The 72,089-nt window shown below is 39.1% G+C and overlaps 1 protein-coding gene across 2 annotated transcripts; it reads left to right on the forward strand.

The window, feature by feature from the left end:
- The first annotated feature begins 12,064 nt into the window (after window positions 1-12,064).
- On the forward strand, window positions 12,065-41,204 carry scarb1 (scavenger receptor class B, member 1). 2 transcript variants are annotated; one of them, XM_022220967.2, is made up of 13 exons: window positions 12,065-12,426; window positions 13,655-13,815; window positions 15,707-15,848; window positions 15,932-16,135; window positions 17,030-17,125; window positions 17,202-17,317; window positions 17,397-17,563; window positions 20,335-20,453; window positions 31,410-31,483; window positions 31,648-31,699; window positions 32,879-33,025; window positions 35,555-35,624; window positions 40,256-41,204. In XM_022220967.2, the coding sequence occupies exons 1-13, from the start codon at window positions 12,307-12,309 to the stop codon at window positions 40,267-40,269; spliced, it is 1,482 nt and encodes a 493-aa protein (XP_022076659.1). In that variant the 5' UTR covers window positions 12,065-12,306; the 3' UTR covers window positions 40,270-41,204. The 2 variants fall into 2 exon arrangements, with proteins under 2 accessions (XP_022076659.1, XP_022076658.1); XM_022220966.2 differs by lacking the exon at window positions 35,555-35,624 and having other exon boundaries at window positions 12,066-12,426.
- The last annotated feature ends 30,885 nt before the right edge of the window (window positions 41,205-72,089 follow it).

Genomic DNA, 72,089 nt, shown 5'->3' on the forward strand with positions numbered 1-72,089 from the left:
AGCAGCACAACTATGCCTAGAAGTAGCATGACACACTTTGAGTGCCACAAGAGAGAGAGCTGAATTTTGATTATTTTATTTAGAAAAAATACTATAACCTCAAATCAACATTTCCAAAATCCACTTTTTCAAGTGCCTGCAGGTGTTTTTTTTTTGTTTTTTTGTTTTTTTTTTAATTTAGCATTTATTTAACCGGGTTAGTCTCGTTGAGATCAGAGATCTCCTTTACAAACAGACCTGGCCAAGAGTGCAGCAGCATAGACACATTAAAATGAACAACATTAAAACTTGCTCACATATAACACATATATGACAAGGTAGACTGCAACGATTTCACCAGAGCTTTAAACTCATTCAGTGTAACAAGGGCTTGAAGTTGAAGTTGAGAGTGTAATTTATTCCAAGCATTAGATGCAGAAAACCTAAATGCTTTCTTGCCCAGTTCAGACTGTACTTTAGAGACGACAAATTGCGGAGTATCCATAGATCGGAGATTGTGACTTCCATGTTTCCTTGTTAAAAGACAAGACAAAGGAATGGTTCGGTAAATAAACACATACCATTGACTGTCCAGTTAACTTTAGACTAGAGCGCATACTGGTGATTAAGGTCACCACATTTGATTAGGAATCTCAGTGCAACATGGTACACATTAGCAGAAGCCTTCACATACACATATTCCTGGTCAATAAGAGGCAAAAAGGTTGTTTCCAAAAATTTCCATTTCACATGAAAAGAAAAGCAAGACTTGTCTCTGTGGTAAAATCCTGATGAGAGTTTCAGATATTTTTGCAATATACTAAATGTGCTCCTTCAAAGATAAATGGTCATCAATTAAAAACCCTAGATATTTAAAAACAGATGCCAGCTGGTGTTACGAGTACTGGGAAAAAATAATGACTCTAAAACCTATAAATAATTAATAATTTAGATCTATTATGTGTTTCTGTCCTTTTTCTCATCTGCTCTGTGTAAACACAATTTACAGTTTAACAGAATAATCCCTGATTTTTTGTCACATGACTGTTGGTTTTGGTTGAGTTACCACAGGTTGTGTTAAAATTACAGAGTGTTTAGTTTCTTACAGAATCTGGTTCATTTTAACAGGACTTGCACAACTTTAAGGTTAGATTTGCTTAAGTTAAGTTGAAAAACTGACATTTTTTCATACTATTACAATTTCTGCCTGATAGATAGTGTCATTTTGGTAATTATTTTAGAAATATAACATGCCTTTCATAAGCAAATCAATATCCACATTAAGACTGTAAACTGTGATTGGAGCCTTTATTTTAGGTCAACGAGATAAATTTGATGTCAACACGCTGGTGCAGAAAGTATTGAACAGGATCATATCAAAAGTATCAAACTGTACAGTTTCTTGATATATTTTTTTATAGTTTGTAAAGGTTTGCAGCTTCAGGATGGTAACTTTTGAGCATGTGTTATGCTCTGTGATGAGCATGGGCCTTCAGAAGTCATGCATTTTAGGAGAAAACTCCCTAAAGAACAAAGCTGTCATTTGTCTGATATGTGTAATGTGCAGCTGATAGCCCTCTCGTGTTTGTGCATTATTTAAGATATTCATGACACAATGTTCAAGGTGATGCAATTTTTTTAGATCACTTACATAGACCCAGAAACACATGATGTTTTAGGGAACCTCAAGCCTGTCATGCTTTAAAGTTCCCTTTATTTTCATTGAAAGACACAATCAGCATTTAGGAAGGAAGTCATGTGAGGAAAATGTCACTTCGGTGCGTATTATTGCAAGAATACAAGTCCTGCTTTTGAAGAATAAAATGAACAGAGCATAAGAGATTTCACAGTAGCAGTCAGATGAGGAAATGTGGTGAGCCGCTGCTCAGTGGGCCAATGTCCCTGTAATGCGTACGAGTGATCATGTGCACATTCAGTAAAAGGGAACCTCTTTATCACCTAGATTTACCAAATCCATGAATAAAGATTTGTACGACATGAAATATTATCACGGTTTTGTGGTTCAGAACATTTTATTTCCTGGAGTCAGGTCTGGCAGCTTCACATGCTTCATTACTGTATGTAACTCACACAAAATAGTCTTTACCAGATTAATTTTTTAGGCTGCATCAATACAAATGCAAATTATTATTGTAATTACTCCGCTAAAGAATGCGGCGGTGTTATGTGACCATCAGCGTACGCTTGTCCTTCTGTTTGTCTGTTCCCAACATTATTCAAAAGCAGACGAACAGATTTGGATGAAATTTTCATAGAAGATTCAGAAACGACACAAGGATCACCTGATTAGATTTTGGCAGTGATGGGGCTTATGGTCTGGATTCATTTTTTCAAGATTTCCGTATCATTGCGAGATAGCGGCATGCATCACTGTAACTATGACAACAAATGAACGCTACGTCAGCTATTGCCTGATGACGATCACATGATTACGATCCTACTGCAAATCAACCGCTGTGGACTTATCGGCATTTATCCATCAGAAGTAATACAACTAACAACTGCTTCAATTGTGGGGGTGTTTCCGAGTTCCATCAATTCCCGCTGCCCGCTACGTATTTAGGTCACACGATTTGGTATCCGTGCGTAACGTACACATACATAACACACGCCTGTGCTCAGCGTAAGGTCATTTTGTTTGCGGGTACATCTATATTAATACAGCATGCTGATCATTTAGTAAATGATGGCATGAAAATGGGTAATCCACCACAAAAATTTAGCAGGGATGTTTTACTGCACAGTCCAAATCCTCAACAAAACTGTGGTAATTTGCTGTTTGAAGGAGGCTGTTGTTTCCTGTAGCAGAGGACTTCACTTACTAGCACAGGATTTCTAAACTGCTGTATTGCTACTTCAGTAAAGAATCTAAATACTTCTTCTTCCTCTGGTCCTTGGTCAGATCCGTCACACGTTTCACCCAGTTTAGAAAAACCAAGATGGTGGCAAATGCCAGACTTGAGGCTTCAAAATATTAATCCATCCATGCTCTATACACCGCTTTATCCTCACTAGGGTCACGGGGGGTGCTGGAGCTTACCTCAGCTGACTCGGGCGAAGGCAGGGGACACCCTGGACAGGTCGCCAGTCTGTTGCAGGGTGCTTCAAAACAGCAGTCCATAATTCAATGGCTCACTGCCAAGTGGCTATTTCCATCTGTTATAAACAGTCTATGGTCTTGGTTATTCTCACGTTGCACCGACCACTCAGGTCAGTTCAGGACACAAGGCCGACAGCAATTGTTGTTAAGTACTTGTAATCACGACCCTTAACCCCACATGTAAAAGCATTTAAGGACAATCTGCCTTACCTTTGATGAATATACATCTGTCACTGCGTTGAATTTTCCAGAGGCTCACACGCATTTCCACCTATTGTCCTCATCAGCGTCATCCTTGATCCTAGTATACATCACAGTTACCCATGGCCCTAGGTTGTCAATGAGTTCCACTTACACAGCGTTGGACCAAGAGGTCTCTATCAATTCAGCATAACAGATGTTCACACTGGAATACAATATAAAGACTGGGATAAACAAAACTATTCAAAAAAAATACTCTATTGTTAAAATGTGAAAGTAAAGTAATTACATGAGAATTTAATGATTTTACTGGTACAGCGTGCACAGAGCATGATGTGCAATAATGTGATTTAACCATAGACTGTATATAAAAGATGGATACCCTGCATAGCTTGTTTCCCCTTACAACAACTTGCAACCCGTAGTAAGGCAGCCTGAACCTTTTGCCTGCTCCGATTTCAAAAACTATTGCTCTAGAACTTCCTTCATCGGCATTTTCAGAGGAGAAAAATGTATTTACTGAATGTAAGTACCACTGAGTGGTCCTGAAGAAACTCCTGTGCAGGTCTCAATACTGATGGGTGAAACTTAGAGAGAACAAGAGGCACTATTTTTTTAGTCCGTCGTCCTTGTCTTGCTGCGATATTCTCCTAACGTCACAATAACAAAGTCCAACATACAGGCTAACACAACAACATAGCATGCCTGTGTTAGTCAGGCCCATTGTAAGATGTAGGGAGTTTATAATTTGAGTATCTGATATCTGTTTTTATTGGATGCAGTCAGCGTGGAGAAAAAGCAGAATAATCTGTAAATCAGAAAGTGTTGAATCGTGCTTTGATACTGTTGCATAAGTAGTTGGCTGTAAGTTGTGGATGCCGGTGGTGCGTAGGCCAGAAGTGACTTTATTGCTTGTAGTGAGTGGAAGTTTGCTGAAACTGTCAACTTGTTCAACTGCAGATGTTTAGTCCACCAATTACTAGTTTTGTAACATTCAGCTGCATGTGCTTGTCAGTGCATCATTGTGTAAAGTCCATCCAAGTACATTTTTCTGCTTATCCAGTTGTGGATCTTGGTGACAGCAGGCTAAAGAGGGGATTCCAGATGTTGCTTATTCCAGTAACGTTTCTCCCTTTTCTTGGCGCATCCCAAGGTGTTTCCAGGACAGATGAGATATGTAATTCCTCCAGCAGTGTCTCTTGATTGACTACTGTATAAAAATACCTGTTTCTGGAGACACAATTCAGAATTCACTTAGTTAAAGCCAGGAGGACTGGCTTTAACTATATGATGAAGACAAAAATATGATCCAAGCAACTCCATAAAAAGGTTATTTAAAAGCATACATCAGAGCATGAAAATATCCATATACTACTGATTAAAAGTTTTAATGTGCCCAAATTTTTCCAGTTTTTTATTGAAATTCAAGTAGGTCAAGTCCAATGAATAGTTTAAAATGATACAAAGGTAAGTAGTGAACTGCCAGATGTTGAAAAAAAGGTAAGGTCACCAAAAACTGAGAGTTCACAACTTAAAGCTGCTCTGCAGCTATGCAGGACAATCAATCCTTGAAGGTTGGTGCTACCAAATCCTACAGGTGTCCCAACTTTTCTTGATTACTTACAACTCCTTTGTCTGCATAAAAGTAGTGCTGGAACATACCATGGCACCATACCTTCGAAAACATTATTTGAAAAGTAGTGCATGGCAGAAAGCAATGTGTTGCTATTAAAATGATGAGGAAAATGCAATTAACAATAGAGGAGAGACAGACCATCACAACGCTTAAAAATCTAGGTCTTTCCTACGGAGAAATTGCAAAGAAAGTCAAGGTGTCAGTGAGTAGAGTTTTCTTCGTCAAAAGGCACTCAGAAACTGGAGGAAACTCTGACAGAAAGAGGTCTAGAAGACTCAAAACCACAACAGAATCAGAAGACAAGCTTCTGAGAGTCAACAGCTTGGTGATAGACGGCTCACAGGACAACAGCTTCAAGCACAGCTTAATAGTGGTCGTAGTAAGGAAGTCTCAGTTTCAGCTGTGAAGAGAAGACATTGAGATGCAGCTTTGACAGGCCCAGTTGCAGCAAGAAAGCCATTTTTAAGACATCAGAATAAGAAAAAGAGGCTTGCCTGGGGCATGGAATACTGCCAATGAACTACTGAAGACTGGAAGAAGGTATTACTGAAGGTATGAATCAAAATTGTATATCTTTGGTTCATCATACAGGATTTTTGGGCATCATTGAGCAGAAGAAAGGATGGTTCCTCAGCGTGTGACATCAACTGTCAAACATGGAGGAGGAAGCATGAAGGTCTGGGGCTGTTTTGCTGGATCCAGTTGGTGATTTGTACAGAGTGAGAGGTACCCTGAACCAAAACCGCTACCACAGCATTCTGCAGAATCCCTCTGGTGTGTTCCTAGTTGGTCAGGGGTTCATCCTACAGCAAGATAATGACCCAAAGCATAGGTCCAAGCTATGCCAGAACTACGTTAGGAAAAAAGAACAAGATGGTCAGCTTGAAAACATGGAGTGGCAGCACAGCCTCCAGACTTAAACCCCATGGAAATAGTTTGGGAGGAAGTGGACAGAAGAGTGAAAGCAAAACAACCTACTAGAGCCACACATTTATGAGAACTTCTACAACAAAGTTGGGAAGAATTTTCTGAGGAAAATCTGATTTCCATTGTGGACAGAATGCCACGAGTGTGTTCAGCTGTTATATCTGTCAAAGGTGGCAGCTTTTATGACTCAAAAGTTTGGTTTCTGAATAGTTTATTTTTTAAAGTTCATTTGTTTATTTGTGGGCTGCACAGTGGTGTAGTGGTTCGCACTTTCGCCTTGCAGCAAGAAGATCTCCGGTTTGCATGTTCTCCTTGTGCATGCGGGGGTTTTCTCCGGGCACTCTGGCTTCCTCCCACAGTCCAAAAATATGCTGAGGTTAATTGATAACTCTAAATTGCCCGTAGGTGTGAATGTGAGTGTGATTGTTTGTCTGTATATGTAGCCCTGTGACAGACTGGTGACCTGTCCAGGGTGTTCCCTGCCTTCGCCCGAGTCAGCTGGGCTAAACTCCAGCACCACCCGCAACCCCAGTGAGGATGAAGCGGTGTATAGAGAATGGATGGATGTTTATTTGTTCTATGCTTTCATTTCAGAGTACAATGAGACATTAACATATAATTTAAAACAAAAAAAAATGGAAAAATTGGGATGTTCTAAAACTTTTGACCAGTATTGTACATACACAAAAATAAAAAATGCTTCATGTAAATACAAACAATCACCAAACAAGAATGAAAGGGAGCAGAAAGAAGACAAGTCTTATGTCTGCCCCTTTATCCCCAGAAATCAATTACAAAAAAGTGAACTGAATCAATTACAAAAAAGTGAACTTAATCTCAGGACAGGTGCTGAGGGACTGTGCAGATCAGCTGGCTGGGGTCATCACCACCATCTTCAAAGAGTCGCTAAACCAGGCTGCTATCCCTCCCTGCCTGAAGCCCTCCAGCATAGTCCCCCTCCCTAAGAAGAACATCGTTAGTGGACTGAACGACTATCGCCCAGTGTCACTTACACCCATAGTCATAACATGCTTTGAAAAACTGGTCTGGGCTCACATCAGTTCTTGTCTTCCCCTTGGGTTTGACTCTCACCAGTTTGCCTACGGAGCAAACCGGTCCTATTAGGATGCTGGGACTAAAGCTCTCCACTCTCCTCTGGAGCAGCAGGGGAGCTATGCCCGGATGCTCTTTGTGGACTTTAGCTCCGCGTTTAACACCATCCTCCCCAGCAGATTGGTAACTAAGCTGTCAGACCTGGGAGTGTCTCACACGATCTGCCTCTGTATTTTGGATTTCCTGACAGCGTGCTCCCAGTAGATCCTCGGCCATTACCCTCAGCACTGGCTTCCTTCAGGGCTGTATGCTGAGCCTGTTAGGATTTTTTTTTTTTTTTTTGTAGAGCCAGCTCAGGCATAGGAAAAGAGAGCGAGAGAGACAGGTGACGCATTAATGATTTATTCTCAAAAGGCTAGGATACTGTACTACAATTCCCAATAATAGGAAAATCCCAGGCACAGAACTCACATTTCTTTAGGAAACTGGTGTCCCTAGGGGTTGGGCAAAAAACAACAAAAGACTCCAAACACTCAGCAGGTAAAACCTGGGAAGGAATGCTGTGTGCAAAAATACTAAAACTAAGGGCAAGCTAATCGCAATTACTAGAATTATACAAGGAACTATAACTGTGCTGATAACTATAACAAGGGTCAGAGAGCAGCTCAAAGGAATTACTGTTCAAAGCGAGGAAAATACTCAAGGACACTATAATAGGAGGGTCTCAAAAACAAGGCAAAAAACAGCACAAGATTGTTCAGGGCTAAACTAAGGAAGTCGCAGAGCGACAATAACTGTAGAACAAATCTCAAAATTCTATGAAACTTAAATTCTACAACTTCTCTTAAACTGAGTTTCTATAAACAACTGCCCTGACTGAGGCATGGCTTACTATGACCAGAGTTCAGGGAAACTGGGGAGCTGTGGAGGGGGCTTGGGGTTCAAGGAGGGGGCTGCCACCGCAGGGGAAGGCTGACGGGGTTGGAAGCCATGAAGATGACGTAGATGAATTAGGCAACATGTCCAAAGGGAGGAATGGGTTTGGACCGTAGACAGAACCAGATTATCCAGACAAAGGGGAGCCAGAGCAGGAGGAAAAAAAAACAGAGTTACTGAGGTTCCATAGAGGAAAAACTGAACAAACCATGTGCAGAGAACTAACAATGGATGTTTACAATCCAGCATCTGAGAGGTGACTGAAGCCTGGTTATATTGTGAGACAAGGTGAGTTGAGTGGCACTGGTGCACCTGGTCCTGCTTCAGTTGATTGCAATCAGTGATCGGCCTCACCTGCCGCCGCAGCACCCAGTGCACCTGAAAGAAAAGAAAAAAAGGAGGGGCCCTATCTAGAGCCTGCTTTAGCAGGCCTAACAGCCCCCTGCTATTCACCCTCTGCACTCATGATTGTGTCCCCCTACGCCACAGTAACAGCATCATAAAATTTGCGGATGATACCACTGTGGTGGGGCTCAATCATTGTGAAGAAGGCACAATGGAGACTGCACTTCCTGAGGGTCCTCAAGAGCAACAACCTGCCGCAAAGAGCGCGGTGGCCTTTAATCGCTGCTCCATATAGAACATTCTGACGTACTGCATGTGCGTTTGGTTTGCCAGGAGCACAATAGCAGACAGGAAGGTTCTCCAGAGGGTCGTCAATACAGCTCAGAAAATCACCGGTTGTTCTCTGTCTTTCTTTGATGAACCGTACAGCTTCAGAAAGGCATAAAATATAATCAGAGACCCTTCCCACCTGCATCACCCGCTTGAACTTTTGCAATCAGACAGACAATACAGAGCTTTAAGAACAAAAAGAAACAGATTCTATGCAAACGCACTGGAAAAAGAAGCCCCTCTCAAAACAAGAGAAAAAAAACTTATTTCAAAGAATTTCTTACCTTGAAATAAGTGAAAAAATCTGCTAGCAGAACAAGTGAAAAATGGCTTGGCAAGATTTCTTGAAATAAGATATGATATTTAGAATATTGAGGTCTTAAAATTAGCTGGGAAAACTTATTTAAACTATATTTAGCCAGGATTGTCAAGCTTACGTGTCTTAACTGTCCTGTTGTCCTCATTTACAACAGCAAAAAATATTTCCTTGTCTGAAAAACGTCCAAAAATTCAGCAAAAAATTCCCCAAATTTAAAAAAAAGCAAAATCTCCAGGAAGAAAATTCTTTAAAAGTTTCCCTTAAACATTTCATTTTTAAAAAATCCCCAAATTTGGCAAGATTTTTTTTAAAAATTAAAAAATATCAAAATTGTAAATATTGTCAATAAATGAACTGAAATCTTCCAAAAAAAATCCTAAAAATATCTAAAGTTATTCCATATATATCAGTAAAACTTCTAATATTTTCTTTCAAAACATTCAGAAAAAAATATTTTTTTCTGAATGTTCTGAAAGAAACATTTTTTTTAATATTTCTTTTTTTCCACCAAATATTTTTTCAAAAATTTCTCAAAAATGTTGAAAATGTGGACATCAGACATTTCACTGTGAAAATATTTATATTTTTTTCCCACATTATCAGGATAAAACAAGATAATTTCAAGATTGCTTGACTTAAGATATCATATTTAAGATGTATTATCTTAAAACAAGTCCCTCCATCTTGCTGAAATGTCACTGGTTAAGTGAATTTATCTTAAATCAAGTGGGATGAGACATTTTGACTAAAAATAAGACAAATAGACTTGGTAAGATTTTGATTTTTTGCAGCGTGTCATTTATGCACTAAACTCAGGACAAAATTTTATGCATTTTAACGACTGCACTTTCAGTTTTGTTCTCACACAAAGACAAGACTTTCTGATTCTGATGTATGTGCACCTTCTCCTCTTTACATGACATCTTTTGCATTGACAGCCTCTGTTATATAAACTTTCATTGCTCTGCTGCTTGAAATTATATCCTTAAAATGACAAACAGAGCTGTCATCTGACTGCAATGTGACTTGCATGAATTTGAATGGATTTGTGATGAAAGCGGTCAGGATGTGTGGGCAGGGTCTGCAGAGTATAAACACTGGGCGCACGTCCCGACTGCTGCATGGCAGGGCTTTAATGCACTGTGCACTGGTCCACATTTCAGCCTGTTTTCTCACCCAGTGGCAAGACGACTCAACATTTTCTTCTGTTATCAGACAACACTGATCAGTACAAACCATGGCAATCAGTAAATCCAAAGTAGCTATTGGATTTATTGTGGCAGGGGTTCTGATGCTGTCTTTTGGACTGATGTTTTTGATTGTGGGTCCAGCTGTAATGAAAGACCAAATAACAAAGGTAAGTTACACTATGAACGATTTGCTGCTATTTTACGGGTTGTCTGTGCTTTATGAAAATACAGATAATCTCCAGTAAAATCGCAGAAAAAATATATCAATTTACATGTTGACTGTAAAACAACCGGCCAAAGCCGTATAAAAAGCTCACATGAAGGATTTGTATTTACAAGATACTAATTTGTTCTTTAACATTGTGTGCCATCTTAAAGTTACACTTTGTTTTTACTGTACGTAAGATAGCTGAAAACATAATTATTTTAAAGATCATTGCCATTATTTTCACAATTTTTGCAGTTTTTGAATGCTACAGTATTCCAAGTTTATTTTTTATTCCGTTTTTACTAGCATCCTTGCTGCCAGAATTTCACTTTTTTTTACAGATTTATTTGTGCAATGCCATCTTAACAGAGATAATGATCGATTCCAGGTATTTTGTATTACATTCTAGCGTTCTAATTACGAAAAGAGCTTAGGTATTTTACTTTGACATACAAACAAGTACTTTTCTACTGAATAAACGTCTTCAGAAGAAATGGTGAGCATTCAGGAAGACTGCTTAGATTGGCATGTTTATCGATCATCTCATTGTCAGCATGGTGGTTCAACAGCTTCTTGCTGTTTGAAAATAACACTGAATGCCAAAGCACTAAGGGCAAACAGATATCCAGTTGATTATTTTAAATAAGATTTTAAAAATCTCAAAATCGACTAGTGTGCGCTTGACAATCTGTGTATCTGAATGGGAACTACACTTTCCATAAACGCCAGCACAGTAGAATTAGATACGTTTTTTAAAGAAATGCTTAAAATTTTGTGTAAGATGCACAACTGCTCACTGTTGTGGCAACACACTACGTCAGTAGGGCGGAAATGTTAGCTAAGGACATTGAAACCATGAAACCAACTGTAATGAAAGACCCTTTAAGATAAGACATCACGAGAAGCTTCTGCAATTGATTGCTTATCTTAAAAGAATGTGCTTTTTTATTATAAGTCTCAAGAAATTTTATGTTAAATTTGCATGGAAGGTAATACATTTCTAAAAATATGCAAATTTGTAAAAACGAACAACCGACAAATTAAAAAAACAAACAAAAACAAAATAACAAAAAACACCTAAATGAACATTTCTTTTTCACTTTAAGCTAGAGACACAACTATAGTGATAACACCCATCGTTTTCAAGAAGAATATTAAAAAGATCAGAGACCAAAAAGATTTCCTGAAATTTAATATTTAAATCTGCAAATAAAGTACTATCTTGTTGAAAATGCACAAATGTGTTTAAATGTCCATTAGACAAAGTCCTTTCCAGTTTGAGCAAGATACACAAATGTAGCAGTAAAATGCTAAATATTAGCTAAAAGATATCATAAAGAAACTTCTACGGTTGGTTGCTTACATTAGCAAAATGATTTTATTGAAAACCTCATGAAATTTAGTGTTTGAATAGACAAGTAAGGTATTACCTTAATTTTAAAAAGCTCACAAATTTGTAAAAATGGACAGTGGATAGACATAAAATAAACACCGAAATGAAAAATTTAGTTTCCACTTTTAGGAAAATACACAACTGTAGTGGAAAAATATAGAGTTTTTTTAGAGGATTATTTCAAAGATCAAAGATTTTTATTCCTGGATTACTGAAATGTAATGTTCACATATGCAAATATGTTACTATCTTGTTAAAACACACAAACTTGGATAAATGTCCGTTAGACGTTGCCAAAAAAAAAGGAAATAAAACAAGCTTCCTAGGGTGTATTTTCCTTTGCACTAGTCTGAAAGCTCAGCACCCCAAACTCTCAACACTGACCGCTCAAAAATCTGTGCGCCTGCTTTAGAACTACATTTCCCAGTGTCCTTTGCGCAGGCGTGGGCAGCGGATTATAAATACGGCAACAGTCGCAGCTGGTCACCTACATTGATAACTAAGACCAATATACCGGCAGGAGCACCGAGTGCAGCTCGGAGGAGACGGTTTGTTTCACGCCGACAGATTTTTGTAGTCATTTGCAGGGAGTTAGCTCAGCGTGTTTGGCCGTACAGCTAACAGGAGAGGACACAAACAAAAACAAACAGACTGACTCAGCTGTCAATATGACTATTAATAAATCCAAAGTGGCCGTCGGCTTCGTAGTGGCAGGTGTCCTCGCCGTCTTCTTCGGTACGCTTCTTGCTTTTGTGGGACCTGTAATCATCGACGACCAGATAGTGAAGGTAAGCAGCGATGTTTAGCATGTTTGAAACTAGCTGTGCTGAGTCAACGACGTTCAGCCTGTTGTCGCAGCTGAGAACAATATGAGATGATTACGAGCGAGTGCAGCGAAATTAGCTGCTGATAGCGCCTTCAATTAGCTGCTAATATCTACTTAGAGTAGCAGTAGGTATTGCGAAAACTACTCTTAACAAGTAAAAAGTACAAATATAAACTTGGAAGAACATGCACAACTATTTAAAATGGAAAGAATTTCTGTCCTTGAGGCAACTTGGGTCTGAAATTGCAGGTAGAGCTTTTATATACCTGGGACACACTGCAGTGCCAGACAGTGTTCAGGGAAAATGTGATGGTACTTGATTTATGGATGTATTCATGTCGTACAATATTTATTCAAAAACCAATGCAATTCTTTTTCAGTACTCGAATATAATAAGAAAAACCTCACAATGTTCTGAGGTAATCTTTCATTCAGAACAAACTTAAACTTTGTTCTATATTGTGTGTATATATAAAATCTATATTGTTTCTAGAGCAGAAACAATCATTTTACAGAACAATTGTTTGATATCTCACGGAAAAGAAATGCAAAATGCCAGTAAGATAATTAATGTCGCTGACATCAAAGTGCCATCTTGATAAATGAGGAACAAACAAGCAAATTGTCCAGATCTTCCTTTCTCTGCCGGCTGATTCAAGAATTTTAAGAAAGTGGCAGACTGAGCTTGCAGTTGGTGTTTTATCTTGTTCATACAGACTGCAAAATCAAAAAAGGAGAAAAATTAAGCCTAAAGTGATGAGTTCCTCACTGAATATCTGGCATTTTGGCCAGTAGTCTGAAATTCAGCATTACTGAGAATAAATTTAACTTAAACATTTGATATAAAAACAGCAATTTCTCACAATTGAGTTGCTAAAATAGTTAAATATTTGAACATTTTCTGTGAGAATTGATGAAATCTTTTAATTAGTTTGTTTTTATTTCATTCATTGACCAAGTAAAACAACAAACAAAAAATAAAAATCAAGAAGCAATACAACGCAAAAAGCAAAAGTTTGCAAACAGACTGAAGTTCTTGTATTTAACAATTGTGATAATGAACAGAATATTTTGTACTGCTGGTCAGGCCAGTATTTGGTGAAATTATTCACTAAGAACATTCATAGAGAAAGAAATGTGCGTATAAATTGATTGTGAATACATTTCTTCTTTTGTCTTTTTCATATCAGAACACAATAATCGACCCAAAGAATGAGTTGTCCTACACCATGTGGAAGGACATCCCTGTGCCGTTCTACATGTCCGTCTACTTCTTCAACGTCCTCAACCCGAAAGAGATCCTGAGGGGAGAGAAGCCCATGGTGGAGCAGAGAGGACCTTATGTGTACAGGTATGCTGTGTATCCTCCCTGAGAACTCAACCAGAATCCCCTGCGGTCACACGTTTCTGCAGAACTATATTTCAGGACATTTTGTCCTGTAAACTGCCACTGTGTTGCAAAAATGCATTTTGAGGTGATTGTTTAGTTGAAAAAAAATCAGATATTTAGTAATTCTGAAGACCATTGGTTTTACTGGAGTCAGTCGACCATGAGCATCTGGCTCAGTAAAGTAAAACTGTGTCTATAGCTAAACTGGACTCCCTCTCTGGAACACTGTCTCAATATGTAAAGTGGACCTGCTGTCTGGAACATGTGTGCCATGTATAGGTCATTCACATAAAACTGGGGGTTTATGTAATCCTGGCTCCCTCTCTGAAATGCATTGTATACCATGTATAGTTCATTCGAGTAGCCTCAGCTGTTGCAAAAACAAAAACACAAAAAGTTCTAGCAGGACAGTTGTGTAACTCAGATTTTTTACACATCGGTTTCTTCAGGAACTGCCAGTTCTCTGCTGCAGAGTCATTTAAAGCCAAGTTGCAGAGTAAGCCATAAAGATGATGTCATGTTTTGAAACTGAATGGCTTCAAAAGGTTGGAACTCAGTGTCTGAATGCTTAGAGTAAATATCAAGTCTTACAAATTTGAAGGTATGTGTTAAAGATTTGTATGTATTGTTTTAATCAGTTGATTAGAACAATCTAATCTCTACATACATGATTCTGCATTGTTTTAACTTTTTTGCAGATGAAAAAAATAATAGAGTAAGACTCTGGTCTTATTTTTGGTTGCAAACATCTAGAAGTGACAATGAAAGCACAAAAAAGTCACTTGCAGTTGGCTGCTTTTGACGTGCATTAAAAAAAAACTGTCAACGAAAAGAAAAAACAGTTGACAATGTGTAAAGACATTCACATTAGAAGTACAGAGGAATTGAGGATTTTAAAGTAGTGTATAAAATGAATCAAAGTACAGACAGTGTTTTACCTGAATATGTAGAAAACAGTAAAGTGGCACATTGTTGAAAGCAGTGGAAAGCTAAGTTACAGAGATACAAACTGACTGAGCTTGTATTTTTCTATAGGGCCAATATTTTATTTTACCTGTAATTTAACCTAGCAAAGGCAAAAATTCTTTATCATTTGCCATTTAAAAAGAATTCTTAATATGTTAAAAAAATCAAATATTGACAGATGGCTGTAAAATAATAATTTTCCTGAATTAAATATATTAAATGTTCACCGTCCTTCCACATGGTGTAGAACACATCACACTGTCTGCCCAAGGTTTTACAAGATTGAAAATTAAATTCTTCAGGCTTGCATTTATTTTCGATAGGACAGATTATTTCCGAATGGAACATAATGTTTAAAATTTCAAATTGTTTCTTTTCCAAGTTTGAAATTTTGTAAATGTTGATCTGCAAATTTGGGCATGTTTGTCGAGGAAAATTATTTTGATGCGGCCAGTCTTCGTTTTGAAAGCCGAGTACATAGTAACGGTCTTAGGACAGACTGTTCTGAGTTTAAAATGGCCTCTTTTCAGACATCTAGCGACACAGCTGCAATTCAAAGTGATTTCTGGCAACATGGCGGGGTACCGGAAGTAGGGGTGTATGCTCTCTGCTGATGTAGTGTCCAATCAGTTGTTTACCGGTTAGCTGCAGTGATGGACATGCGCAGGATGCACCATCACCATCTGGCTGCCACGAGCTGTTTCTGTAGCATGAATGCATGTCAAATTAAGTGATCTATGTTAACAAAGTTGCGCCAACCTCAAAGACCATGTCCACAGCTAGAGCGATTGCTCATGTCAATGAAATGCCCCTTTAACTGACAGAGCTTATTCAAAATCAGCATCTGATTAAGAGGTTGGGTTGACACATTTTCTTCCTCTTTCAGAAAACGATGCCAGAAACAAAACATCACATTTCACCCCAACTACACCGTGTCCTACAGAGAAAACAGACAGTACTTTTTCGAGCCCTCCATGTCTAAAGGGAACGAGTCTGATGTTGTGACCATTCCAAACATGTTGGTGCTGGTAAGAAGTTGTTCCTCCCTCCTCAGTATAAATGTATTTTTTAGGTCGGGTGTTTCTTCAGTCGTTTGCTTCTGTGCTTTTAGGGCGCAGCGGTGATGATGGAAAGCCTGCCGTTCGCAGTGCGTTTGATGATCAGCGCCACTTTCAAGACGTTTAACGAGGGGCCCTTCCTGACCAAGACGGTGGGAGAGCTGATGTGGGGATATGACAGTGGTCTGGTTGATTTCCTCAACACATACGTGCCCGGCATGCTGCCGTCATCGGGAAAGTTTGGCCTCTTTGCAGAGGTAAGTAGTAGAAATGCTTTACGATTTTGGGGTTCAGGTTTATGACCTCCATGTCTGAGAGGACAACATGGAGACAACATGCCAGCATGCTTGCTAAAATAATTAATATAATTTATTTTTTCTTGATTTATATTTAATGGCACAAAATGAAAATGATTGCCTTGGGTGTTCTTTGGGCCAGTATTTCACCAGGAGAAACTGGAGACCTTAGAGCAGCATGGTGCCCACCTTTACCATCCACAAAGGTGCAAAATCAAACAGAACTTGACCTTTTTCTGAGTTTATTATTGGCTATAGCTTAAAGACCCACATTAACCTCAGCAGTACTTGTAGTGTCTTGTGGCAAACACTGAGCCAGGTTATGTTTTGGACCCTTTTGCTATTAGAAGGCTCATCATTACGCACATATGTTGGTATCTACTTTACAGTGTCAGACAGATTCTATTTAGTGATGTTCAACAAGCATGGCAGTAATCGTATGTGGCTGGTGAAACTGAACCCAACTGACACATTAGTTTGATCATTTTTGTAGATTGGTTGCTAAGGCGGCAATTACTTTCTCACATAGGGCAACGTAGGCTGGATAGCATTTTTCTTTCAATAAATGAAATCATGATAAAAGAAATTGGACTATCTCATGGTGTACTTTTTGAAGAATTTGGTATGAGTCCCAGTAGGCACAGCAGTGAGCACAGAGGAAGCTGCTGCCCTATCACTAAAATCTTTCCCATTTTCAGTTGTACACTATCCCACCGTAACGGTTGTGCCTTTTTTTTTTTTTTTTACATAAAGTAACATTTAACTGGCTTTTGTTCTGTGTGACTGGCTTTTTTGCTTTTTCAGTCAGGAAATTCTAAACAGATGCAGGTAAAGTATGATATTGTCTTTGTTTAGTTCAACAACTCCAACACTGGTCTGTTCACCATCTTCACTGGAAAAGACGACATCAGGAATGTGCACAAAGTCGACTCCTGGAACGGCCTGACGGCGGTGAGACGCTGACATGACACCTGTGGCTGTTTTATGTTTGTTTTTTCTCCAAAGTCTGACCGTCTTCTCTTATCAGCTAAACTACTGGAGGACTCCGCAGTGCAACATGATCAACGGAACAGCTGGGCAGATGTGGCCTCCTTTCATGACAAAAGAGAGCACACTGCCTTTCTACAGCCCTGATGCCTGCAGGTAAAAATGCTTTTTTTCTTTTTTTTCAACTTTTATTCTCATCCAGGTTCTGCATACTTACAAACCTTCCTTTTTATAGATCAATGGAACTGGTTTACCAGCGTCCAGGCAAGATGCATGGCATCCCTCTGTATCGATATGTTGCACCCAAAACGCTGTTTGCCAATGGCACAGATTACGCTCCAAATGAAGGTTTCTGCCCATGCAGACAGTCTGGCCTGCTGAACGTTAGCAGCTGCCGCCACAGTGAGTATATATGCGCAAACAGCCTCACGAACATTACAAATGTTTGCTTTGCAGTGCAGGATTGTTGTCTGTGAATGTAGAATAATCAGTCAAACTGTAGAAACGGAAAGAATTTGAAGATTTTTGACTTTCCAATGGACCTTGTACATAGAATAAGATAGAACTGCATTAATCTTGAAGGAAATTCTTGTGCCAGATGTTGCTCAAAAGAAATTAAAATAACATGATGCGTAACTAAAAATTAAAATAAAGCCAAGTAAAAATACGATGAACAGAAAATCAAAAAACAATACTGTGATGATACGAAGTAGTAATACTGCACACAATATTGCACTTGGAATATAATTAATATCATGTGTGATGCATGGCTGAGTCAGGAAAAATGATCAAATGTCAGCTTAGAATCATTACATTTTGACAAAGGCACTGTATTCTACATGTCACTGAGAAATTCACTAGAAACTTAGAATTTGCAGCAGATTCTGCAAAAATAAAAAATGCTGCGCTCCTTGGCACAACTGAGATGCCATGGGTTGTTCAGCTGTGACCAACAGTCAAAAATTTAGGGAGTTTTCAGCTTAACTGCAAGCTATGTTCCCGCAGAGAGGAGATGAGAAACAAAAGGGGAGAGAGAAAAAATAAAGCATACTGGATCAATAAAATAAATGCAGCATGGCTCAGAAACAGTATACAGAGGAGCAAGTTGTTGGAAGGTACATTTAGCGTGGTGAAACTTGTTTCTAGAATTGATGTACCTAGAAGAGTGAAGGAGTTTATACATACTGATTCTATCTACATCATTCTGTATTGAAAAGGAGCAAAAAATAAATCGCCAAGAAGCTGCCTGGAGTTCAGAGGATTTTGAGATGGCATTAAGTGTATGTGTCCTACATGTGACATTTTTCTTCTATCAAAATAGAGGCTAAATTAATGAGATGTCTTCTCTGTTTAACAAGGAAAATATCTTTTGCTCAAATGTATTTAACAAAATATAGTATTAATTGTTTGAGATAAATATGGCAGATTATTTGCAATACTGATTTTTGGATGACATCAACCACACTATTAATTTTTTTTTTTAATGCAAAACTCACTCTGCTCTTTGAAAGTGGAAAATGACGCAAAAAAAGACATGTTCATATTTAAAATTCAGTATATTTTTAATAAGAACTAAGAAGCCAATTGTCTGCTCGATTGTACAATTGAGAAAATCTGTGAGCCCACATTGAGTAAAAATTGAATGGGTCCTGCTTAGGGCTCAGACGGTTAAATTGAACTTATAATGTTGCGATAGCATTAATGTTTTTTTTCTGTGTATATAAATTATATTTAGAGAATTTCAGAATTTCAACAATCCAGTAATCCCCACTAAAGCAAGAAAAGCACTCGGAGGGCGCAGTACTGCTCCAAGTCTGCTCAGCCGTTGTATCATTTCTGATGGATGAAATTTTTAAGAAAAAATTACCTTGTGCTGAGCACAGGTGTGTGTTATGCATGTGTATGTTATGTACGGATACCGAATCGTGTGATCTAAATATGTAACAGATGATGGGACTCAAACACCCCCACAATTTAATCAATTGTTCCAGATGTACAGATGAGTCCACAGCGGCTGATTTGTAGTAGAATCACAATCATGTGATCATCAGTAGGCAGCTGATGTAGTGTTCACTTGTCATAGTTACAGTGACGCTGTGCTTTTATCTTGCAATGGTACAGAAATCTTTAACAAATCTGTGAATCCAGACTATAAGCTATAATCAACTCTAATCACTTGGTCCTTGTCATTTCTGAGCTTCCCTGAAAATTTCATCGAAATCCGTTTGCCCGTTTTTCAGTAATGTTACAAACGTTTGCTGATTCATCACATAACTCCACTGTTCCTTGGTGGAGTCATAAATACAGCTCAGAACTTGCTTTTATTTGGACCAGCCCTAGATCGACCATAAGCTGCATCACAGTAAAAATCTAATCACTTGCTCCTGGTGTAATTTCTGACATTCCCTGAAAATTTCATCCAAATCTGTTCTTGAGCAATGTTGCTAACAACCAGACAGACAAATGTATGCTGATCGTCACAAAACTCCGCCGCATTCCTTGAAGTAAGGAAACGAAGGTTAGGAAAACCCATTTGCTTAGCATCTCAACCCTCCATGTCGGCTGTGTAATTCAAATTAAACTGATTAGAGCAGCACCACGCATGCAGGTACCTGGATTCCTTATCCGTGCTAACACCGTGTACATATACAACAGATAAGAGTAAGTCTTTGTTTGAATAGAACCTTTGATTGCAACACTTGCATCACAAAATACTTTCAGAATAAAAAGAGTACAATAAACGTAGCAAATATAGACAAAAATAAAAAACAAGCAGGTATAAATAAAATTACATGCATAGTAGATGATACTATAAGAAGGCTGCAGTAAAGAAATGGTTTTTAAGTGCATTTTACAAGTTTCAGCAGAGCCTGACTGACATCTTTGGGTAACCTGTTCCATAGCTTGGGAGCAGAGCTGGAAAAGCTGCATCTCCTTTTTTGGTTTCTGTGGTTTTCATTCAGCAGCAAGCTTAGATGATCTGAGAGCTTGTGATGGGACAGAAGGCAGCAGGGAATGTACAGTAAGAGTGACTGAGATGATCTTACTTGAAGCAAACACTCCTAGGTGTCGGTTTTGGATGGATTTACGCAAATTATGGTTTTAGACACCAGAGATTTTGAAGATTTCCAGCGGTTTGACTGATTAACTTCAGCATTCTTTGTCCATTTTAGACTCTCCAGTCTTCATCTCTCATCCTCACTTCTTTAATGCTGATCCTGTGCTGCTGGACTACGTACAGGGTCTTCATCCCAACGAGGAGGAGCACGGCCTCTTCATAGACATCCACCCGGTAAGAACGCACACAAACGCACTCAGTCTTAAACAGCCCACATTCTGCTTTTTGGTTCCTTTTTTTTTTTTTTTTTTTTTCTTCAGTGTATTGTATCGCTTCCCTTTGTGCATACAAAAGTGTTGGAAACTGAGGAAGTCTGGGAGTCGATGCAAAAACAGATTTGGCTGAGGTTTTTTTTTTTTTTCTTTTTGGTGTAAATGGTGGGGGGGAAAAATACAAATTAAAACTGCAGAATTCTGACCTACTCCTTTGTACTTCAAGGGCCTCTAACTCTGGGAAAATATTCATAGTATGATGATATGATTTTACATGATTTTGTTAAATATACTAGTTATTTTACCTAAAAAAAAAAAAACACAAAAAACCCCGGCTGACCTGAGGGAGTCGGGTAGGAGATACCGAGTGATGTTTCATGGAGTTTTCCCATTGCTTTGGCTCAGAGTGCAAAACTCCAATGGAAGGAGACTTAAAAAAGCGTTCTGTTCTTATGTACAATATGCAAAACAATAAATCGCATGCTCAGTCCTTCAGCCTGTGTTCATATTGGCACAAGCCTCAATATATTTTACTAAAGATGCAGTTCACTGAGTTAATACAACATGGACTTAAACATTTAATTGATTATGTTCCGCCTTCCCTTCAGTGTGTTCTATAGCTGCTGTTTTATGAAGGTAAAAGTTGTGCAATCTTACAAAACCCAAAGTTGCACCATAGAAAACTCTGCTTGTTTATGTCACTATATAGAACGTTTGCGTAATGCCTGCCCAGCACCTAGTTTAGCTTTTCAACATAGAATGATAGTTTCCTCACAGCCTTTGTTGTGAGTGTTGTATCCATGCACTTGAAGATGTGGTGTTACTAACCAACATTACCTGCCTTTTGACAGACCATATGACCAATAAGAGCCAACAGGACTTTTCAAGAGGGGGCTTTAAAAAGAAGGGAAGAAGAGTAAGATTTGTTAAACATTAAAGCATGTCAAATGCAAATAATATAGGTCCTTTAAAAGGAGCATCAGCCCTGCGGTCCTTGAGTCCTGGCCTTGTTGTGAGCAGAGGTGGACTGATTGCATATCACAGATCTTTATCATGTGTCATAGTCAAGTGCAATTTTTTTTTTTTTTTTTGTGCTGATAGAAAAGCATGTTGGGGTCCTGTTGATCAGGCCTAACAACAAGGTCTTTGGTGTAGAGTGGGTGAAGGGTGGACAGTTTTACTGCTTACATTAAGTCCACGTGTTCCTATGATACCTAAAGATTGCTCAACCATATTCCATGTGCACAGTCAACGAGTTTGTTCAATGTATTGATGTACTATTAAACCTATACAAGTATAAAGATTCAGTGGCAGTGATAAAGTAGGAAAACTGAAGGGATGTGGCATGACATTTGTTTTTATTCCTAGAGAAATCCCTGATATCTGCTTTTATTGCAGTACAATAACACACTGACCAATGTGTACTGATAACTGCACAATAATGGCTGGTTTTCTGATAATGCTGCCATGGCTCAGCTTGTTTTAAATTCCTTATGCAATTGCACTTGTGTAAATGTCACAGTGTCTTTGACTATCTGAATCGTGATAAGGTAATTGGAAATTGGGCTATCTCTCTGTAATTGTCATTCACGAGGTACAGGATTGTTAAAATTTTCTATGGCTCCAATAAATAGATTCGATAAGGAAAGGGTTTTCTAATGAGTCTACATTATGTATCAAGTTAATAATTAAGTCAACTAAACATTTATGAATTTTATTGCAAATGAATGACCAACCCAACCTGCTATGTGACATAACTGTGCAACTGCTGAAATGATTATAAGTTGCTGTGCTTATGTGCTAGAAAAGACAACTAGACAACTTAATTCTATTTAAAGAAAAGAAAAAATCAAAATGATAAAGCCACATACAGCCATGGCCATAAGTTTGGACACAAGTACCATGACGCTTGTGAATCTTAGAAAATACCACAAAATTGTCACTTACAATACAGTACACAACTCCTGAGAACTATATTAAGTTTCATATTTAAAAAAAAAACATCAAAAGAGTTTGGTGTCATTTTGTTATTCTTACCAAATTCGGTTGTGAAAGTACTGCATTTTTTTGTTTTCTTCTAATATTATGTTTTGGGAACAAAGTTGTTCCAATTGTTGGAATTTATTGATATTATATCCCTTGTTGATTTGTTGACCAATTAAACTGGTGCTGTCAAAAAATATTAGTTATGTTCTGTCATAGACATCAAAACAGACATAGTAAGTCATGCTGTGTCCAAACTTATGGCCATGGCTGTACATGCCTTTCAGCCAGCTGGACCTCTATTTCATATCATCCCCCACAAATTATGTCAGTTAAATTTTTTTTCCATGCAAACATCACTGTTTTACATTTTTAGAGGCGTAAATGAAAAAATATGACAATATTATTGGATATTTTGCAAAACAAACATGGTCATCTTTGTTTTGGCCTCTCATTCACGAAAACGGTTTTAAATCACTAAAACTGAGATTTTATTTTTCCTTCAGAAGTTCAGATTTTCAAAAACTTCATGTGGACATGTCAGAGTTTTAGAGGATGACGCCTGATTTTAATTTATTTAAAGATATATATTTTTGCATTGCTGAACTGTTTTAGATTTAGTTCAGAGTTTACGTAATTGCTATTTGGGACAAACTTGTGTAAAATATTTAGGGTAATTCACTGACAAGAACTGCTACACAACACGGTCCACATCATGCTTTTGTCCTATCAAAACTGCAAAGAAGTGGAACCCTGACTTGTCACACATCAAATTTCACCGATGTTTGAGGCCTCAAAAGTTGGTGAAATGTTGAACAAAGACAGTTTTTAGTGGAAAAATAGACAATTCCTTATATATAAATTTACAGGAAGTTTCTGGGGCCCCAATGCTACCATTGTTTTAAAGTTTTGCACTTTTTTTCTATTTTCAAGGGCCAATATTTTAAAATTTGGCCATTGCTTGAAATTTAAATATTTAGAGCTTTGTGAAGCAATTTTGTCTGCATCCTTTTAGAGAGACTGAACCCTTAAAATGTCTTCCCAGATTAGATTTTATTTAGGGTGGAAGTACTAACATTCTCGTTTTCATTCTCGTATTAAACTAAAATAGTTTAGAGAACTAAACAACCAGATAATAAATAAACTCTGACCAAAATCTGAGGCAGTGTAGCAACATGGACAAAATGGTTTTTACCCTTCCAATAAACAACAAAACACAATGGTCACTGAAATGACTTGAAACTGACAAAATTACAAATGATTTAAAATGTACTACAAATTAACTCATGACAATCATACCTTGTGGTTCATCAGAATCTTTTAAAAAAATAAATAAATAAACTGACCTGGACAAACAGGATGATTCTGGGAGACTGTCCTTTGGACAAATGAGACAAACTAGAGCTTTTTGGCAAGTCATGTCAGTTCCATGTTCACAGATGCAATAGTGAAGCCTACAAAGAAAAGAACACTGTACCTACTGTGAAACATGGAGGAAGCTCGCCTATGTTCTGGGGTTGCTTTACTGCATCTGGCACAGGATGTCTGCCAGATGAATCTCTGCAGAATTCAAGGAAATCTCAAGACAATCAAGGCATTCTGAAGTGAAATGTGCTGTCCAGTGTTGGAAAGCTCGGTCAGTCACATGGTCATCTGTTGTCCAACAAGATAATGACCCAAAACACAGCTAAATGCATCCAATAATGGCTAAGAACAAAACACTGGATGATTCTCAAGTAGCCTTTTATGAGCCCTGATCTAAATCTAATTGAGCATCTGTGGAAAGCACTGAAACATGCAGTCTGGAGAAGGAACCCTTCAAACCTGAGACAGCTGGAGCGTTTTGCTCATGAGGAGTGGGCCAAAACACCTGCTGACAGATGTACAAATCTCACTGAGGGGTTCATAAACTGCTTTATTGCATTGATTGCCTCAAAAGGTTGTGCAACAAAATATTAAGTTAAGGATACCATAATTTTTGTCCAGGCCTGTTTCATTAGCTTGTTTTTTTTTTTTTTTAATGATTTTGTTGAACCACATTTCAAAAGCAATGTCTGATTTTAGTTTTCAGCAAATTTCTTTTTACTTTTGTCAGTTTCAAGTTATTTCAGTGACTATGATGGATTTTTCTTTTTTGTTTTAGTTTAGAGTAAAACATTTTGTCATTGGTCCCATCTTGAAATATTAGTTTTTATTTAGTTTAATTTTTACGACAGTTGACTTAGACCATCTTTGCAACTCGTCTTTCTGTTGTCAGAGGAAGGTTAGCTGACAGCTAATGATGATTTTCTCCCACTGAGACTGGGAGTGTCTGGCAACTTCTCCCAGGATCTCAACCATGCACAGCTAGTGTCTTCTGCCTGAGCAGATTAAAATGCCTACAGGAACCATATTTGAGACAGTTATTGCTCAACCTGAACTGTAAACATGTTGGTGATTAATTTAGAAGTGGCTCCTTAGTAAAATACACTGCTCAAAAAAATTAAAGGAACACTTTGAAAATACATCATATTTCAATACGGGGAAAAAACAAACTGGATGTTAGCATTGATATGGACTGGATAATGTGTTAGGAATGAAAAGTGCCACATTGTTTGATGGGAATGAAAATTATCAACCCCCCCAGGAGGGCTAAATTCAAGACACCCCAAAATCAAAGTGAAAAACTGATGTGGCAGGCTAGTCCATCTTGCTGAAATTCCTTGGCAACAACTCAAAACGGTGTTCAGTAGTTTGTATGACCTCCATGTGCTTGTATGCATGACTGACAATGCCGGGACAAGCTCTGAATGAGACGACAGATGGTGTCCTGGGGTATCTCCTCCCAGAACTGGACCAGGGCATCGCTGAGCTCCTGGACAGTCTGAGGAGCAACCTGATGGTGTCGGATGGAACAAAACATAATGTTCCAAAGGTGTTCTATTGGATTCAGGTCAGGTGAGCGTGGGGGCCAGCTAATGGTATCAGTTCCTTCATCCTCCAGGAACTGCATGAGTTCTCTTACCACATAAGACTGGGCATTGTCGTGCACCAGAAGGAATCCAGGACCACTGCACCAATGTAGGGTCTAAAAATGGGTCAAAGGATTTCATCCTGATACCTAAAGGCAGTCAGAATGCCATTGTCCAGCCTGTAGAGGTCTGTGCGTCCCTCCATGGATATGCCTCCCCACACCATCACTGACCCACCACCAAACCAGTCATGCCTGTCACATGTGCTCAGGGTGAACCTGCTCTCATCTGTGAAAAGCACAGGGCACCAGTGGTGGACTTGCAAATTTCTGTTACCAGCCGAGCTCCACGGTGCCAGTCAGCGAGCACAGCGGGCACTAGAGGACGCTGGGCCCTCAGACCACTCTCATTACATCTCTTTCTGATTGTGTGATCAGAGACATTCACACCAGTGGTCTGCTGGAGGTCATTTTGTAGAGCTATTGCAGTGCTCATCCTGTTCCTCCTTGCACAAAGGAGCAGATAGCTGTCCTGCTGATCGGTTGAGGACCTTTGATAGCCCTGTCAAGCTCTCCCAGAATAACTGCCTGTCTCCTGGAATCTCCTCCATGCGCTTGAGAATGTGCTGGGAGACACAGCAAACCTTCTGGCAATGGCACGCATTGATGTGCCATCCTGGAGGAGTTGAACTGTCTGTGGAACCTCTGTAGGGTCCAGGTTTTGCCTCATGCTACCAGAAGTGACTCTTACCCTAGCCAAATGCAAAACTAATGAAAAAACAGTCAGAAAACATTAGGAAGGAAAGAAAATGTCAGTCGCCTTCACCTGTAAACTCATTCTTGTTTTGGGGATTGTTACCCCTCTAGTGCATCTGTTGTTAATTTCATGAACACCAAAGCAGCTGAAACTGACTAAAAAGCCCCTCAGTTACTTACTTGACCAGATCAGTGTCCCACATGTTTCACTGATTTGATGCAATACTAGGATTAAAGTGTTCCTTTAATTTTTTTGAGCAGTGTATTTGTAAAGCAGCTGCAACAACAATGTGGCTACTGTTGCTTTGGCAAACATTATTTTAATAGATTTTGCTGCATTTCATGAGTAATTAAAAAATAATATATTAAAAAATTCAATCATTGTGTTGTGAATAAAGTTGCGTGTGTACAAGCCAGGGTTAAAAAGTATTGTTTTGGCCAGTTACAACTTATGCTTATGAGAACATAACAAAATTGTACTGCTAATGTTCTGTTGTTCATTTACAGAGATTACAAATATCCGTTACTTAATTATAGAGCAAAGTTTATCTGATTAGTGTTCAAAATGTATTAACAGCTGCGTGCCTTTATTCCCTATGAGTCCTCTATGTCTGTATAGTGAACAATCCACAGCTTAAATCTGTTACAATATACTGAGTAAATTATGCTGTGTTGCATTTTACAGGGGAGTAAGGGGAAAAAATGTTCATAGTAATGTGATAGAATTTAATTTGAAAATGTGTTTGGGTATATCAGCATGTCAGGTTCAACATCATGAACTACACTAGCTTTTCTCTACAGTTGGGCCTAATCATCCACAAATGCTGTTTTGGATCACTATAACTGATTTTTTTTTTTTTTTTTTTTTTTTTTTTGAAAAGGCCTTCTGAAGTACAGATTTAGAAAAATTCTGCTCCTGCAAAAAAATCAGTTGGCACATATTCTGTGTAGATGTAAACCATTACTTACAATAGGGGTGGGAAAATGGAGTACTACATCAGCTATCTGTGATTAGCTACCCTACTGTGTCTTGAAAGTTGGTTCTCACTTAATGTCACTATTTTTGAAAGGGAAGCAGTTTTTTTTTTTTTTTTTTGTTTTTTTTTTTTTCAATGTAGTTAACATGAAAGGAATCCAAAATACAGTCTAGACATTGTTAATGTGGTAAATGACTGTTCTATCTGGAAACGGCTGATTTTAATTGGAATATCTACATGGGGGTGCCCATTCCTGCAACCATCACTCCTGTGTTCTAATGCTACATTGTTAGCTAATGGTGTTGAAAGGCTGATGATTTAAAAAAAAACAAAAACCCTTGTGCAATCATGTTAGCACATGCATAAAAGTGAGTTTTCATGGATGACATGAAATTGTCTGGGTCACCCCAAACTTTCAAGCCCACAGTTAGCTGTTTGGTGGGCAATCTTGACAATTTTATTTTGCCAGTTTGGTTTGCTTCTTTAACAGTCAAATTTGGTCAATAATGGGGAATAGGAACCTGAATGTGTCAGGTTTGTGCATAGGTGTTGACAATAATCATTTGTAAACGGTGACATGATTGTGTTTGACAGGAAAAAGCCAACAACAGTTGTTTCATGTTAACTGAGGAACATGTGGTCCCTGCCATGAGGCTCATCTCATTTTAGTAATTTCAGTCTCCTTTTCTCCTCTTTCCTTCACCCTGCTGCCTGTGAGCCAGAAATCATTCCTGGTGCATCATCACAAAAGATGCCTCAATTCCTAAAATGCATTTTTATTCATGCAGTACCCTTGTGTGTGCCACAACTCTTCGACTTCACCCTACATCTCAGACTTTGTCACAGACTTCCAGTGTGATCTGATTAGTGGAGAGACTCTGCAGGGTTGCTGACCCTTCAGCTGTTGAAGGGCACTTGGTGGTGGGTCATCCACATCTGTCAGAACATCCACATTTTTCCACTGGTCTGTTGCATGCTGGAGGGCACTTTATTTTAGTTAAGATTTTTTTTTTTTTTTTTTTTTTTTTTGCCTTTATTGGACAGTTGAAGAATAAATCAGTGTGTTACTACTTTTTTTTTTTTTTTTTTTTTTTTCTGAATTGAAAAATGTCACCTTCTTACAAAAAGTTAGGCAGCATTTATGGAAACTTTTTTAAAACTTCATTCTTGTACAGGAAAAAGTAGCACATATTGAAATTTAGACAGGAAATTCCCTAATCAATATTCAGGTATGCCACAGTTAATATATGGCATTGGTTTTCAACATGAAGTCAGAAACTGTTTATGTAACCGATAAGAGCTTAAATTTGTCCTGGTATGCTGAGAAGACCTTTTTTTTTTTTTTTTTTTTATGACTGGATGGCTTGGTTTTAAAAATTTAGAGAAGCACTGTAAAAATTGAACAATACTGTTGACTGGTGCTGTGTTGTTTAGCTTCTTCCAGGGTCCTTAGACGTAAATTGCCTGAGGGGTGATATAAAACAGAATAAGTGTATAATTATAGAAAATATACAGACTTCTTGTGTCTGTCCAGCTCTTCAGTCACTGCTGGTGTCCCACATCGCCACCAGCTACATTCCTATCGTTTATCCTCTGGCACGGATTTCCGCACAACTTCAGTTAAGTTTTTATGAGAGCCATATGTCCACAGTGGAGCTCTTAAATCTCTATAGACACGTGAGCCAAAATCCTTTAAAAAAAACAAAACACTTGACTGAAAGATATGATAGAAATGATCATTTTTCTCTACATTGAATATCCAGTTTAAACTCCAAGGATTTGACAAAAGTGAGCACTGCCCAGGTTTCAGCACTGAGACAAAAGAGTTTTGTCAGGTTCTGGAAAGAACATTTTGTGCTCAATTGGAGCTGATGATGTTGCTTTTCTTCACAGCTGGCTCTTATTGCTTTCTTACATAACGTGTTGTAACTTAAAAGCTGTGTCCAGGCAATGTGGAGGTGACGGCTGTTTGTCCGTGTGGCTGATGGTGATTTGGCATTTTTATGAGGAAAGTAAGGTTTGCGGGTCTAACGGTGCTTCTGAGCAGAAAACACGGCACTATCGCCATCTCACTGATGATTACACAACTATGCAGCTCAGTGAGTGGCTCTTGCAGAACAACCATTGATAATACATTTCTTATATATAGAAATACAGTGCTTTGAGTTGGTGTTCAGTTTCCACAACACATAGCAAATAAATCACTTGGCCTCAAGGATTTACAAAAGCATTAGGGCGATAGCAGTGATAATTGTTTGGGGAGTAAGGAGAGCTTTAAAGCAGCTGTGTAAACTGATGAAATAATCTGTCTGCAATTATTTTCTGGTTTGTCTCAGTTTTGGTTAGAAACGAGCAGTGACTCACCTCCAGCAACGTCATACAAACTTGTGTATGGGCAGTTTTAGTATTTGCGTACAGTACCTTGCTGTACATTTTGCCATAAAATACATGTTTATTTCACACCACAACTTCTGTCAACCCCCATTTACCCCTACACAGATTTCCACCAGCAGCTAGCAACAATGTGAAACAGCCCAAGATAAAATTGGTGCCTGCCTAATTGAGAAGTGCCATCTCACAAAGGCAGTGTTGGCTTTTAAAGGACGACAAGCAACATTAGTATAATGAAAAAAAACACAGAAGATCACAGAAGCATTGTCTGTCTGGCTGTTATAATAGAATTGTGAGCATGTCCTGATGTCTTAAACAGAAGAGACTAATTAACGCATCTTGTTCATAGTGGTCTTTAAAATGTCACCTTTCTGCTGCAGGTCATCATAAAAACCCCCATTTTTGCGAAAAAAAAAATTCCGAATTTGCCTTTTTTCCATAAGTCCATCATCTTATTAAAGTAGAGTGCTCTGAGAAGATAATTAGATGGCTGTTTGGAGCAGTTTTCTGTGGAAAGTAGCTAAAGTACCCGACACAAAAAGTTGCTAGATTTCACCAGATCATCCATTATCTAAACACCGCCTAATTCTCATTAGGGTCACAGGGGGCTGGAGTCTATTCCAGCTGATTTAGGTTGAGGCAGGGGACACCTTTGACAGGTCACCATAGAGACAATCGCACTCACAGACAATTTAGTTACCAATTAATGTCAGCATGTTTTGGACTGTAGGAGAATGACAGAGTACCTGGAGAAAACCCACACATGCACAGGGCAAACATGTAAACTCCATGCAGAAAAAAATCCCTGAAAGGCTGTAACACGAACTGGGGATCTTCTAGCTGCAAGGCGAGGGTGCTAACCACCAATCCACTGTGCAGCCCTTCACCATGTAATGTCTTTCAGAAATTACTATTTAACAGGATGTCTCAATCCGATCTCAAAGATGGAAATGAGGGCAATCAAAGCATTGTTGTGCCTGATGAGTATTTGTTATTTAACACAAACCTAGGCCTGATCTTTTATTCACATCAGCTGTCACATGCCCTTAAACTTCCCAAAGAGATGGGTCGAAATGTTGTGCTTTTTAAATTTGCGTTACTTTTTCCAACCTGTGAGCCTTGTAACTTCCTCAGTACAAGAGACGCATAGAATTTTAGGACTGAAAAAACACATTCAGGCTCTGTTAAAAACTGCAAGCTAAATTATTTCCACTGCAGGTGTCAAAAGATCAGGTTAACATTTAATAGTTGATTACCAGAAGCTACATTTGCAAATGTTAAAATAAACCATATTCGACACAAAAGAAATCATGGCTAGAATATGTCCTGGTATCAAACTGTAGGTAAAAAAATTAGACCTTTTTATTTTTTATAACCTCTTTTGAGTAACATCTATTCTGCATTGTGATTTCACCATTGAGGGTTTACCCAAAATGCACTTTTTACAGTTTTATTTTGTAACTTATCAGGAAAAAAGTTAACACCATAGTAGTGCTTGGTTCTATTACACAGTCACTGCTGCAAGTTTTCTATTGCCCGTTATGCACGGTCTCCCACAAACTGATGGAAAGCGGAACAGGATGTTGTGCTGCATTTTTATGTCTCTCTCAATGCTTTGGTTAAATCTCACTTTTCCTATTTTTTTATTATTTTTATTTTGTCAGTTTCCAGTTCCTGCCTCAGTATTATCTGTTTGAAGTCCTGTGAAGCAGACTGGCAAAGCATGACCAACAATCACTCAACATAAGGATTTCCTTCTTTTGTTTATGTTCCAGGATGATTGTCTCTTATTTAAATGATGGAAACATCTTGTATTTTTTTTTTTTATTCCTATTGTGAGATGTGTTCTGTGTCTTTGCAGCAAACAGGTGTTCCTCTGAACGTGTCCATCCGCCTTCAGCTCAACCTCTACATGAAGAGAGTGTTGGGAATTACGTAAGGAAACCATTCCCTCAAGTATTAATGTGCAATGACATTTGTCATGTATTGTTTTTATAATTTTTCTGCATTCACTCTAAAGAGCCACTGAATGTTTTCTGCCTTTATTACATTTGCTCTGCAGCCTTTGAGTTTGACACTCAATGTTTGTGTCTTTGTAGAGAAACTGGCAAGATCTCTGAGGTGATGATGCCCATGATCTGGTTTGAGGAGGTAGGTTGTAAATGTTTGTACCATTTTTAAGTGCAGTCGTTGAGGTCTCCACTCTTATACTACTGTTATTCAGATCCTGTCGTGCATAAGATAAGATAGACTTTATTGATCTCCCAAAGGAGAAATTTACTGTTACAGGGCTCTTAGGAACAAAAAACAGAGGAGTGCAAAAAGTCACAAAAGTGCATCTCTGTTAGTTGCTTTGCGTCACTTTACACAAGAATTGCAAGAGTTTTCCACATTTTAGAGAAGTAGCCTTTGTAAAATAATGTACAAACTTTGTCACTCTCTTATGCACTGAACTGTAGAAAGATGTTTCACTGTGCTGGATGTATCTTCCAAAAACTTGCTCCTCTGTATATGGGTTTTGAGCCATCCTGCATTTATTTTATTGATCCAGTAAGTTTTATTTTTCTCTTGGTCCCTCATGTCATCACTTCTCTCTGGAAAGCTCTCTGAAGTTTGACTCACAGCTCAGTCAGTCATGGCTTCAGTTGCACAAGGGAGCCTCATCTTAAATGAGATGCACAAAATGAAATAATTCTGATGAAATATCACAATTTTAAGCTTAAATTTGGTTAATATTAATGACATACACTACCATTCAAAAGTTTGGGGTCACTTTTGATAGAAAAGCAGTGTTCAATGAAGAAAAAAATAAATGAATGAATCAGAAATAGTCCACACATTGTTAATGTGGTAAATGACTACTCTAGCTAGAAATGGTTGATTTGTAATGGAATATCTACATAGAACAGAAACATTTCCAGCAACCATCACTCCTGTGTTCTAATGCTACATTGTGTTAGCTAATGGTGTTGAAAGGCTAACTGATGATTAGAAAACCCTTGTTTAGTTTTGTTAGTACATGAATAAAAGTGAGTTTTTATGGAAAACATGAAATTGCCTGGGTGACCCCACACTTCTGAATGCTAGTGTATGTTTCTCATGATTAGTTCACGGAATGTGAGAATGTTTAAAACTTTACAACTGCTTCTGTTTTTAGTTTCTGACTGACTAATGCTGTAATTTTGGTTAAATGTTTTTCCTTTAAATATCATGATTTTAAACTCACTGGCAAGTTTTGGTGTACAAAAGCTCATGGATGTTTTGCACAGAGAGTCTCTCTGAGGCAAATAAAGTATAAAATGAAAACTAATTGCTTGTCCTCCTCCTCAGAGTGGGTATATCGACGGCCCCATCCTCAATACGTTCCACACAAACTTGGTGATTGTACCCGCAGTGATGGAGTATATGCAGTACGGCTTAATAGCACTCGGCCTGGTGACCATAATAATTGCTTCACTGGTGTATTACAAACTGAAGGTAAAACTACCACACATACAGCATGCAGCATGTTTGCAGTTTAGCTGCATGTAGCATGTCACTCAGTTATGCATGTTCTCTCACAAATATATTGGAGAAGGAGCAGGATTGACTGTGGGGGAAAATGTATGAAATGCACATTTCTTAAGTCTCTGTAAAGTGCAAAGAAGGTGTATATTCTGAGATTCAAAATAAAAATCCATTACCTGCTGATATGCAAAAACACAGGCAATCTGAGTTGTTACAAACCAGATTGATGTCTTTTCATCAAAAGTCTGGTGGTGTTGTAAATGGTTGTATTTATATAGCACTTTTATCCAAAGCGCTTTACATGATACGTCACATTCACCCATTCACACACTAATGGCGGAAGCTGCCAAGACGCGAACCACGACCCACCAGGAGCAATTAGGGGTTTGGCGTCTTGCTCAGGGACACCTCGACATGAGCTTGACGGGTCGAGGATCGAACCGGCAACCTTCCAGTTGCAAGACGGCCGCTCTACCCACTGAGCCATGCCGTGTTTTATACTTTTCTGACTGACTTGATTCTTTCTGGTATCAGAATTCAAATCTTAAAGAACAACTCACAAATGTGTATTTTTTTTTTATTGTTAAAAATATTTTCTGAGTCAGCTGTCCACTGTAGGTTTTTTTTAAAATAAATTGTTACATTACTGAGATAGAAGATACTGTAATAGTTTGGGACTATTTTTAGTGGTGGATTGATCTAGTTTTTTTTTTATTTTTTTGAGATTTAGCAACAAATGAAAGAAATTGATACCTATACTTCAATATTCATAGCAAATGTAAAAAGTGGTGGTCTTAAAACGATCATTTTCAACTCCAATGCACAGTCATTCTTGCTCCTCAACTAACATGACCTCCTTCAGTCTTTACACTGAGACCCAAATGTCAAATATTATCTACTATTGCTTACATTAATGGTCCTGCAGAATAGCTAGTGCTTATCAGTGAGAACAAGGTAACAAGACTTGTGCTGTCATCCACATCACACACTGCTGCCCCCTTGTTTGACTTCTTTTCTGCCTCAATGTTGAGTCCTCATGTTACCTTGAAAATGTTGGTTTTAGGAAATGTATGAACTCCCAGCAGACATCATTTCTCCTTGCTTCATTATCAAACTGCTGGTTCAAACAGGAAAAGGAAAGTAAAGCCCACTAGTGATTTGTCCTGTTAGCGTCATGCCTTCATGTATGTGAGGGGTTATGAAATGCGTCACACCTGATGTTGTATAATACAATAAAATCCACCAGTCAAGGTTAATGACTGTTGATGTCCGAGCAGCACCGCTGCTTCGGTGCTAAACAGTCATAAAACAATAATGATAGTAATGCAGTAATACAGATTGACACTCTGAGGTGTCGGTGACATGGCTTTTAATGATGGTGTGTGTTTGCAGAGGTCTCGCTCAAAGGTCTCCATCGAGGAGGAGAACACTATGGTTTGGAAACAATCTCAATCATTCTGATCCAAATTATTCAGACAACTTTTGATCATCTGTGGTTATCCACAAAGTTGATTGTGGGGTTTGCTTTCTTTGAGACTAATCGGTGCATAAATAATTGAAGTTGAAGTTCACTTTGGATTCAAATTTGCCAAAGTACAGTTTAAACTGTTTTTTTCTGCATATTTCTTTCAGAACAGTAGTAGCTGCATAAATCAAAAACACATGAATTTTAAACGGTATGCCAGATATCAATTTATTCTCCACATGCTTTGTAATTTGGTAGCTCTATGGTTACGGTATAGTGTCTTAATAAAACTGCAAGTTATTTTGTGTGTTGTTGGAAGCCATGTTTTGCATTTGGAGGAGTCAGAATATATAGAATAGGTGTATAGAAAGAATTACTGGTGTCACCTTCTAAACCGAAGAAGGAAAGAAAGGAACGTATAAAATAAACCAAAACTTTTAGTGTATGTAAGTGATGCATTAAAGATACTAAAATAAGTAAAAATTGTACTAGTTTCAGCTTCTCAAATATGTCTGTTTTGCTTTTTATTTTGGAATTTTGACACCAAAAACTATTCTGTTAGCTTGGGTTTTGGAAACCTCTTTATAGACATGATCATTCAGTGTCTTGTCTTTTCTGCATTACAGTAATGTTAGTAACTTCAACATCAGCAGCACACAAATGTAAATGCTCACAGCAGTGTAGGACCCTTGTGTAGATTCACTGCAGAAGTATAAATCAAGCTTTAGTCTCCGTTATTCAGAGACATCATCTGTGGAACAGAGTTTACATGTTGACGCTCGTCTTATCTTTCTCATCTCACACTGTTGAGGTGGATAGTTAATGCAAATTAACCTCCTGCCTCCACGTTAAATTTGATCTAATGATGTTAAATGCACCAATTAACCGATCGCATGTCCTCTTGATTAACTGCATGGTTCAATCGAACACCACCGGAAACCACTCTCTCCCTCCCAACAATTCAAAACACAGAAATTTCTTGTTTTTGTATTTTCTGATTGGCTCTTGAGTAAAGCAATATGGTCGTCTTTTAGGCCTCTGATAAGGAGCCAGTAAAAGGTTCGCTTCGCTATGACACACAGGAGAAAAGTATGAGTTATTCAGGTGGGTGCACACACACCAGGTCATGCACATATACAGTATAAATGTTTTCAATACTTTTGTTCACACACGTGAACAGAAGTATTGGAGGTATTGGATCACTTTTTAGAGGTGATCACAGAAACATGAGTTTCTGCCTGACATGGAAAAAAAATAACATGTATACACTACCAGGCAAAAGTTTGGACACCTTCTCGTTCAATGGTTTTCTTCATTTGTAGATTAATACTGGAAGAATAACACTTTTTTGTTTACAACATAATTCCATATGCATTCTTTTATAGTTTTGATGTCTTCAGTATTAATCTGCAATGTATAAAATAATTAAATAAAAACTATGAAATGAGAAGGTGTGTTTAAACTTTTGACTGATGGTGTATATGCCTGCGTTGAAAAGTTTGGGATCAACCAGGCAATTTCATGTTTAACATAACTGCACAAGGGTTTTCTAATCATCAATGAGCCTTTCAACACCATTAGCTAACACAATGTAGCATTAGAACACAGGAGTGATGGTTGCTAGAAATGTTCCTCTGTACCCCTATGGAGATATTCTATTAAAAATACATCATTTCCAGCTAGAATAGTCATTTACCACATTAACAATGTCTAGGCTGCATTTCTGATTCATTTAACGTTATCTTCATTTTTTTAAAAAACAAACCAAAAAAAAACTGCTTTTCTTTCAAAAAATAAGGGCATTTCTAAGTAACCCTAAACTTTTGAGCGATAGTGCAAGTATAAAATAAGGATTCTGGAATTGCACCAGGGCAAAGTGTACCCCAGGGTATACATTGGCCTGGTAGGTCTGTTTATGCCTGTTTACACATAAAGATTAAGCATGTTTAACTATGAATTGTTAAATAATTTTTTTTTTCTATGCTCAGCAAGCAAATCATTACAAAAGAACATGACTAGAATGTCCTTGAGCTAATTACAAATAAAGTTCAAATCAAAGGGAAAAACTGAATTGCATAGACAAAATTGCACGTAAACAAAACATTATCAAAGATTAAAACTGGCTGTTAATTTCAGTTGTTGCTGTATAACTGCTTTCAGTGTAATCTTTTTATCATTATTACCTTTGTATTGTGCTTAAATTAAGATTGGCTTAGGACGCACACAGAGGATCTTCTAGCTGCAAGGCAACAGTGCTAACAGACGAGCTACTGTGCCTAGAACGTTTAATTTCAGTGATTTGTATGTAAATCAACAATGTTAATTTAATTGTTGTAATTTCATATTACATGGGATGCATTTCTGCCTGGTAGGGTATATTCTGGGCTAAGCTATTTTAGCCCCTGGGGTATAAATTGGGCTAAACTGAAGTATGATTTTGGCTGGGAGTGTAATCTCGCCTGTTACACACAGATCAAGTCACTTAGTTTAAGTACCAATCAGACGATACAAACAGATGTTATACAGAAATCTGTTGTACATAAACAATTGAAAGCAATGCCAGCCAGTGTGGATGTTATTTTGTAGTGTTTTGCTTAACTTTTTCTTGGTTTTAAATTCAGTTTTCCCTTTGATTTGATTTTTTTTTTTTTTTCATTGTAATTAGCTCAAGGACATTCTAGTTATGAACTTTCGTGAAGATTGGCTTACTGAGCAAAAAAAGCTTTAAATAACTGAACAATTACAATTTTAACATGCATAATCTTGATGTGTCAACAGGTATAAACTGGCCTAGGCCAGAGTGTACCACAGGATGTTCTTTGGACGGGGGATTAATCTGTCCTGTTGCATCGGGTCATTCCATATAAAATTAGTCAAATCTAAAAAATAAAAAGTTGCCACCTGACCACCACAAAATCAGGTGATTTTTCTCTTTACAGTAACTTCATGACTTCATGAATATTGTCAGAGCTGCAGGCCTTTGAAGCGTGTAGTTGTGAGTTAAAATGTCGCACTTTTTTTTTTTTTTTTTTTTGAGCCTCATGAGATGGACACATGATTTTTAGAAAAAAGCTGCAACCAAATTAGTTTTCTATCCATGTCTGGTGTTACAATCTAAAGACAAAATCTGCTTTTTGTTCAGCATAATTTTTATAACCAATTTTGAGTGAATATCATTGTAAATATAACACATCCCATGATATTGGTGCTTAAAACTGGCTTTTTGAAATACTATGCTGAGCAAAAGTCACATTTTGTCTTTGATGACTAAGACTAATTTATGTCCCTTAGTGTAATGTTTATTTGGTACAATGTCCTTATCACAATTAAAAAGTAAAATTTTGATTAGAAAACGCTTTTTAAATTGTAGATATCTTTTGTTGTTGTTTCAGGATTCATAATTGAGAAGCAGATTTAAAACTGGATTTAGAGTCTATAAAATGCTGTTGAGCTCCATCCAAACTTTGACAGAAACAATCTTCTGGAAATTCTTCATAGATTGTTTTGACACAAATCTTTAACTGTAAGAGTGTTTTTGCGATAAACATGATGCTCACTGACAGGTAAAACTCCGCCTGAGACAACGGTCTCACAGCATTCTTCTTCTTGCAGACAGACTAAAGGTTTGCAAACATCATTTGGCTTCTCTCTTTCCTCAAGGTTGTGATCATTTCCTGAGAGCTTATGTTTTGAATACAAACACAAAAACCAGTTCAAGTCTGCACAACATCCTGTGTCTTTAATAAAGAGATCTGGAGGAAAAACACAGCTGTCCGATGATGGCTCTGAATCACATCAGCCTACATATATTAAATACTACGGCTTTGATCATTTTGCACATTTCTCTTAATTTAGAATTTGTGCATCCTACACATTAAGCTACAAAACCTAGTGATGAAACTTAGGTTTTTTAATTGTTTCATTTTGCGATGTATCAATATCCTGCATTAATAGAATGATTTATTTAAAAACATGGCAGTCAGCTATAATGTGCATTTGTTCTTTTGTGGAAATGGTGCTAAAACTTTCAATTTAAGGTCTTTAAATGCTTTAAATTGATTTCTTAAATATGCAGGTAGTCTAACATCTGTTTTTTTTTTTTTATTTGGAATTACCTAATTAGAGACTAATTACCTAAGTGTGTTTTTGTTGTGGATTTGTTTAACAGGCATGTATAAAGTTTACTAGTTAATAGTTTACGTTGATGGTGGTTCTGTGTCTTCATGTGCTTTGATCATAATACAGAAACATGTAGAATATCTCCTGACATGCTTTAGCTCCTGATTTCACTGAATCACATGTATTTGCAAATGGGGCCAACAGTGCTCTAAACAGGATATGAGCTGCAGTCTCTCTTCTTGGATGTTTTATCAGGTGCAATTAAACAGTTCATATTTTTTTTTCTAAAAGTTTTCATGTCATGTGTCACTGCTGGATGATATTTTAAGCCTCTGAGGTCACTGTTTTAATTTTACTCAGACTTAAACATAAAATACAATTAAGGGTCATTCCATCTAAAGAATAATCAGTGCCTCCCACTGTACTCCCCTCAGAATCCCATGGTTTTTGATTAACTTATTTTTTTTGACTAGCAGATGAACCTGTAATCAGATTCTTGGTTAGAAATGAGACCTTTTATTTGCTATAATTAGTTTTGACCAACCACTTATCCCACATGGTGATAGGACCCTTGAAACTTTACCCAAAATGTACTTTATAGTCAGACACCCTGAAAATATTCAGAGTTTAAAGATAAAATTTTGCAGGGCTTCATTAAATAAACTGAAGTTATTGGAGATATAAAACAGGAAAATCACTCAAAGCAGTACTCCACCAAAGCTCTTCATTCCTCCGTATGGCATTGTCAGAAATGCAGCTTTTTTTCTATTTTTTTAGAAATTCCTTTGTTTGCTTATTAGTTGTTGTTGTTCAGAAATCACGACGGCATAGAATGTGGCAGTTTAATATCGATATACCCACAAGCACAATGACCTTACACTGAGCACAGGTGTGTTATGCATGTGTACATCATGGGTGGATACCTAGTCATGTGACCTAAAAATGTAGTGAGCGGCGGGAATTGATGGGACTCAGAAACACCCCCACAATTTAATCAATTGTTCCTTGTATCATTTCCAAAGGATAAGTCCTCCACGGTTGATTTGTAGTAGGATTGCAATCATGTGGTCCTCAGCAGGCAGCTGATGTAGCCTTCACTTGTCATAGTTACAGTGATGCCATACTGCTATCTCGCAATGACAGAAATCTTTAACAAATAAGTGGATCCAGACTTTAAGCTGCATCACTGCCAAAATCTAATCACTTGGTTCTTGTGTCATTTCTGACCTTCCCTGAAAAATCGATCCAAATCCGTTGGTCTGTTGAGTAATGTTGCGAACAGACAGACAATCGTCATATAACTCCACAATGTTCCTTGGCGGAGCATTAAAATCGTCTGATTCTGAGGTGGGGTGGGACTGGAGGGAACTGATTTCTGATGGAATGACTCCTCCACATGTGTACTAGTCAGTGAAGGGTCAGTTTTTATGTGGAACATAAAAACATATCGGTCTGTTTCAGTATACTTGATATTATAAATTTAAATGCAATTCTTTTTCATTTTTCAGCTCCGTAAAACTCTGTTTGGCATCTTCTGACTTTTGTCTCGAAGCTTCAGGTAACGGACAAATGTGTAAATTCTGAGTAACTAACTTCTCTTTCTGGTCCCCACACAGAAAAATCAAATTGACGGTGACGTCGTATCGGATGGAAACACAAGCACTTCAGCCGAAGAGCGAACCCCTCTACTTCCAGAGAAGACGGACTGACATACTCTCATAGACATACCCAGCTGGAGCTGCGGACTCGCGACCACTAACACATTCCACTGCCATGAACAGAACCACTGTCACAAGGTGCTCTGCTCAGTATATTGAACCAGACTAGATTTAATTTTACTGCACTGTAAAGTTTGTGAAGCTCTCAGCCAAAGACTCACGACATTAAACGTGTTTGTGTTGAGGCTGACTTGTCTCTCGAGGCAATGCGAGTGGAGATTAAAAAGCTAATTTTGTATAAACCAGTTCCAAAAGGGGGAAAAAAAAAAAGTTTTAAATGTGTTCATTCTGCTCCTAATTGAAACATTATCACTTGACCAGGAGCAGTAGGGGACAGTTACTGTGGTGGACATTTTTCTGTGATTTTAGAGAAATGTTTTGAACAAGGGAACTAAGTGGCAGAAAAGCTCAGTCTCTGTGTGACGGCTGCCAGGTTTACAGTATTTCACTACCAATGTGCCTTCAAAGGGAAACCTTTCTTTTTCTCTCACTGACCTCCAGGTCCTTGTTTTTCCACATGTACTGTTCAAGGAGAGGGGCTGAATTTGACAAACACTCTTCTGACAAACAGCTAGAGCCGACGCACTCCTGTTAGTAAACTGCGGTCTTCTGTACGGTGTGAATGTATTTCCCGATCATGTTTGGCGTCAGGCACTTTCATGTTATAAATGAGTGAATGAAGAGAAACAGGGAGGCAATAAGTAACCAGTTTGTGATTGGTGTGTGATCACATTTTACATCAGTGTTCTCTGAAATCCCAACTGTGCTCTGTTGTCTGATACTTGATGTTCTTCTGTTGTCTTTTAGGAGCAAAACTGGATGTAAATAAAGAGTACATTTAAAAATATGAGCTTGGGTATTGACTGTCTGAATCATAGGGTCTGAGGTGTGAAGTCGACCACATTATTTTTTTGTTTGTTTTGACTGCAGGATGCCAAAAATATTGTAAAATAGAAAATACAGTAAGTTTTCATTAGATCAACTTTTCTAGTCCAAGTTTTACATTTTTGGTTTTTTTTTTTTTTTTTAATGTCAAGAGATGGATATGAAGGGATTAAGACATTTTATTGTAAAAACAATGCCATTCTCTAGAATTTTAAAACTGAAGAAAGTAAACAGTAACTGCAGCTTAGATAACAAAAATACCAGAAAATAACCATAATGTTAAAATGATACATTTTCAAATTAAAAATGACGACAAAACCTTTTGTCAATTTTATGAGATCATGTGATTTTTAAAAACTGTATTTTAATGCTTTTCCAATAGAAATGCAGTATTTTTTCATTAAATCAACTTTTCGAGCCCTCATTTTATATCAGAATGCATAGTTTTTGTCTTAATGTTCAAAGCTGGATATGAAGGAATTGAAGGATGTTTTTATTGCTTTTCAGTGTTGAGTCATAGTATTGTTTTGCTTTTAAACAATTTACACAAACAGATTCCAAGAAACTCTGGGAAAAGGTTATTGAAAAGCATAACATTTAAAAAAAATAATTCATTCAACACACTGAATTTTCCTTGGAGTACAGTTAAATCCATCAATAAAAAATGGAAGGAATATCCCGCATGTGTAAATCTGCCATGAGCAAGTTGTCCTCAAAAACTGAGAGAAAGACCCTAGTGAAGCTTTATAGGAGAGTGGCAAAGGGAAAAACAGCCCAACTTAGAATTTGTAGGTGCTTTTGAAAAGGGTTCATGATCCCTGTGTAACCTGACTTGAGCAGTTTTGCACAGAAGAAGAAAAAGAATGGAGGTAAAACTGTAGGATCGAGATGTGACCTCTTGATTGAGACTTGAGACCTATCTTTACAGGCACACTGTGTATTTGCAGTCCAAGTTGCAAATAATAGCCTTTTAAAAAATTATTTGACATTGTATGCTTGCTAGAAATCAGTTTTTACTTTGACACAGAAAAGCCTATTTGAAAATACATTCTTGCTCAAAATGCTGCCGATTATGAAAAGTTTTCTCTCATTAACAAATGTTAAATCGATGTAAAATTACAGAACCAAGACTTCTTTCTCTGTTGAATGTCACTAATTTTAGAAATACATTTTCAGCATTGAATTTGAATTTAATAGTTTAATATACTGAATACAAAAACAAAGTTGTGAAATTTAAATGTCCATTTGTTATTCACAGCTAGAGGTTGGTTTTTAATGTTATTCCTCATCAAATGTGCAAAGTGGGTCAATTCTCAGGCTGTTTCTGCATTGTTATTGAGATCTTTATTGAAAAAGAAGTCTTTCTATATTTTTGAAGTAAACTCAGCAACTGTTACTGAAACATTGCATTGCAGAAAAAGGGGTCAAATTCCTCTGTATTAACTCCTACCTGTTAACTCGTGCTCAGCACCTTCAAAATGGACGGTCAACATGTGACACATGAGAATTACAAGAAAACTTTGATAAGATGACGAGAGCAAAACCAGAACTGACGGTAACCTGCACCACTTGAACAAAACACATTTATGTGTGTGGTGCCAAAATTTATGCACCTGTCTACCTTTGTTTAAATAATTATTGCACACTTTCTGTAAATCCAATAAACTTCATTTCACTTCTCATACCGTAAATCCTCTAATAATGACCTGTGTTCCATTAAAAACCCGTCTCCTTTAATGACCGGGTGTATGGAGTCACAGGAGTGCCAAATCAAAATATAAATACATAAATACATAAATAAATAAATGTGGAAATATAAAGAGAAATAAATAAATAAATAAACGTGGGAATATAAAGAGAAATAAATAAATAAATAAAAAGGAAAATTTTGTCTTTGCTTTTACCTCTTGTTTTTTCCTTTTATTTATTTATTTATTTCTCTTTATATTTCCACATTTATTTATTTAATTATTTATTTCTCTTTATATTTCCACATTTATTTATTTATTTCTCTTTATATTTCCACATTTATTTATTTAATTATTTATTTCTCTCTATATTTCCACATGTATTTATTTATTTATTTTGATTTTGATTTGGCACTCCTGTGACTTCACAGGGGTGCCTCTTTGAAGAAAGCTCATAAAAGCCGACTCCCAATACAAGCTTTTTTTTTGTCTTTTCTTTTTTTCTGTGAAGCGCTACTGCGCTGTACTGACAGCGTGCGTGCCCCAAGACGGACAAGACAACAACAGAAAAAGCATGGCTACCGGTACACCAAAAAGACGAAAGTTTGACGTAAAGTTTAAAGAGGAGGCTTTGCGTTATGCAGCGGAGTATTCAGGAGAGAAAGCTGCAAAGCACTTTAAGGTTGATGCGAAACAAATCCGATATTGGAACAGACAAAAGGATGAGCTGATGGACGCTGACAATAAAAGTGCACGTCTCACCGGAGGAGGGAGAAAAAAAGTGAGCGAGGAAATGGAGGCGCAACTGGTGGAGTGGGTGCAGGACATGAGAAGCAAGCACAACCATGTGTCACGAAAAATGATCCAAAATAAAGCCAAGGAAATATATCCCACCGTGACCGACGCTGATAACCAACCATTTGTCGCCAGCAGTGGCTGGCTAGAAAAGTTTCTGCAGCGCAATGGCATGTCACTCAGACCACACACCACCATGGCACAGAAAGACCCAGATAAACTCACGGAGAAACTGGTCTCATTTGTCGACTACGTGGGAAAGGCTGTCACCTCTAAAGGTATTCTAGAGAAGGACATTATTGCAATGGACGAAACTGCCGTGTGGTTTGATATGGTGTCTCCCACTACCATCGATGCTGTGGGCACAAAAAGTGTGTCCCTTAAAACTACAGGCCATGAGAAAAGCCACCTCACCGTTGTGCTGGCCGCTAAAGCAGACGGCACAAAGCTCAAGCCGTATATCATCTTCAAAGGGGCCATTCATGAGGTGAAGGCAATGAGAGAGCAAATGTCGAGAGCAGTGGTTGCCACATCTAAAAACGGATGGATGAATGATGATCTCACTGCAGACTGGCTCAAGTCAGTGGTGGGAAAATTCAGTTTCAAGCCGCGTCTCCTTGTGTGGGACGCTTACAGGTGCCACATCAGCGCCGCCACCAAAGCTGCACTGAAAGGCTACAACATGACAACTGCAGTGATCCCAGGAGGCTGCACTAAATATGTCCAAGCGCCCGATGTGATTTGGAACCAACCATTCAAGGCGAGTCTACATGAGTCCTATGATCAGTGGATGGCTGGGGACGTAGACAAGCAATACACGCGCCGAGGTAATCCAAAGGCCCCCGCCCGCCGCCTCCTCGTGGAATGGGTGCTCACTGCTTGGGACAAGCTGGACAAGGATCTGATCATTAAGTCCTTCAAAGTCTGTGGACAGACTGTGAACCCTGACAGGAGTGAGGACGACCGCATCCTCTGCTTCAGAGAGGGTGAGCCGTGCGCAGCGGGACGCCAGGCGCTGGCCCAACTCCGACAGCGCGAGGAGAACAGGTGTGCAGCCGAGGAGGAGGAAGATGAAGACGAGCTTCTGAACAACGAGCTTGTTGTTGAGGAAGAGGGTGATGCTGCTAGCGGGGAGGATGGCGAATTTGAGGGAGACAGTGAGTGATCTGTAACTGTTTAATATCAAGGTAACGTGATTTCACTTTACAACCTGTTGCAGTTTTAGTAACCCGAATTGATGTACCGGTATCGACAATACCTTTTTCCTTTTTCTTTGTGTGATTCACGGAGCATCTCTGTCTCTGTCCCTTCCCTCTCTTTCTCCCTCTCGCCCTCTCTATCGTGTCCCACTTTCTCTCTCTAGCTCTGTCGTATTTTGAAGTTTTTGCACAAGTTAAATTGCACTGTTTGTTCCTGTGCAGTAAGCTGCATTTTATATTTCCTATATATTTTATTATTTTGTTATTTGCAGGTATACTGTCACTGTTATACTGGCCCAGCTTTAGGACCACATACAATTATTTGAATGTGCACTAAATAGAACTGGGGCACAGTATTGTGGTACCAGTAGTCTACTTCAGTTGCCCTGTTGACTTATGCTTTTTTTATATTAAATGTACCACCGTTGCACTGTTGCTGTTATTATAGTATTTACCATTGGCAATATTTTGATACTGTTCTTATATGCTGATTGTGCACATGCACTGTTTGTTATTGTGGTATTACCATATAGGAATATTTTGATATAGTTGTTATACAGTATGTTAGATGTGCAGATGCACTGTGTTTGCTATTGTGTTATTTACCATCGGCAATATTTTGTATACCTTAAATATATATATATTTTCTTTTGGTACAGTACTGTAAAACCTGCTGGATGTGCAGTACTGGTAAATACCATATAAAGTGTTATGGTCTTAATGAGAGCAAGCCTATCTCAGAACTGTCACCTTTATTGTAATTGCACTATTTTACTCCTACTTTAAAGTTCTTGAAAGGTGTGACCATATATACTGTAAGTGCACTACTGTTTATTACTGTTTTAGTACTGTTTGATACTTGTTTTCAATAAATGAGCTCAGTACATTTTACTGGGTTCAAACTGACACAAAAGATCTTTCTGCTCTTTTTGAAAATTTTAAAATATAAGCCTCTCTCTTATACATGCCTCCTTTCATTGAAAGCCTGGTGCCAGCTACAGTTGAGACAAATAAAAGCCCCGGCTACTATAAGAGTATTTACTGTATATCACTGTGTTCATCTGCTATATGATATATTTAACTGAAATTGCTGATCGGAACAACCAGTGATTTATAAAGGAAAATTTTGAAAATTATCAGGGGTGGCCAAACTTTTGCATACCACTGTGTGTGTATATATATATATGTGTGTGTGTGTGTGTGTGTGTGTGTGTGTGTGCGTGCACCTTCTGTACGTGTCACTGTATGTTCATAAAAATATATAATAGAATAGAATAGAATAGAATCACTTTATTCATCCCCAAAGGGAAATTCAGTTGTCAGGGTTCTTATCTGTTTAATTTTGAATTGAATAGCCTGACTGCTGATGGCAAGAAAGATTTCCTAAATCTTTCAGTCCTGCACCACAGGGATAGGAGCTGTCCACTGATGTTTTGTTGTTCATTGAGGCAGATGTTAAATGGATGATCCATGTTTGTCAGAATGGCCTCCATCTTGCTCAGTGCCCGTCTCTCCACCTCATCCTCCAATGAGTTCAATCCGATTCCAACCACAGAGCCAGATTTTTTAATCAGTTTGTTTAGATGCCTTGCATCCTTGTTCTTTATACTGCCTCCCCAGCAGACTGCAGCATAAAACAGGACACTTGCTACCACAGACTGATAAAACATCTGCAGCATCTTACTGCAGATGTCTAAAGATCGAAGTCTCCTGAGGCAATAAAGTCGGCTCTGGCCCTTTTTGTAGATGAAGTCTACGTTTGTAGACCAGTCCAGCTTATTATCAAGGTGGACACCAAAATATTTATATGATGTCACCATCTCGATGTCCACGCCACAAGTGTTCACTGGCTGAAGAGGGGGTTTGGATCTGCGGAAATCGATGATCATTTCCTTTGTCTTTGAGGTGTTGAGTAGCTGGCAGTTTTTGTGACTCCAGTCACTGAAGGCACTCATCAGTGTGGGAAATGGTGTGAGTTATAATTTGCTAAGAGTGCATATTAAAGAGTTGTATTGGTTCTGAGGAATAGGAAGGTCAAGAGCATCATCACCACGGTGTGACTGTAATGAAACAAAGAAGAAAAGTCCAGAATCAATAAGAAGGAGCTTATGCTTTATTTTACTTATTACTCATGTGTTTGAATGCAAGGATGATCAAGACATAAGGTGATTAATAATAAAAGTACAGACAGTTTTTGACGTAAGCCGTAATCAGTAAAGAACATGAGCTTGTTGTGTGTGCAGTCTCTAATCTTGCTTTGCAGGGGTGAAGTCATTCCTACGAGAGCGATAACGACAAAACATCAGCTGTGAAAGAGGAGAATGGACCAACGCAGCACTGGAGGGGGCGGCCAGCAATGTGACCTAGAAAGCTACACACACTGTTAGAGTATAAGAAGACTGGGCCAGGTACAGTTAGCGGTCTGATTCCATCCGAACTGACCGAACACTTGTTGGTGGTTAGGGACAGAGGATTCAGGCCCAGAGCTCTGTATCGCACATTCAGTTTGCTGTAATAAATACTTTCGATTTTAAGAAGAAGTCTCCTGACTACTCCATCAAAACAACTGGGCGGAAATAGCCTTACACATATTCTGTTGGCTTGGTTAATGGTAGAATAGACTGATTTCCAACATCAGATCTCTGTATTCACCTTCATGTCCATTTCTGATACATGCCACGATAGCAGTGTCATCAGAGTATTTCTGAATGTGGCAGGGCTTAGTGCTGTATTTGAAGTCAGATGTATACAGTGTGGACAGGAATGGAGCCAGGATACACATATATACATATATGTGTACAATGTTTGCAGATGACATTGTGATATGTAGTGAGAGCAGGGAACAGGTGGAGGAGAAGCTAGAGGCGTGGAGGTTTGCCCTGGAAATGAGAGGAATGAAGGTTAGCCGCAGCAAGACGGAGTATCTGTGTGTGAATGAGAAGGACCCAAGTGGAAGAGTGAGGTTACAGGGAGAAGAGATCAAGAAGGTGGAGGATTTTAAGTACTTAGGGTCAACAGTCCAGAGCAATGGAGAGTGTGGAAAAGAGGTGAAGAAGCATGTACAGGCAGGCTGGAACGGCTGGAGAAAAGTGTCAGGTGTGATGTGTGATAGAAGAGTTTCAGCTAAAATGAAAGGAAAGGTTTACAAAACTGTGGTGAGACCAGCCATGTTGTTTGGTCTGGAGACAGTGTCCCTGAGGAAAAGACAAGAGGCAGAGCTGGAGGTAGCAGAACTGAAGATGCTGAGGTTCTCTTTGGGAGTGACCAGGATGGATAGGATCAGGAATGAGTACATCAGAGGGACAGCACATGTTAGAGGCTTTGGAGATAAAGTCAGAGAGGCCAGACTGAGATGGTTCGGACATGTCCAGAGGAGAGAGAGTGAATATATTGGTAGAAGGATGCTGAGTTTCCCACTGCCAGGCAGGAGGCCTAGAGGAAGACCAAAGAGGAGGTTTATGGATGTGGTTAAAGAGGACATGAAGGTAGTTGGTGTGAGAGACGAAGATGCAGCAGACAGGGTTAGATGGAGGCAACTGATTCGCTGTGGCAACCCCTGAAGGGAAAAGCCAAAAGGAAAAGAAGAAGAAGAAGTGTATACATAAACATATATGTATATACATATATACATTAGGGATGGGAATTTCAACTAATTTCCGGTTCGGAAAACTTGCAATTTAACCCTTTATGCGCCAAAGTCACAATATTGCGACAAGCAACATTGCTGAACATAACAAGCCATAGCTTCAAATATACTGCCTCATGTGCCTCATGTACTGTACACCAGGAGATGGCGGACATCTGGAACTTCAATCTGAGCATCAGTTGTGGGCGTGTTTTCATTCAAAGTTTTGGAGTTTACAGAGTTTGAAAACCGAGGAGACGAAAACCAGTCGGGACCGGGGGCCACGAAGCGTGGCTGTGCCGGGGGGGTGAACGGACAGGCGGTGTACGTTTGGAGAAATGAACGTGTCATCTGGAGGTCGACCGCCCCCTGCTACGTGTGCGTGTGAGGGGAAGGGAGGAGGAGCAATTCTCTCCCTGGCTGCTCAGCCTGTTTACACAGAAGCCGATGCAGAGGCGCGAACAACAAGGTGCATGATGCTTAATGCAGCGTTTAACCGACTAGTAAAATACTAAACAGTTAATAATTGAGTAGGCGGTTAAACGATTAAACGACTAGTCACGCACATCCCTAATATACATATACGTATATAGGGCTGCACAGTGGAGTAGTGGTTAGCACTTTTGCCTTGCAGCAACAAGATCCCCGGTTCAAACCCCGGGGTGGGCCTGGGATCTTTCTGCATGGAGTTTGTATGTTCTCCCTGTGCATGCGTGGGTTTTCTCCGGGCACTCCGGCTTCCTCCCACAGTCCAAAAACATGCTGAAGTTAATTGGTTACTCTAAATTGCCCGTAGGTGTGAATGTGAGTGTGATTGTTTGTCTGTATATGTAGCCCTGCGACAGACTGGCGACCTGTCCAGGGTGTCCCCTGCCTTTGCCCGAGTCAGCTGGGATAGACTCCAGCACCCCCCGCGACCCTAGTGAGGATAAAGCGGTGTATAGAGAATGGATGGATGGATATATGTATATACATACATCTATATGTGTGTGCGTGTGTTTATATATATATACATATATATCTTTATACATATATATGTATATAGATATATATACATAATATATATACATTTATATACATATATATGTACGTATATGTATATATTTTTAAAAACGTGCAGTGACATGTACAGAAGCACAAAGTGAGACTGCAGGAGGCTCTTCATAAATGTGCTTTGTTTAAGTGCTGCAGGTTGCAGCAAAGTTTTCTTGTAATTCTCATGTGTCACACGTTGACCTTCTATTATGAAAGTGCTGAACATGAGTGAACAGGTAGAATGAGTTAATACTGAGGAATTTGACCCCTTTATCTGCACTGCAGCCTTTATCTTCAGAGATAATGACTTCCACTTGTTCCCTGAAAATACATGCAAAGTTGAAAGTCAAAGTCTGGTAAAACCCTTGCTGTTCTGAGCAGTTTTAGCAATGAATCAAGCCACCTAATTTATATTCCTCTATTTATTGCTAAACAACTCTCATGTAAACTTTACAGAAAAATGGTTGGTTGACTTAAGAGGACACAATTAAATATTTCAACGTAAATGACTCAACTGATATACATCATTAAATTGTAGGACATTAATACACAATTATTTGAAAAAATAAATCAGTTTCTGCTTGCTACTAAAATAGTAATATGTGAAGGCAACAGATTTTCTATGCAGACATGATACACTTAGTTTTACTGAAAATATGAGAGGATTTGGAAAATGCTTTTATTAATGAAAAACAACACTCTTGTCAGCTTATTTAAGTCAACAAAGTTATGGAATATCTGTGAGCATTTCATAGCTTAACTGTTTATTTGGTTATTTATTTTATATTTTTCATTTGAAGTGTAGTTTGACATGGTTGACCACATATCAAATTATGATGGTAACAGAGAGGCCCTACTGCATGGGAAAAACACACGTCTTTTGTGACAAATGCAACGTCCACCTTTGCTGTGTGCCACAGAAACTACATGACAGTTGTTCATGAAAAATGAGTGAATAGATAAAAGTATCCACGAGCTGATATCTGTTCCAGCTGTTGGTGGGATCACTTATGTGGACTCCTATGTTAAAAAGTATGGCAATAGATTCATGATATTTTACTGACCCATCCACATGTAAAGTTATTCATTAGTCATTAAAGAATTGGAGGACATTTTAAGTCCCACCCATCAAATTTCAAATAATCCATGTACAAATTATTACCTCAGCCAGGAGGTTATGTAATCGCCGGAGTTTGTTTGTCTGTGTGTGTGTGTGTCTGTGTGTGTGTGTGTGTGTCTGTGTGTGTGTGTCTGTGTGTGTGTGTGTCTGTGTGTCTGTGTGTGTTAACAGCATAACTCAAAAAGTCATGGACGGATTTTCACCAAATTTTTACAGGATGTCCGGAAGAGCAAAAGTAACAATCGATTAGATTTTGGAGGTGATCCGGTTTACCGTCTGGATCCAGGATTTTTTGAAGGTCGAAGGACAATTGCAAGGGATGGCCGCCAGGCCATCTCTCAATTGTACAGACAGAGGTCGTCGGATCGATCCCAGGCGACGGCCGAATTCCGCGCGTCCGGTTCGGCCTGCCCGAGCGAGTCGGGACCGACGGAACGAAGCGGCGGCGACGCGTACGGTACCGTCACGTGCGCGTGCAACGCTACCGTTACGTGCGTGCGGCGGCGGCGCCGTCAAAACACTGTGCTGTTACACTGTACATGAATGTTATGCTTTGTGCACAAAGATCCCGGGCGACGGCCGACTTCTGCGCGGCCGGTTCGGGCTGCCCGAGCGAGTCGGGACCGACGAAACGAAGCGGCGACGATGCGTATGGTACCGTCACACGCACGCGCAACGCTACCGTTATGTGCGTGCGTCAAAACACTGTGCTGTTACACTGTACATGCATGTTATGCGTTGTGCACAAACTGTTCAAACTAAATTAAATCCGTCCATTACGTTTTGGGCTATGCTGTTAACAGACAAACAGACAAACACACAGACAAAGAAACTCCGATTGGTCATCTGTACAATCGAGCGATGGCCTGGCGGAGGTCTGCACTCTCCGAGTGCTTTTCTAGTTAAATCATGCAGTTGTTGTGAAAATGTACTTGTCCTGAGACCAAATCTAAAAAAAACAAACTAGGAGACAAAAATATTTGAAAATATTTTAAAAATACCAAATAAGTCTGGAGTTGCCCCTAAAATACAATATTTCTCTCATCCAACCCCTTGATGACCAAACTGAATCGTATATAGAGTAGTTAAAATGAAATTCAAATCTCCTTTTTTGGTGTCATTTTGTTTAGAAATCTTTAACAAATCTGTGGATCCAGACTATAAGTCACATCACTGCCAAAATCTAATCACTTGGTCTTTATGCCATTTCATCCAAATCTTTAAGTCTGTGTTTGAGTAATGTTACAGACAGGCAGGAACATGTGGAACATGTGCCCCACAACATGTTGCCATAACCTTTTTAGCTGCAAGAAGACAAAAACAGTGAATCTCATGATACTCTAGAATTACCATCATCAAACATAGCATAAGCTGTGTCCTCGCTTCTATTTTTCATATTTTCATAACATTGCCAGCCTTGACTGAATGTCTCAGTCTACCTCATGTAACCCTGTTATGCATATTATCAGGATAAGATTAACTCTTTTCACTTTTGCAAAACAAAAAATAGCTTGTGTATCCTTGGAGAGTGAGTTCAGAGTGAGTTAACTGCCTTCATTTTAAGATCTTTGGATTTGGCATTAAAAGAGAAACTATTATAAATTTGAATCTCCTGCTGTCTATCACTACAATGACTGTGGTGTTGGTGAAGTTTAGAAGAACAATATTTATCACGTACACCACCGTTCAAAAGTTCGGAGTCACTTAGAAAAGTCATTTTTAAAAGAAAAGCATTTTTTCAATGTAGATAGCATTAAATGAATCAGAAATACAGTCTAGACATTGTTAATGTGGTAAATGACTGTTCGAGCTGGAAATGGCTGATTTTTAATGGAATATCTGTATAGGGATACAGAGGAATATTTCCAGCAACCATCACACTGTGTTCTAATGCTACATTGTGTTAGCTAATGGTGTTGAAAGGCTCATTGATGATTAGAAAACCTTTGTACAATTATGTTAGCGCATAAATAAAAGCGTGAGTTTTTATGGAAAACATGAAATTGTGTGGGTGAACCTAAACCTTTGAACTGTAGTGTATGTGAAAAAGTTAAGTATAACAAGTGTTTCTGAAACATTTAATAACTAGACTAGATGTGTGCTACAGATATCTGTAATTACATTAGTCAGAGGGAACATTTCACATTCCTCCAGGACAAATGGTGTCATTTTTACCGTTCATGTGTTTCTTACTATTGATATCTACAGTTCAGCTGCAGATGTCCACGGTGAATTCTGACTAACTATGGATCAATTTCAGATATTAGCAGTTTGGCTTTAACTGCCATTCCTTCACACCTGTACAATATACCAATGTACATACAGCACCCACCATAATTATTGGCACCTTTGGTTAAGATGTGTTCTTAAGCTTCTAATAAATTCATTTTTTTCCTAAATAATATAGGACCACAATGAAAAAAAGAGGAAAATCCAACCTTTAAGTAAAATGCATTTATTCAGTGGGGGGGAAATAAACACGTTAAGAAATAATTCTTTTACATCAAATCATGTGCCACAATTATTAGCAACCCTGATGTTAATACTTTGTACAATCCCCTTTTGCCAACAAAACAGCACCTAATCTTCTCCTATAATGTTTCACAAGATGGGAGAATACAGAAAGAGGGATCTTTGGCCATTCCTCTTTGCACAGTGACTCTAAATCATCCAGCGACCTGGCTCCTCTCCTTTACACTCTCCTCTTCAGCTCACTCCACAGGTTTTCAATGGGGTTGAGGTCTGGAGCACCAAGATGACCATGGAAGGAGCTTGATTCTGTGTCTGGTGAACCATTTCTGTGTAGATTTGGCCACATGTTTAGGGTCATTATCTTGCCAAAAGACCCAGTGATGAGCCATCTTCAGCTTTCAGCAGAGGTCAAATGTCCTGGTATTTCAAAGCGTTCATGATGCTGTTGAAAAATGTTGAAATTAAAACTAAAATTACACTGCAACACAACAGTAGAGAAGAATTAAAACTGCGTCACAGCAAGAAGAATTAAAACTGCGTCACAGCAAGAAGGATCAGCTCTAGACACAGTAGCATAATGTAAGAAGATCAGTCTGATAAATGTAGAAGTGCGACCTACTGACTAAAACTGGCCAAAACTGGTTTTGACTGGTTGTAACAGTGTGTCAGGCGAGGTCATGTAAGGACAGGAGGGGGTACTTTGGGTAAACATGTATTTGCTGAAGTGTAAAGAGTATAAAGAACTGATCTGATGAGGTGCCTCGTGGTAAATAAAGGCTCTGATTGGTTGGGCAGTGAGACAGCAGGAGGGATTTGGCACACCTCCTGGTGGATCTGCTCAACTTTTGATTTTTTTAGGAAAGCATCAGGAATTCAGACACTATTAACAGAATAAATGATGTGATGGTGTCAGACAAGTCCCAACTTGTCCCAAAAAAAGAAGGATGGACCTGGGGCGTGGAACCCCAGAGCCAAAAAGTATATATGCCAGGGCATCGGAGGGCACAGACAGATTTACCCCGGGGTATCTCACAGAGTGTTATGACCTGTGCTATAAACACTTTATCACAAGACTCTTCACTGTTTTTCATTGGTGACACTGCTGCAACTATTATTTTTTGACCAAGGATTTTTTTTTTAAATGAGGACCTAGAATAAAGACAGAAGACTTAATCTGTGAAGACAATTTATCCACTACAATGCCATGCACCCTAACAAGGTTCCCAATGCCTCTGGAAGAGAAACAGGCCCACAGCATACCCGCATATTTCACAAAGCATGAGGTGCTTTTCTGCATACTCGTCTTTTGTGTTCTACCAGACCCACTTGGAGTGTTTTTTGCCAGACACACTTAGAGTGTAGCGAACTCCAGATGTTTGTGTTTATGATTGTGAGCGAGAAAAGTTTTTTTCCGTGCACGCCTCCCAAACAGCTTGTTGGCACGTAGATAGCGCCTGATGGTTGTTTTGGAGACTTTGTAACCCCAAGATGCTGTCATCTGTTGCAATTTCTTAACAGTGAGCTTTGGAGAACTTTTTCTTTCTCTTACCATCCTCCTCACTGTGCATGGTGGCAAAATAAACTTGCGTCCTCATCCAGGCTCGTTTACCACTGTTCCAGTTGTTTTAAACTTCTTAATGATTCCTCTGACAGTAGATATGGGCAGGTGCAGGCGAGGGGCTATTTTCTTGTAGCCATTGCCTGACTTGTGAAGGTCGACACACATATGCCTTACTTGAATGGTGTGTTCCTTTGTCTTTCCCATGTTGAAGAGTGGATAAGGGAAATGGCCTCTGTGTCGCATCATGTTTATACCCCAGGGAAACAGGAAATGATGAATTACTAATTAAACGTTCCTAGATACTCTGATCACCTTTGTAAACTACAGTAGAAATGACAGCAATACTTCAGTTACATTTATTTCCTAGGAAATGTTAGGGGTGCTAATAATTGTGGAACAGGTGATTTTATGATTGCAGCTTTTAGGAATATTTCCTGGTTTCTTTCTTCCTCTATGACAGTAAACTGAATGTCTTTGGGTTATGGACAAAGAGTTCATTTGCAAAAACAGGTAACTCTGTTTTATAAATTTTCAGAAAACTCATTTTGTTATTGTTTACTCGAGGTAATAATAATAACACTAATAATTTATTTTTTCTCTATTCTGTCATGTATTTTTCTACTGAGTCAAATCCACTCAGCTTCAGTTTGATTGATAGTATCTCAAGTAAACAATAAAATAAAAAGTTTTCTGAAAATGTATCAAAACGGAGTTATCTGTTTTTGCAAATGAACTCTTCAGATGTTTCTCATCTTGAGCTTTGGGAAACGCTGCACATTACGTGTTTTTCAGCATTTTGTGACGTTTCACAGACCAAACAGCAAATCGATTACTCTGGAAAATAGTTGACAGATGAATTGACAATGAAAATAGTTGTTAGTTGCAGCCTCGGGGACACTTTAAAAGTGGAAATCGACTGCAGCTGATGATCATCTGTTCAGCCCTTTCCTGTTCGTGAGATTTCCACGTGAACAAATTCATACAGGAATAGTTCCCCAACTGTCGTGATAAACTGAACAGCCTGTTCATCACTGATTAGAGACAGTTGGAGAAATTGGAAATACAATAAGTCTCTTTATCCTGATCACCAGCTCAGAGTGAAATCTGAAAACCTGCAGTAAAAACTGAAAATTAGTGCCTGCTGTAAATAGTAAATTAGAGTGTCATGGTGGCATTGGGACTCTCTAAGCAACCTTTTAATAATTAATTCTGGTATATTTGATAAATTCATTCCTTTGTGTGAACTGCTGCTTGTTACTTCTGTAGGGTTATCTTCATATGCTTCTTAACCCTCGTGTTGTCTTAACATCCTGAACACTCTGCTTGTCCTAACGGGTCAAAACTGACCCACCTCCACTTAGCCTCTAAAATAGAGCAGTTTAACTGAATTTTCAACCAAAAATGTATTTTACATGAAAAAGCAACCTGTTCTGAATCACACACTTTGTGAATGTCTGAGTTTTCCTTCTTCAGAGGGTAGAAAGACTGTGTTTAATCAGTCTACACCACTCATTTTTATCACATCTTTCATGTTATAACTGTTTTCTTTACTAAAGTAGAGCTTCTTTTTTTTTACCACTAGTATTATTGCCAAAGGTAGCTGAAGGTGAAAACATTATTTATTTATCAAGAGATAGTACTTGTATATCCTAAGAAGATACCAAAAATGTGCAGAAAGTAGCTTTAAATGCATTTTTTGAAGGGAAACAACAGTGTACATGAAAGTTGAAGTTTTTCTGAGATCAATCACATACATAATCTCAATTCCTCAGTGTGTGTGTGTGTGTGTGTGTGTGTGTGTGTGTGTGTGTGTGTGTCTGTCTGTCTGTGTGTCTGTGTGTCTGTGTGTCTGTGTGTCTGTGGTGTATAACTTTGATGAAAATATTAACCAAGAAAATGTTTCACTTTTTCTAATGTTGCGGTGACTTTTGGAAAAATCACTAAATTTCAAGTTTAAAAAAAAGCCATTTAGGGGTTTTTCTCTGCTGTTAAACATAGTGGCCAGGTCATTCTTGACCCTAAGACAACACAAGGGTTAAGAGAAGCCTTGTATGAGTGTGACTGTCTAACAATAGGACTCTGGCAATCAGAAGTAAAGTTTAGTTTAGTTCAAAGTTTTCTTAGACAGTTCAAAAGAAGCAAAGTGTTAGAAGATACATTCAGCAAAGTGAAAGAGTTGATGTGCAACAAAGTGTTAAAAGTTATGGAGAGATTGTAGAAATGTAAGTAGTTAAATATCCACAGGATGTAGAGCCACCATTAGTTTTTCCAGTGCTGGTAACAGCTGTATGCTGGACATGTAGATCCCAATTTACATCCGCCTCAAATCACATCAATATGTATGTGGATGACACAACAGTAGTGGGTCTCATTTGGGACAACAACGATCTGTCCTACAGGGAGGAGGCGAAGCGACTGTTGGACTGGTGCAGTGTGATCTCATCTAGTCCTGAATGTGGAAAGGACCAAGGAGTTGATCATCAACTTTCACTTCTCATCACAGACAATAAAGCAGTGGAGGTGGTCAGCAGCACCAAATTTCTGGGGTTGCACATTCTGGACAGTCTAGACTGGTCGTTGCAGACATTATCTCTAGTTAAATGGGCTCAGCAACGTCTGCACTTCCTTGCGACAGATGAAGAGAGCACAGCTGCTCCCTCCCATTCTGACCACCATCTACAGAGGCACCATAGAGAGCGTGCTGACCAACTGTATCTCCATCTGGTTTGGCAGCTCCAGGGCCTCAGACAGGAAGTTGCTGCAGAGGGTGGTGAGGACGGCAGAGAAGATCATCAGGACCTCTCTTCCATCCATCCATGATGTTGCACACAAGCGCTGTCTCAGCAGAGCTCTTGACATTAGCTTGAGTCCATCCCAACTGACTTACAGTGAAAGCAGGGGACCCCTGGACAGGTCACATGTAAACATTTAATTGCAATTTCATTTTTTAAATTTTAACCCTAACCCTAACCCATTAAACACAGGGTAAAGATGCCGTATACCAGATTATAGCATACTTGCTAGTTTCCATCTGCAGTCCCTTGGGCAGGCAAGAAAGAAACCAGAAAAAGCAGAAAAAGCAGAAACGCAGTACATCACATTGAAAAAGATCTCACATTCCCACGGTTAAAAAGTCACTGTAAGGACTGTCAGTCTTGACAGGCTTGGTTTCTTCAGATCCATTTTTTGTCTGGATAGAAAAGTCTTTAAAATCTGTTATAGTCTTTAGTTCAGAGGGCAGCTTGTCCATTTATTGCTTTGTAGGAGAAAGCTGATTGTCCAAAAGCAGTTTTACATAAAGGGGTACAACACTGCCACCTAGAAGAAGCCCTTGTTGTCCTGGTAGTATTTCCAGAAGTGCAATGAATAAAAAACTAGAGCGGTGAGGGCTCATAACCATGAACAACCTAGAAAACCATTTGCATACATATTCATGCTTTCAAAATTTAACAACCCATGCTTATCCAATACACCACAGTGGCGATACTGTTGTGTCTTCTTATCCAGGATATTAATGGCTGATTTCTATAAGGATTTGAGAGGTTTCAAAGTCGTGTTGGCTTGTGATGAGATACAATGAGTGAAATATGACAAAGCGTAAAAAATGTGTATGCACTTTCAAAAGTCAGAGAGTTTCTGATACTTCTGAAATGAGAGCGGTTATATTTCAGTGTCCGACTTATTTGTTTAATGTGCTTTTTAAAGCTGAGCATGGAGTCTGAGGTAACACCAAGATCCACTACCAGTCCTGGGGTGGCTAATTGGGAGAACCGGGACAATTCCCGGTGGGCCGGTGTTCAGTCATGGCACTGGGTTGATCATTCTGCTGCTACTGCTGTTCCTGGGCCGCCTCCACTGGCAGCTCTTTTTTTTTTTTGTAACACGTGATGTAACACGTCCGCGCACATGGTCAGAGGTGTTTGAAAGATGGAAAACAGGAAGACCAAGGATGGGGCGGAGAAGACAAGAATTAAAAACAGGAAAGCTCTGGAAACAGACGCAGCCGAATGTGCAGAAATTGGAAACTTTTTCACTAAAGCTCGCGGTTTGAAACGAAAAATGAGAAACAGATACAGACTTTGTTGAACTTTGCAAACCACCGTTCAAGTTAATTATCAAGTCAATTACTTGTGTGTCATTGTAGCGTAAAACATAACGTTATGTCATTTAAATAATAGTATGATGCGACCACATAACTGGGAAACTTTGTCCTGTAGCCCCTCAGAGTCAGAAGAAAGATCCATCACCAAGCAGCAGCCAAGAGCCACAAGTCCAGAGTGGGAGGTAGGATTGTTCTTTGAGTGAATATTATTAGAATGAATATAATGAAGAGTCTGGTGTAGACCTGCTCTATATGAGAAGATGATTCAGCTCTACATTCATGAAACTGACCTGAAGGCTTTGTAAAAAGCGGAGATTTTTGCTGAGAATTTTGACCATTTTAAAAATGTGATTTAGTGTCAGAGGCAGAGCCAGTAGTGATGAGGGGATTACTGCTGTCAGTAAAGGAACAGGTGAGCTGTTGGAACAGAGTGAACAAGCAAGCATTAGTTCCAATACTTTCTATGCCCAAACCATGGCAGTGACCCATTTTATTTTTTGTCATTAAAAGATAATAACTACACAAAGCCCACAATTGAAAGGGAATAGGATGAGATAAAAACATTTACTTTCATTACTGATGTTGTCCAGTACTAATAAAGTTCATGCTACTTTAATAAAATGATGAAAGTGAAAAAATTGTATTTCTGTGATCTGTGTTTGATTTCTGTCTTTTCTCCTGTCACCCAGATGTTCAGAGGGAGCTGATGCCACATGTGGTCCAGCCGATGGAAGGTCTTGAAGTTCTCTGACTGAAGATGGTCCTCTGACTGGATTTAAGGTTCAGATGCTCAGGAACGAACTCCACCAATGAGCCAACAGGGAAGCTTTAGATTTATTAAATGTTGCTGTGAAGCATGAAGATTAAACTTCAGATAAACAAGGATCCAAAATAAGTTGGACTTCTACATGAGAGCTTTAGTTATTCTTCAACTACTTCCTGAAAAGTTTGGTCAATAAAAAAGACAAAAACTAATATTTTCAGCTGAACTAAAGACAGACTTTGTGATTTTTCTGCTCACATGTGTTGTTGTAAACTTACTCTTTCAAATAAATAGCTGACGAACCCCCTGGAAACCAGTGTTTGTCCTGTTTTTGTGTCGCTCCTTGGCGACCCCAGTCAGCCGACCGTAATGTTTTTAGAGCAACACACCATGCTATGACGTTTTTACAATGATGGTTCTACTATGAAACCAGTTTGACATGTTCAGGCATTCTTTGTGTGAAAACTCAGAGGTTTCAGGTATCAGAAGGTGGTTTTCAACTTTCTTTGTTAACTTTCTGCTTCAACTTTAAACTAAATTTACTTCACTAAGCCAGCCCTCTGGTCTTCCAGTAAGCTGTGTTCCTATTGGCTGTCCAGGTGGCTGCTTGGTGTTATCAGGAACACCTGAGCAGCTCTGTGACTACGTTTATATGTAGTCAATAACCCTTTCATAACCGGAATATGAGCAATAACCCGGTTGCGTACGGCCATGTAAACACCCGCAAAAACCCGAATATGCTCATATTCCGGTTTTTAAAAACCCGAATATGACCCCTGGGTTACTCCTTTTCTCACCCGAATATCTCGTAATATAAATGCGCATCGGAATATCCCCATAGAAAGAAACATTAATTTGCGTTCTGCGCATGTTTCATCCGAAAAGGAATCTTGGTCTTTTGAGTACGGCAACTACTTGTATGCCGTGTCTGGCGCGCGACCCACCGGAAATACACAAGGAGATGGGAATATCCCAAATGATTATACTGATCATGTAAACCGGAGTAACTCTGTCTGTTTAGGAATGTACGGGTTATTCCAAATGTTTCAGAAACTGGAATATTGACCTTAACCCGAATATTAATGGCATATAAACGTAGTCAGTGTCTTCCTGCTTTATGTCTGCAGTCAAACATTTCCTCTGCTTCTCTTCACTCAACCTGGTTTGGCTCCGTTGCTTTAGTTTGTTCTTTAGGCGTTGGCTTGCAGCTTCAGGCAGTAAAATCGCCTTTAATGTGTTTCTTGGTGTGTTTTAGGGCTTTGTACTGGATAGTTGTCTTGGTAAATGTGGTTCTTTAGTCACAGCTACCACATGGTGCTAATGTGTGCACTGATTAGTGGGTTTGGTGCAGCTGAGTTGTATCTTTATCTTGGCTGTAATAAGTCTTTAGAGGTTTTTGGTCAGACACATTCTGTATTCTTGTTTGTGAACCAATGTTGGTTGTCCAGAAGGTAAGAGTTCCTGTCCTGATTCTCTGTTTAAAGAGGTTCTCTGGTAGGCTGTAGGAGACCTTAGTGTTTGGTTTTGTCCTAGTTTGGTTTTTGTATGGTTTCATTTGGACGACTGTCTGAGGCCCCTCCATGTGGTTTAGTGAGGTTTTCTGTAGCAGTTCTACAAAGCAACCTGCAGCAGAAGAGACTTTGAGAGTTTTTAGGATGTTCTGGAGACCAGACTTTGGAGCAGCAGAAACATTTGTCAGTAGTTTGAGCAGGAGAAGGTGAGCTTCAGAGTAGAAATGAGAAGGAAACCTTCTTGACCCGTGTGGTGAGGTCCTGTACCAAGAGTTTGAGCAGGTCGTGAAGAGTCTGCAGTTCTTTGGTCTGAAAGCCAGTGGCAGCTGGTGAATTTTTCTCTTTTGGGGGGGCGCACTTAATTTACCAAACCAAATAGAGTCGGCAACACCGGAATACAAGAATTGATGTAAATTATGTTCACAGCCATTTAATGTGCTATTACTATGCACCACTATGAGGGTACACCTAAGCACTACTGCTGAGTCAAATAGACAATTAAATGCACGTAAATGTTACCAGCTAGTGAATTTGAATTTATCTCCCCAGTGTTTGATATGATTTGCTCCAGATAAGGTGTAATTGGTACACAAACCCTTAAAATCTGCTTTTCTATAATTAAACAAATTAAAACTTTATAAATATGCAAATCTATTTTTATTTCAAAAGTAAAAAAAAGAAATAATTCATTTTTCCAGCTTCAAAGAGTGCCAAGTGCTTCTTCTGTCCAGCAAAATCTTTGGAACAACATATTTATATTTACATACTCAAATAAACAAAAACAAATCCATACCTGTGAAACCAACAAACATTGGACATTTTGTTAAAAAAAACCTAACTCTAAGGCTAAAAGCAGACAGTGCTTCTGTGAGCTAACTTTTACATTAACAACCTTACATGACAATGAGAAAACAGCAAATCTGCATATTTAAGATCAAAGCAATAAAAATTTGTCACTTTGCCTGAAAAAATAAAATAATGAAACCATTAGGCATTATATTATGTATAACTGTACATGTGACAAATAAAACCTATCTTATCTTAGGCTTTGAGCCCAAAGTGCTTGTGTCAACTAACATTAAATATTTATAATGAAAATAAAGAAAAACAGTAATTCTTTAGATTTCAGAACATATGAAAATCAACAGGCTTTCAGTCTAAAGTGCCACTTGTGTCAACAAACATTTCTATTTACATTATTAAATGACAAAAATGTAAATCCTCACATTTTAGAGATTAAAGCCAGCACCTCTACATCTGTGTTATTTTTTGTATGCAAGTTTTGCTCTTCTGTCTTTGAGACATGCAAATTTCTCAATGACTCTATGGTTAAAATCTGGGGTCTCCCTGACAACTTTCTTTTCCATAGAGAGCATGGCCAGTGCATTAAGACGATCCTGTGACATCGTGTTCCTGATTAAGGTCTTGATTCTTTTTAGTGTTGAGAAGCACCTCCAGGGCCCATGTGGGGCTGAGCGTGCATGTGTGTGATGCATGTGGGCCTGCGTTACAGGGCTGATGAATGGTTGAACGCTCATCCCATTCGGCCTCATATGGATAAATAAACAAAATTATTTATTGTTTTGCCTTGTTATTGTGATAGTCACAGTAAAGAGTGACAGGAAATGGGGGGAAGACATGCAGCAAAGGGCCATGGGCAGGAATTGAACCCAGGACATTGCATAGGAGACCAGCCCCTGTACATGGGTCGCCTGCTTAACCCGATGAGCTATATGAGCATCAAGTACCCAATAAACAAAATTATTTAATAAATATCAGCGCACCGGCCCACATGTGGACCGGCCCTTCAGTCAAACGACCGAATGAAATAAAGGCCCGGTCACACCGCCCGAACTTTGCTGGAGCGTTCCTTGAACGGTAGGGAGAGGGGGCCGAATTTCGACAATGCTCGTCACCGCGCACAAAATGGGAAAAAAATCGAAAACATTAGCTTTAGCGGTGCACCACTGAAGCCGGCGTTGCTTTAGCGTTGGTTTAGCGGTAGCGAGCGTTGGTTTAGCGGTGACGCGAGTGTTGGTATAGCGGCGTTCTGCGCAGGCCCGGCCTGGCAATCGGGAGAGGCGGGACTTTTCCCGGTGGCCTGCCTCCTTATTGGCCTGCTTGGACAGGCCAGCCATGGACTGGCAGGCCAATGAAAAAAAGTTGATCGGCTTTTTGGCAGACAGGCCAGAGACAGCAGCGCTAGAAGCCTTACAGAGTACACGCCCACCCTCTTATCACTCACACAAAGCAAGTGCTCTGAGCTCTAAATCAGAAGGATAGGGATTGGTCAAAGTGACATTTTTAGAAGAAACGTGCCATGATTGGTTAGTTGCTTTATGGCCCGCGAGAACGGGGAAGCATGCACTGCAGAGTGCATATGAGAGTGAGGCAAGAGAGTGGAAGGAGCGAAGATTATGGAGCACCCTGCGCAAGCTGGCGGCAAAAAACGAGAAAAGACGAAGAGAAAAGGTGGACATGAGAGGGAGATGGAGAAGAAAAAAAGGTTGCTCGAGGAGGAAGGGGCAAAGTGTTATAAAATAACACACATGTTTCATCAACCCCCGCCCAGGTCCAGCAGTGTACAGTTGAAAATAAATGATGCTGCTACTTCAAGTAAGTTTACAAACGGTCGGTTCTTCTCACAAATGCATCATCAGACTTCAAAGGCCAAAATATAATAAAAAATGTCTGGCCCAAATAAGCTCCACAGGTGTCAGGTGGGTTGCAGGAAGCCTGAAAATGTTTGAGACCCCCTCATCAGGTAGGATAGGCAGTTGACTTACAATTTTCAGTTATAAAATGAACATTGGTGTTTGCATATACTATTAGCTATGACCAGCTGACATCTAAATGATTTGCCGACAAAATAATATATATTTTTTTTTAATTCCACGTTATATAAATAATAGGAAAAGGAAAACATTGGAAAAATTGGTGAGGGTAGTGAAGAGATTACAGAAGAGAAAAGTACTGGCCTGTATGGAGATGTCGTTATGGTTGTGTTTAATAGACTTACTGTCTGTTTAGTAGTGTTGCAATTGCTATAACATAACTATAAAAGGCATATTTTTGGAAAGAAAAAAACAAATTTTTGGTGCATTATCCCACGTGACACAACCCTTGCGGTGGCGGAAGTGGCCTGACTGACTGGAAATCTCCCGGCCTGAATTTCTTTCCCAGTCCGACCCTGGTTCTGCGCATGCGGGCGTTGGCTCGGCGGGGGTATAAAGTTGGTTTAGCAGCATACCGCTTGTGACTACGGAGCTGAACGGATCGTTTTGATACAAGTTCTGATAGATTTTTGATAGAAGCGCTGGAAGGCTCGTGGATCCTCATTCCTCAGCTCCACCATCAGCTTGTCATACAGTCCATGTTCAGGCCTTCTCAGTATCCACTGTCTGACCCACACAACTCTGTCTCTCCTTCTTCTCTCTCTTCTCCTTCTGTCAACAGCTTGTTGCAATCTGAGGAGGTTCTGATTCTGCTGCTGGACTAGTGCACCAATCATAGCAAGTCTCTCAGCATCCATGGTGATACAGTTTTACTGTAACTTTGAGCAAATTCGATATAGATGAGGTCTGAACTCAACGGCAGCTCGATTCCAAATGAGCTCCTGGTCCATTTCTCCCCGTATTTATAGCCAAATTCTGGTCCCACTCCGACACCTCTATACCAACGCCAAACCAAAGTTCATCGCCGCCATGGATCGCTGCTTCAACGCCCGACACCGTTCCAGCAACCCCGTGTCCATTCGTAAAACGCTTACAACCGCTCCACCGAAGTTTGTGCAACGTTTAATCGCCGCCCGGGCAACGCTGGCGAAGCAGCGGTGGTCCAGCGTTCAAGATTTCTGCGTTGGCCTAGCGGACCCAAGCGTCCACGAACTTGCGTCTAGTGGTGCCAAACTTTAGCGGTGCCAAACTTTAGCGGTGCCAAACTTTGACTGGGCGTTGGTGGAGCGGGGGTGAACTTTGCCGGGGCAATATTTAATTGTGCCCCCGCAATATTTTGTGCAGCTCAAAACTTTCGGAGCGGTAGGAGGGCCCCTCCAGAAACATCAGCGGTGGCCGAGCGTATACATTTTCAGCAACCATCACTCCTGTGTTCTAATGCTACATTGTGTTAGCTAATGGTGTTAAAAGGCTAACTGATGATTAGAAAACCCTTGTGCAGTTATGTCAGCACAAGAATAAAAGTGTGAGTTTTCATAGAAAACATGAAATTTCCAAGGTGACCCCAAAGTTTTGAACACTAGTGTATTTATAACATGTGACATAATTAATAGCTCCTCATTCACAATGCTTCTGTATTTCACAGCCAACTGCTACATTCACAAGTCTACGACTGTACACCGATAAGGCATAACATATGACCACCTTCCTAATACTGTGTTGTTCCCCTCTCTGCTATTAAAACTCCTCTGACCCAGTGGTTCATGGACACAGGACCTCTGGGGATGTCCTGTGGCACCGGGATGGTGGCAGTGAATTCTGTGTCCTGTGGGTTGCAGGGTGGGACCTTCCTAGATCAGGCTTATCCTGGTACATCCCACAGATGCTTAATAAGATTTGGATCTGGGGAGTGTGGAACCCAGGTGAACACCTTAGCTCTGTCGTGTTTCCCAGACCACTCCTGAGCAATTTTTTCCGGTATGTCGGGGTTCATTGCTCTGCTGCGGGTGGCAAACTGACATCAAGGACTGCTGTTGTTATGGGGGGTTTGGGGGTTGCTTGACCTGTATTGTTTAGGTGGGTGGTACATGCCAAACATCCTCATGAATTTTGGGACTCAAGGTTTCCCAGCAGAACGTTGCATTATAACAAGATGGTTGATGTTTTTTCAGAATCACTTTATTTATTTTTGCTGGGCAAAGAGCGGCACATTAAAACAGAGCAACAGTAGTCAGATTTACAAAAAAGTGGGTGGGCGAAAGCAGCAGATTATGTGAAGTAGCAGGTCTGCTGACAGTAACAGTATGACTTGTTGCTGCCGAAATAGTAAAGGCTGTAGTGTCCACATAAGCATCGGAGATGCAAAACAGCAGGTCATGTGCAGCAATAAATTAAAATTTAAAAACAGCAAGTGTATTAAAAGCAGCAATTTAAACAGCAAATTGAACAGCAAAATGTACAGAAAGGCGATATTGCACAGAGTAAAAGTAAGATTGCATCTGACAATGATATTGTAATATTGCACATGAGACAATTTTGCACAAAGCTTAAAGTTGCTGTAACCCTTTAGAGTTAAGAAGGAGAACAGCATTGGGGACAATTCCCTTCACCTGTCAGTAGTCATAATGTTGTGCCTGATCGGTGTAATGGAAAACAATTTTGACATAGAACCTGGTATCAAAATCTATTGTCCTTTTAGAGAACAGTATGTTTTTCATGTGTCCTGCAGCCTGACGGGTGAATGTGGTTAACATACTTCTGCACACGTGAGAACACGGAAACAGCATTGAAATGACTTCTTCTATAAAATAACAAAATGTACATGTATGTAAAAGGTAAAGGCGAGGAGACTGAATCTCTGATTGGCTGTTCCTTCCTGCTTCCTGCATCCCGCTGTTTCTGTTGACTGGAGGAGGCGACTGTTTTGTCTGCCACTGCTCCCTGTTAGATGATTTAAGTTCAACTCTTGGTTTACCATTGTATCTGTGTCGGCCTGCATACCCTTGGGGTTCAATTTACAGCCTTACTGCTTCTCAAAGGACAAATATTTACTCTTAAATTCACAGGGGCCTCACCACAGGATGTACATGTCCGGTAAAGCCATAGCTGTAGCTCTCCTTAGAAAAACATAAAGGCAGCACAAAGCCCTGCCACATATTTGCCATGTGTTCAGGTTTCTTCAGAAATCCTATCTTGGTGCTTTAATTCAAAGTCTAGGTTTGAACAGATTTCAACACCATCTTTAACAGTTTTGAGATCAGTGAGTTTTGATGCTTGGTGGAAGTCATTGGTGTCCCATCAGCTGCAGGAGCTTTTTTGTGCTCATTTCATGTTTCCCCTTCAGTCTGTGAGCTCAGGAACAACCTCTGCAGTTTGAGGTTGAACTGAGAGATGGAGATACAGGTGTGTTTTTGTTGGCAAAACAAGATCATCAGTGGAAGAGAAAGGTAAACAGAGAAAGAAAAGTACTAGAACAGCTTTGATAACATCAGCGACTATGGTGAGGACATTAGAGAAGGATTCTTCTATCATCTCAAAAAAGCAGGTCAGGGAAATGCTTACACGTCTCAACATGGGTCATTTCAGATAACAATGTTGCTCAGAGTTTATTCATTTGCTATTTTGGAACCCAAAACTGCATCACTTCTGTAAAATATTTTGGGCTGAATTTTAAGAATGCTATATGTTTTAGGTGCCCAACACAGAAATAAGGGGCTGCACAGTGGTTAGGTGGTTAGCACTGTAGCCCTTGCAGCTAGAAGGTCCTCAGGATAAAGAAAATCCATTCTGGAATATCTGAGCTGGTACAGCAACTCAACTGTCTGAGTGAAGTCACCAGCGACTGCACTGCCATCCACTCCACAAACACGGTCATGAAGTTCGCCGACGACACCACGATAGTGGGTCTCATATCGGACAATGATGAGACCCACTACAGAGAGGAGATCCAGCACCATATTCAGTGGTGTTCAGATAAAAACCTTGTTCTGAACACCAACAAGACCAACGAGGTCATCGTGGACTACAGGAGGTCCAGGAGGACAGTGCACACTCCTCTCCTCATCAAAGGGGAAACGGCTGATCATGTTGACAACATCAATCTGCTGGGCGTCCACATTACATCTGACCTGACATGGTCCCTGAACGCAGGTCACCTAGTGAAGAAGGCTCAGCAAAGACTCTTCTTCCTTAGGAAGCTGGAACGTGCTGGTGTCTCCCCTCAGCTCCTGACAAACTTCTACAGGGCCACAATAGAAAGCATCCTCTCTCTTGGTGCAACAGTGTGGTACAGCAGCTGTACAGCTCAGGACAGAAAGAACTTATCAGTGGTGGTGAAAACAGCACAGGGGATTGTGAGAAGTCCTCTTCCAGACCTGGACTCAATATATGCGGGCCAGATCCAGAGGAAGGCCCGACGTATTGCTGCCGACCCACCCATCCGGGAAATGGACTGTTTGTTCCGCTTCTCTCGGGCAAACGATACAGGAGCATAAAAACTCTGACCTCCAGACTGAAAAACAGTTTTTATCCCAGAGCTGTATAATCCATTTCCCCCCTACACACACAACAGACACACTATGTACAAAAAAGAACCGAATCTTGCATTGGACCGCACTTTACACTCATCCTACTGCTCATGTGCACTAACTCTGTTTACATGTTTTTATTTTTGAAAAAGTAATTTTATTTTATTTGTATATAGTGTGACATTTTCTATTTTTAGCTATAGCTTGGAGCCACAAATAGTAGTTTCACTGTGTGGAAACACGATGACAATAAAGATTCTTGATTCTTGATTGATTCTTGAGCCTGAGTCTCGAAGTTCATGAATAACTTCTGCACTTCTGGGATTGAACCGCTAGATGGAGCTAGAGTCATTTTTTGCAGTTGCTTTCACAAAGATCCTCGGTGGAAGAGAAAGATAAAAAGAAAGAGTAATTTTAGCTCTCCTATTGCCTTCAAATGATCAAAAATCTTTTGTCCTTGGGGTCAATTGGACTCCAGCAATTTAAATCTCCAGAAAATTATTATAATTAAAATTGTTCCCCAAGTTTATGTGTCAGGTACTGTATGTGTGTTAGTTGACAACCTAAGTAGTCCTTTCAATAAAACAACCTCCCACCCACTCCCCTCATACATCCAGAATGCCTGGTACGTGACTATGGAGACCTTTACAGATCACAATAAAATCTCACTGACTGACCTAAAATTATTAAAAGATATCTTTTGGGTGTTCTAATGACTTCATATGATTTCAAAGTACATATTTTTTGTTATCAATAACATGTGGAATGAAAATCTATTCCTGTTATCAAGAATAGTAACATGTATTATGTTCAGGGTCAATTTGACCCCAGGAAAAACAAGCAAATTTCAAAAAGTCTAGGGTTGTAAAGTTTATTGAATATTATAAAATTGCATGTTATAGTGAGGGGTTGCACAGTAGAGTAGCGGTTAGCACTTTCGCCTTGCAGCAAGAAGATCCTGGTTCAAATCCTGGCCTGCGATCTTTCTGCATGGAGTTTGCATGTTCTCCCTGTGCATGCGTGGGTTTTCTCTGGGTACTCCGGCTTCCTCCCACAGTCCAAAAATATGCTGAAGTTAATTGACTATTCTAAATTGCCCGTGAGTGTGATTTTTTGTCTGTATATGTAGCTCTGCGACAGACTGGCAACCTGTCCAGGGTGTCTCCTGCCTTCGCCCGAGTCAACTGAGATAGGCTCCAGCACCTCCCGTGACCCTAGTGAGGATAAAGTGGTGTATAGAGAATGGATGGATGGATGTTATAGTGATCTCATTATCATCCAAAACAAAGTGAATGTATAAAATGTTGATAGTTCTAATACTTGAAATGTCCATATTTTGAAAGAAAATATTTTTTTTTCAATGAAGATAACATTAAATCAATCAGAAATACAGCCTGGACATTGTTAATGTGGTAAATGACTATTCTAGCTGGAAACGGCTGATTTTTAATGGAATATCTCCATAGGGGTACAGAGGAACATTTCCAGCAACCATCACTCCTGTCTTCTAATGCTACATTGTGTTAGCTACCGGTGTTAAAAGGCTAACTGATGATTAAAAAACCCTTATGTGCTTTTATTAGCACATGAATAAAAGTGTGAGTTTTCATGGAAAACATGAAATTGTCTGGGTGATCCCAAACTTTTGAACAGCAGTGTATGTTTTATACAGCTAAAAACCTGGGGTCAAATTGATCCAAAATAAGTGTGATGTGTTCAACATGTGTACAGAACATTTCATATATCATCGTTTTTATTTTATGTTTGCCCAGCTGTCCCTCTTAATTTAGGAAAAGTCATTAAATATGAAGCAAAAAGGGATGTCACTTATTTACTTAGAGACTTTAAACATTGAGTGTGGTCAAATTGACCCCAAAGATAATAGGAGCATTAAAAATCTGGGACTGTGATGAGGATATCAGAGGATGTTTGTGCTCTCGTCCACAAAAAGCCACTCGGGGAAATGATCACATCTCGATATAAATGAATGATCTTTGCATTTGTTTCAGTTAATGTGAATGCAAAATTGGCTCATGAAAAAAATCAACTTTATTTATCTAAAACAGAAATTAAACATGATGTAAAATCCTACTGTGTGTTTAAGTAGATCCTGTGACAGTTTGTGTGGTGAAAAAAATGTCTCATCAGGGAGATGCAGGTTATCACGCTTTAAAAAAACTTTCTTAATACAGAATCTGATGTATCAACAAGCATTGACACCTTTTATCAAACTTATATATGCTCAATATGTTTTATTGATAATAAAATTAGGAATAACTACATTTTTCCTTTTACACATTGATAAGTCTACGTTGTACAAAGCTGCACTGTGTGTAATCAACCAGATGAGTCACCACTTGTTATTATAACAACCACACATGATGAATGGCACTCAGACAACTTGTGTTACATCATATTATTAGAAATACAAGATATAATACAAACACCAGCATATTCTGACGCACTGATCCCAGATCTGTGCAGGAGAACTGACAGAATTAGAGCCTCTGTGTTAATAGCCGTTTACTCTACTGACGTCATAAAACAACACTTTGACAAAATGTAGGCACAAGCAGCAGATGTTAATCCACACAGAGCAACACATCCACACGTCAAGTGTACTGACAAAAAACACTTTCTTTTATAGATAGCATATTTTCCAGCTAATTTAATGAAAACACTCCTTGTAATTTTCTTTAAAAAAAAAAACAAAACCAACCAAACAAAAAAAAAATGCTCTTGCTTTGCTGGAAATGAAAAGAGGAAATGGAGAACAGATGAGCTGCTGCCATTAAATGTTCCCCCAGAAAAATAAAGATGTTAACTGAAACAGCAACAACAACAACAACAACAACAACAACAACAACAACAACAACAACAAAAATGGGTCTTTGCAGTGATGACACAGAAGAACCATGTTTATTTCTGCAAAGAAGCTTATAGTAAGAGTCTTGTTTTCTAAAGAGCACTTAAAGGTGCCTCAAAGATCCTTAACAAAAAGAGACAAAAAAATGAGAAAGCTCTTTGTGGATCTGTGTAGTTCTACAGCCTGCTACCATAGAAAGCTGTGTTTGTAACACACCAAGTCATTCAGTGTGCTACTGGAGTAATGCACAATAAATGGCACGGGACCCTGATCTTCTCTTGTATTATTTATGCTTTAAAACAGGAGTGTCAAACATAAGGCCTGTGGAAACCAGCCCACCAGATGGTCCAATCTGGGCCGAGGGACAGCTTTGCAAAAGTGTAAAAATTACAGAGAGAATGAGAATTGCAATTTTTCAATAAATGCAACTCCTAATATAAATTTATATCTCCACTGTACTGCCACAACTTTTACGTACTTTTTATGTATACATTTTATACCTACACAAGGCAGATGGATCATTTAAAGTTATTCCTGGACAGGTGGTCAGGATTACTATACAGATGTGGAAATGAATGTAAATTTAAAATAATTTCTAGATCTTGACAAGTTGTTTTGATCACAAAGTAAAACACAACAACCATAGGGCAATTTATATATATGAATATGAAAAAGACTGTATTCAACATTACAAAAGTAGCTTGGTGCAAAAAATGTAATATAAAGATGCATCTTAAAAAAGCATTTCCTGTTTCAGGGACAGAAATTTTGCACAAATATTGGCCAAACTGTCAAAAATGAGGCTATCCCTCACATGTGATTTCATTGGTAACCCAGGTTCATCCTTTTCTGCACCACAGAAAACCTTCCCAGTAAATTAGTGCACATTTACAACCTCATCTTCATTCC

This window comes from Acanthochromis polyacanthus, chromosome 18, assembly GCF_021347895.1.
Source record: "Acanthochromis polyacanthus isolate Apoly-LR-REF ecotype Palm Island chromosome 18, KAUST_Apoly_ChrSc, whole genome shotgun sequence".
Lineage (NCBI taxonomy): Eukaryota > Metazoa > Chordata > Actinopteri > Pomacentridae > Acanthochromis > Acanthochromis polyacanthus.

What these genes read in the sequence shown, in the direction of transcription:
- scarb1 (XM_022220966.2), top strand. Translation starts at nt 12,307, where the DNA reads ATGACTATTAATAAATCCAAAGTGGCCGTCGGCTTCGTAGTGGCAGGT. An exon ending in TTCCAAACATGTTGGTGCTG is followed by an intron (nt 15,849 to 15,931) that starts GTAAGAAGTTGT and finishes CTGTGCTTTTAG; the next exon opens with GGCGCAGCGGTGATGATGGA. An exon ending in AGTTTGGCCTCTTTGCAGAG is followed by an intron (nt 16,136 to 17,029) that starts GTAAGTAGTAGA and finishes GTCTTTGTTTAG; the next exon opens with TTCAACAACTCCAACACTGG.